Source organism: Echeneis naucrates, chromosome 1 (assembly GCF_900963305.1).
Source record: "Echeneis naucrates chromosome 1, fEcheNa1.1, whole genome shotgun sequence".
Lineage (NCBI taxonomy): Eukaryota > Metazoa > Chordata > Actinopteri > Carangiformes > Echeneidae > Echeneis > Echeneis naucrates.
The window spans coordinates 12,367,549-12,438,882 of NC_042511.1; the positions used below are offsets into that span (position 1 = coordinate 12,367,549).

General features: G+C 40.3%; 4 protein-coding genes across 7 annotated transcripts; all 4 read left to right on the forward strand.

Moving 5' to 3' along the window:
* The first annotated feature begins 8,518 nt into the window (after positions 1-8,518).
* On the forward strand, positions 8,519-24,872 carry rbm20 (RNA binding motif protein 20). The gene is made up of 13 exons (XM_029497285.1): positions 8,519-9,577; positions 9,901-9,965; positions 10,388-10,500; positions 11,852-11,957; positions 17,416-17,548; positions 18,415-18,546; positions 18,621-18,700; positions 18,915-19,626; positions 19,710-19,796; positions 19,901-20,477; positions 21,266-21,331; positions 22,314-22,435; positions 23,880-24,872. Exons 1-13 carry the CDS (start codon positions 8,519-8,521, stop codon positions 23,946-23,948), a joined length of 3,321 nt encoding a protein of 1,106 aa, XP_029353145.1. The 3' UTR covers positions 23,949-24,872.
* A 623-nt stretch (positions 24,873-25,495) lies between these two features.
* On the forward strand, positions 25,496-34,953 carry pdcd4b (programmed cell death 4b). 3 transcript variants are annotated; one of them, XM_029500073.1, is made up of 12 exons: positions 25,496-25,577; positions 26,027-26,130; positions 26,367-26,684; positions 28,527-28,621; positions 29,310-29,423; positions 29,512-29,733; positions 31,430-31,527; positions 32,510-32,624; positions 33,319-33,426; positions 33,681-33,791; positions 33,922-34,091; positions 34,195-34,952. In XM_029500073.1, exons 2-12 carry the CDS (start codon positions 26,088-26,090, stop codon positions 34,253-34,255), a joined length of 1,455 nt encoding a protein of 484 aa, XP_029355933.1. In that variant the 5' UTR covers positions 25,496-25,577; positions 26,027-26,087; the 3' UTR covers positions 34,256-34,952. The 3 variants fall into 3 exon arrangements, with proteins under 3 accessions (XP_029355933.1, XP_029355951.1, XP_029355943.1); XM_029500091.1 differs by having other exon boundaries at positions 33,922-34,061; positions 34,195-34,951; XM_029500083.1 differs by lacking the exon at positions 25,496-25,577 and adding an exon at positions 25,589-25,626 and having other exon boundaries at positions 34,195-34,953.
* Positions 34,954-37,864: 2,911 nt separating this feature from the next.
* shoc2 (SHOC2 leucine rich repeat scaffold protein) lies at positions 37,865-50,466 on the forward strand. Of its 2 annotated transcripts, none has more exons than XM_029500054.1 (9): positions 37,865-37,943; positions 41,489-42,567; positions 42,991-43,128; positions 43,263-43,393; positions 43,765-43,953; positions 45,735-45,857; positions 46,405-46,542; positions 47,277-47,394; positions 48,551-50,466. In XM_029500054.1, the coding sequence occupies exons 2-9, from the start codon at positions 41,865-41,867 to the stop codon at positions 48,757-48,759; spliced, it is 1,749 nt and encodes a 582-aa protein (XP_029355914.1). In that variant the 5' UTR covers positions 37,865-37,943; positions 41,489-41,864; the 3' UTR covers positions 48,760-50,466. The 2 variants fall into 2 exon arrangements, with proteins under 2 accessions (XP_029355914.1, XP_029355921.1); XM_029500061.1 differs by lacking the exon at positions 37,865-37,943 and adding an exon at positions 39,691-39,740.
* Positions 50,467-57,723: 7,257 nt separating this feature from the next.
* adra2a (adrenoceptor alpha 2A) lies at positions 57,724-60,079 on the forward strand. Its single transcript, XM_029504840.1, has 2 exons — positions 57,724-57,925; positions 58,104-60,079. The coding sequence occupies exon 2, from the start codon at positions 58,267-58,269 to the stop codon at positions 59,518-59,520; it is 1,254 nt and encodes a 417-aa protein (XP_029360700.1). The 5' UTR covers positions 57,724-57,925; positions 58,104-58,266; the 3' UTR covers positions 59,521-60,079.
* Positions 60,080-71,334: the final 11,255 nt, after the last annotated feature.

Sequence of the window (71,334 nt, forward strand, 5' to 3'; positions counted from 1 at the left end):
TTGATAAAAACTGACTGTGACTGATCCACAATATGAATCTGAATGTTTTACAAGCATCATCAGAGAAACATGGTCTGAATTAAAGGGAGGCATTGCTGAGAACGGGCCACTCCAGTAATAAAAGTTGTGAGGGGGGCCAGACCCCATGTCTCTGTGGCCAGGATACCTCACCCAATGCTAGGGTCCCATAAATCAGGACCCCCCCCGGCCCCTCCCTGCAACTGTGCCAAATGTGGAGTAAGGCAAGCTGACCCTGCATCCTCACCCCTACCTCGCCCCATGAATGCGTCTCTCATGGCATCATGGTGGCTACGTGTTGACTTTGCAGGTCAGAGCTACATGTCTGATTTGTTGAAAAGTTAAATGGAGGATCCGGCACGTCAGTAACAGTTTCTGCCATATTGGGAAGAGTAATCTTTGCATGATCTCCTTTTCATCAGTTTCTTGAGTCCATATTTTAAAGTTCAGGCAAATCTGCTCATTCTTTTCGCTGCATTCATGTCCACATTTATTGCCTGCTATGAGTTTTCTGCCTGTATGGATGTTTTAAACGGTACAAGGGATTGAAAAAGCATTTCCATAACACCGTCATCTTTTTCATAAGGTGACAATCCAAAATGATATTGGATATGAGTCGCCTAATGTAAACAACGTGCAAATGTAAACACTGTGGCTGCCTATCAGACAGGTGGGAGCAGGGCCTGCTGATTGCAGTGAATACAGTGCCCTCATATGGCCGGCCAACACATCCCTCAAAGACCCCCTGGGGCCAGTTATGGGAACATATGATGCCACCTAGTGGGAAAAAAAGGAAGAACAGTTTCATAAGACACCATTTGTATGCAATCTGGTCTCACCTTTTGTGATCCCACATGCAATTCCCCCCCGCGCTCTTCTTCTGATCATAAAGTCTGTCCCACCACAGAGCCTATCCTATCCTTTATTTCACTGCATTCATGCTATTATACTGTAAACCTGGTCATTATCATCATGATTATAACCATTCCTTTTTAAAATAATATAAATATATTAATATTTAATAATATCCACTTTTTTCAGCTCTTCTCCGTCTATGTCCCGGTTCCAAGTTTTGTTTTTTTGTTGTTGTTTTTTTAAATGTGCTTTTATATGTATGCACTGAGAGCAGAGTGATTATATAGTCAAATTCCTTGTACATCTGAACATATTCGGCCAATAAACCTGATTCTGATTCTGAACAAACGGAAAACAAACTAACAACATACAGACACTAAGTGCAGTTTGTACAGCTTCAGAGAAATACATGAGCACCGAGTTGCGAGGTTTTACATTTCGTGAGTCACTTTTCTGTGTCTGTTATTTCAGGCTTTCAAAGCTCTGTTTCCAGCAGATCATTTGGAATAAAAATTCCCATTAGTGCCACTAACCCCCCACAGTGTGTGCAGTTACAGCTGCTCACCAAACACGACCCTGCTACTGAGCATCCAGCATCCAGCATCACAGGACGTGGCAGCCACAAAGGCTGAAACACTCAACTGATACTAAAAGAATACACACAAATGCGTAACAAAAAAACGAAACAAACAAAAAACCCTTCAGTACTATAACACGGAACATAATTCGTTGTATTTCGATTTACATCCATTAGTCTCATTCGTTGTCAGATATGCGTCTATAAAACTATATGATTATTATATTCTTAAATAATAATCATACAAGTTTATACATTTGCCATTCATCACTAATAATATTGGACCATAAGTCTGGGCCTGATGGCTGCTGTTATTCATGTCACGCTCTTCTCCTTTTTTCACTTGTTCACCTGATTAGTGGGTAAAAATAAATAAGATAAAACAAAAAGGAGGATATAACTCTGATGAGCACATTATATAGCATGTATGGCACTGGCAGAGGATAAAAAGTAGGTGTGGGCGTGGAGCTAACAGATGGAGTGACTGTAAATCTGTCAGTGTGATGCCCCCCTGGAAATTAAATGCTTGTGCGCTTAGATAATTCATTCAGAGCAGCTAAAAGTCCAGAGCTCTATAGAAGATGTCAGAAAAGAGAAATAGACGCAGATTAAGTCGTAGGATTGCCTGTGTTTTGTTGTCAGATTATTTCATTTCTGGGGGCTGATTTGTTTGTCTGCAGAAGAGATGGAAAGAATGAGATAATGAAAAAAAAACAAACAATTATTTTAAAACATGTAAGAGTAATTTATGTATGCAAACTGAAAACTGAAAATTGTCAATACTGCGTGAAATATAATGAGAATAGCATTTTATTTCCTCAATTTGCTCACACATTGCAGGCTTGGTGGGGCAATAAAAACCACAATATGAAGGGTTAAAATAGTAGGAACTGTTACTGCAGTGTGTTTTAAGCTTACAGCACCCTGTGGAAAAAACCATATGTTCACATTGTTGCACAGTCAGGAGAAATGTGGATGAGCTAAAACGCCTGAGGCAGTTTAAAGTTTCAGCCTCCCTAATGTGTAGCCTGCGGTAGCTTAGACTGTCTCTGCATTTTTCTGCAGCGTAGGTAAAGTTCGTTGGCTTGTTATTTACCTTTACTGTGGATGATTAATTTTCTCAAACTGTGTTTTATCATAAAATTGGATTAAAGACGCTTTTTGTTTAAGGCTGCATTTATATAAACTTCTGTTGTATCAACCAAAGATTTTTTGTTTGGTTAGATAAGAACCCCCCCCCCCCCCCCCCCCCCAAAAAAAAAAAGGAAAAAAAAGAAATAAACTTTTACACACGCTAAAAGTTTATTTGAAAATTTCTCAGCATAACACTGGCATGACCCTGTCCCGCTGGCAGCTGTGCCATCTGCCAATCCCCATCTGTGCTCTGTCAAAAAATCGATTTCTCCCAAACATCCAAGACATTCAACTTGCTTCACTGATTTGATTCACTGATTGAAACTCTAAAATAAATAAAAGTCAACCGATAATATAAAATCAACAAATGCATACAGAAAGCTTTTTAAATATAGAACGTATTAAGAGATTTGTCAACTAACATTTCAATTTAATCAACAACAAAAAAGAAAATAAAATCCACATAGTAAAAAGTTTTGTCTTTAACGGTGCATCCATGTTTTCATGTAGTTGTCTAAATCTAAGGCATGAATATTTCTGATATTATGAATTTTTTGATACATTTGTGCCACTCACCTACAGAGACTCTTCTTTTGGAAAGGAGGTGGCATTTCATTGTTTTGTTTTGTTTCTTCTACTTTCCTCCTCCTCACACACACACTTAACGCATGTGGCTCTTCTTCCTGTGTGGTTAACACTAGGACTCGGAGTCACCCACATCCCACACAGGGAAAAGTAAAGACCACTTGCAGTGATGTTATTCTGGAGTACATGTGCTGGCACTGGCTGTCATGTTAGAGGGGGAAGACACATGTCAGTTTCAGTTGGCGGACAGAGGTCAGACTATGGAGCAGTAGTGTCAGGACTTTGACTTGGACCTCCGCTCGCTGCCTTTTCAAGGTTTGTGTGTTTCTTCCGATACCAGCAGGTGTGATTTTCAACATAGGCCTGCAGTGTAGTTAATGTGCCAGTAAGTCTTGTCAGCTGCTGTCCTGCACAGAGGCAGGATTTAGGGTTGTCTGTGGAGCCGCCGTGCATGTGGACGCTGTGTGGATACTCTGTTGTTTCTCTGGACTTCAAGTGAAGGGCTTGAATCTGTCTTCTAATTGTTCTTTTAACTCGGATTAAGCTCTGTGGACTAATTGGACCCATGAAGTGTTTTGTTTTGACTTACTGGTCTGTTTTTGATCTTGAGAGGACAATGGCGCCCAGGCCTGATCTGTCAAATCAGATTGCGTTGGTTATCTGGAGCTATCCCGAAAACATATGTGAGGCTGTTTTAAGAAACTGATATTGTGTTGCTGGATCGGTATAAAGTTGCTTTTAATGTTTTTCTGTGTTCTGGCATATTTTTGCGTTGTATCCTCAAAACTACTAAATTATCCATCAATTTCCAATAATTTAGATAAATGTAAATGTTAATGACTGGTAAATCGTGGGGTAAGGGTTAATTGTGGAGTTTTTGAGATGCAAAGTTTCATGAGAGATTAATACCAACAGGTTGGGTTTTTTTTTTTTTTAAACCAACAACTTCAAAACACACTTAATTTTATTTATGAATGGCAATGCAAAATTTTATCAGGAAAGTTATTATTAATATTATATAGAATTCTAATTCTACATCTCATAATAAGTCTGGATTGTGTACCCTATAAAGATCCTGCTCTGGAAAGCTATAGTTTCCATTTACATTTACTTCTTATTTTTGGAATACAGTGTTAAATAATTTTCCCACATCACAATGTGCTGAGCAGGAGCAGCAGGAAAAGGAGGCATGTGGTGAGGCGCTCCTGTTGATCACTTGGACTATCACACTTTGTAGTAAGGCTTTGCACCTGACACTATATGACAAATCCTCATCTCAGGACCAGGTGGGAATAGAAAGTCATTTTGAATATTGCTGCTGTTTCTCAGTGTTATGAGATGATTTGATCGACAGCTTCAGAGAATATTTGGTGTGTTGGTGCTAAATTGATCGGTGGACCTAAAACTGTCAGTGCAGCATCTCGTACAAACAATTTTAATTGCAGCCGTCTTTCTTCTTTTAGTAGGTGAGTCTTTAAAGTGCTGTGAAACATCTGTGAACATGCAGAGACACCAACAACAGTCAGGCGGCTTTTCACTCGTGTCTTGGAATACATCCAGACCATCCTTCATCTTGTCCTGAAATAAATAATCATTTTTACTTTGAAGTTTCAAACAAACAAAAACTTATATATATATATATATATATATATATATATATATATATATATATATATATATATATATATATATATCGACAATTGGAGTTGGCTTGTACACCTTATTCCCTTTTAACTGTGAAACCAAAGCAAAATATGTTGACGTGAAAATTCGTTTACATGAATTTGTTTTTCCAGTTCAAGCTTTTTTGGCAAAACCCAAAGGTTTTTTGAGCATCGTGTTTGGTATTTCACAGAAGTCTTACAAACATTTATGTATTTTCTTCACGTCTTCAAAAAAGAGAAGCTTTTGCTCATGTCGTTAAAGTGATGATGACTCTAAACATGTTAAAACAACTTACTTTCCTTTCAAAAAAGAAAAAAGAGCATATGACATATTCTATTTTTATTATTACTATCACATTAATATTAAGACATATTTGCGAAGCTTCTTTCCCCAAAGGGGCCAGTTTCACACAGAATCATTTACACCTCTGTCTCATTTACACCTTACACCATACATGTAACACGTACTCAGACACTCTCAGCGAGACTTTCACTGCACATTTTTACATATATTGTAACACATTTGAATTATATCATGAATTAACTGAAAATGATTAACTGAGTGATAAATGTGTCTCATGTGAGGGTCCTGATAATGTGAACCGTTTCAAATCGTCGTTAAAACGCAGTGAATCCTTTCATTTACTCCGCTCTCCTCCCTTGTCATCCCAGTGTGACACTTCTAAACTCTTCCTTGCCACACCTGGCTGAAGTTAGTTTGACACCTATATTCCCTGTCATCATCACAAGACTGGTCTGAAGTGTCTGGCAAACTGTGCCAGCTGCCTCAGAGTCCATATTAGTCTGTTAAGGACACTGTGTCTCAGAATGGCAGAAGCCAACTGTAGTATTTATAGCTTTGAGTCATAGGTTGGAATGGTGTAAGCGTATCTCTCCATCAACATGCTTGTCCGCTTAAGAGTGTGTACAATCGCCAGCAAAACTGGGGATTGTCAATTGTCCAAAACGCATCAGTTATCATAAGTGCATGCCCACGTCTTAGTGTGTGATGTGACTCAACTTTTTGCAAATCTACACCACGCAAAAATACACGCGGTCCTCTAAGAGATAAGCATTAGTTGTAGCATAGATTTTTTTTTATTTATTTTTTTTTATCTTTTTTGAACAAAGTTCGGAAATGTGATGTGTTTGGTCTGCAACATTATTTAGTCTGGTTCGACCTAAACTTAAGCTCACCAAAATATGTGTAACTGGAAATGAAATTAAATAGTATTTTAAGCATTCAGCTTTTGTTTTTTTAATACACTGGCAGGAATATACCCGATAATGTTATCTACCATAAAGTTAAATGGACAACAATGTGAAACTGGAAAACAACAAACAAGGTGAAAATTAGTTTCAAAGAAATTTGAATTAAAAAGTACAATTTCTTTGAAAACTGTTTCATCTGGAGATTTAGCATCCGCTATCGTAGGACCTTTTTTTTATTTATTTTTTAATTTTTTTTCCATTTTCTGGCATTTAGAACAGCAAAACTAAAAATGTTCCTGACCCACAAAGACAAGATGATAAAACTTTTTTGACCGAAGGTCTTGACTGGTGAGCAGGCTGCCTGCATCAGGGTTGGTTGGCTGAATAACACGGTAACAAGCCAAAACACTGACTATTATGTGACACATATATTACGGCTTTGAAATGTTACATATGATATTACATGAAAAAAAAAAAAAATGTAAATGAATCAGTCATATAAGAAATAATGTTAACTTGTTGTAACCAAGTCTTTGTGATGCATACAAGTTGACACAGAATCAGTCACAGTAAATCAGCTTTAACCTCATTTTATAATAATACTATACTAATACTATAATAGTATCTCTCTCTTTATTGTTAGTACAATAATAATAATACAAATTCTTTCTAATAATTCAATTCTGCTATGGTTTTAGAATAACACCTGTATTATGAAGATTACATTACTTTAATTTTAACAGAGAGTCTTAAGTCTGTAAATATATTAATTAAGGTTTTTGATCTCAGAATAAAAAATTAAGTTATTTTCTTACGCCATACACCCGCAGCAGGATGTGTTATAGGAATATGAATGATGTTTGTAATGATGTTGATGTTGAGTTTGTAACATGGCAGCGCAATCACAAGACCAAGCACAACTAAAAAAGCCAGCAGGCGACACACTGGGCGATGACGATATCCCCCAAGATTTATTATTATGCATGAATTCATTTTTATGTCTCTTTAATGTCTTTTAAAGACTGCTACAACCTCTCTATTTGCAGCATGATTTCAAATCTTGAAAACGTGGCAGTGTCTCCAAGTGCAAAAATGGATTGTCTAACAATGTAAAACTTCTCCCTGCGTAATCGAATTGGTCTGTCGTCTTTCATCAGGGTTGGTCGGGGCAGTGGCTCGATTGGGGGGTGTCAGGTGCTTAACATAGATGATGTGAAGAAGGGTTGAGTAGACTAAGTTTAGACAGCATGTGAGAGCATTCATCCAGAATTATAAAGGACAAGCTAGTCAAGCGGGGTCACGGCATCAGTGGCTGATGTGGTTTTAAATGGTTCTGTTACAGCCATTTGGGTTGTAGGAAGCTGAAGTCCACTACAGTATACCAGGAGGAAAACAGACACTTGGGTCACTAACCTTTTGATATTTGAACTGTGCCTTACACAGCTGTCCCTCTGTTACTTTAACCACTCTCCCCTTATTCAAGAAATTGAAATAATGTCACACTATGGACAATGTGTGGTGGGGATGCTGTGAAAAATGAAATCCATGAATTGGATTTGGACTTTGAAACACCAGCGAAGAGTCTCGGAAGACATCAGAATTACTCTACACAACACTGAGCTGTCTCAATGTAGCTCTGATTTAACCAGACTGTCGTGACGCCGCGGGGCTAAGGGCTGAGCTAAACTTCCGAACATCTGCTGGTTGAGCTCTTCGACTGAGAAAACCTTCCAACTGCCAATCAACAATAAGAAAACAACGGTACACCGTGTTACCGATTACCAGTCGTACCAGTTCATTAATAAAAGTAGCTAACTTAGAAGTGAGGATAGTGACTTAGCAGGGACACATATGCTCATAAACATTTTTCCAATGTGTTTCTTTTTTTTTTTTTTTGTCATAGAATTTAAATAATCAATGTTTGCAGAAAGCATTAAAAACATCTGCCTAACAATCTGACTCTCATAAAATTGTGCGAACAACCACAGCAGCCATTCGCGGTGAGTAATTCTAGTGCAGAATTGGTCTCAAATGATGTGAAATGAAGATGCTTCCTTTGATGAATGTTTAGAAAAAGTGAAGCTGCATTTAGTACAAGTCACACTTTAACCTGACATTCACAATATGAGCAATAAAGCGAGTGTCGAATCAGCCAAGAGCTCATGAAGACAATTTTTTCTTGGACTGATGGAGTCATTTCTTGTGTTTTAATGTTGAACCGCCCAGCTTCACACTGTCACACTGGTTCCTGTTGATGATGTCACTACGTTCATGTTTCCGCCAACTCCACTAAACGCTTTCATAGACCTGGTTGCTGACTTAGACTTAGAGCCAGCAACTCCACATTAAATCGGTGATGTACACGTCTGATACAAGTCTACCTCACACTGAGCATCACAGACACTAAGAAAACCTTCTCAGCTGCACCTCTGCATTGAACAAGTGATTCAAGTGGATTTATCCTTTGAGATTCATGAAGTACATCGTGTTTTTTTTCTCCTACAGCGTCACTGCTTTACCTGTGGATAGCACCAGCAAGAAGGGCCAAGTGAGCGGGCAGTTGCCAGGCAGTGTGCAGACGGGGCCTCAGCAGCAGAGCCAGCAGCTCCTCCTGACTCCAGCCAGCCTCCAACTCGCTCAGCTTCAAGCCCAGCTCACCCTCCAACGCCTTAAACTGGCACAGGGGGGCAACACGGCCGCGGCAGCCACCATTCTCAACCAGGTTCTTTCCAATGTTGCCATGTCTCAACCCCTGTTCAATCAGCTACGGACTTCGCCTGTAGTCGGGAACCCGCAGGGCACCTTCCCCACGGGAGTGCTGGCTTTTCCCTCTTCAAATTCGGCCATGGGCTCCTTAGTGGGTGGGGCATACCACCAAAACCCAGGAAATGTGAGACTGAACCACCCTGTTGGAGGGGGAACAGTGGGCCAACAGGGTGACGAGTACACAACAAAGTCAGGTGCAGCGTACCCGTCTGATACAGACAGGCGTCTCCAGTACAACCTAGCCGGGGTGACCTCCGCACCATCAGCCACTGCTGGTGACGGGCACTACGCCGTGATAAACACTCAAGCAAAAAATATGAACAATGTCAGTTATCAGAGAGATATCTATGTGCAGGATATGCAGCAACAAGCTGGATTTAGTGTCAATGAGCAGAACAGACAGGTTTATAATTCCCCTGGGAATAAGGAGCAGTGGAAAGGCCCTGCAAGCGTGAGTCACACTGGGAAACTGGATATGGTTTCTAATGCAACCGCTGTGTGGACAGCAGCTGGGCAGCCGCTTCGCTCACACACTGAGCTGTATAACCCAGAGGAGCCAACCCCTGACCCCAAATTTAATCACAGCAGTGGGGGATCCTCTTTGGGCTCGAGCGGCACACAGGGATTTGGGGGCTACCAGCCCCTGCAAGGAAGTGAGGAAAGCAGGACACTTCAGCCTTATCAAGTGAATGACTACCATGCTGTCACACCTGCTCAGCTTCCGCACCAGTGCAGCATCTGTGACAAGAAGGTTTACAACCTCAAGGTGAGTGAGCTGGCCAGTCTCAAGCTAAATGCTCGTTGTGCAAATGTAATTGTGCACCAGAAAGTCAACATGATAATTCGCCACGAGCTCATGTCAGCTCATGCATATAAAAATAAGCAATAGTGTTAACACGGTTCTGCTAGCCACCTAATCCAAGATGGCGTCTCTTTAAGCACTACTGTACTCATGAGCTTATACAACAGGTATGCAAGCGCTCCCACGGGAGGGGTGACTCTGCTGGAGCTTCCGATGCCTCTGTCTTGTTTGTGTCTTTGTTTGGCTGGCGTTTGTGTTTTAATGTTTGTGTATGTGTGTGTTTCCAGGACTGGGACCAGCACGTGAAGGGAAAGTTACACCTGCAGAACCGAACGTTGTACAAAAGCGAAAGGTGAGGCGTTTGTCACTAACATTTGTAGCTCAGTGTAGGCTGTGATTGTTACGTGTACTTCCCTCATGCAGCCTTCTCATTTTTGTTTCGGTTGATTGTAAAAAAAAAAAAAAAAACAAAACAAAACAAAAAGCTGTAAGCTTAAATTTGATTAAAATGCTTGTCACCGTGATTTGGTAGTTTCTCCAGCTACCAGCTGTGTTTGAAAATAATAATAATAATAATAATAGCAAAAATTCTTTAACAAAATATAGATTATTGAAGTGCAAATCTCTCCTGGCGGTTGGGGACAATTTATTTTCCTTTTCCTTCCTCTATACCCAGCTGTCTTAATGTTTCTGTGAATACGAGCTCTGTCACAAGATATGAGTGCGCAAGGCAGGGGAGAGGCAGCTAAAATCAGCCTTCTATGATTGTTGCAGCACCGCCGTGGTATCTGTTGGAGCTGGACACTACACTGTCGGCAGGCCTTCTGATGGAGGTCTGAACCCTACAGCAACGAACTCTGCGGTCTACGCTGCTGCTGCGAGTCAAGGTAAGATAACCATCCCAGAGTCCATTTTTGCTGGTGATGGTAGAGCGATGTTTTTCAGCTAGCTGAAATATGTAAACAGCAGTGATAGATGGAGGACAGGGGGGAGTATTTTTAGTTGAGTGAGAGAGCTGGGGAACATACTTTTATAATGTACCACCACGTACTTTATTATAATGGAGTATAACAAAGTGTTTTGAAAGTATTACAAACTTGAATGCACACTTTGATGGGGGATTATGAGTTTTGGTGCAGATTATACGATAAAACTCCAAACACACATCGCTTGTCCTTTTCTCCAAATGAACAAACTGAGCACCTGTTCTCTCTTCTCTGTATTACATATCCCTCATGTATTCACTTATGAATAGTTACTTAAAGCAACCCTTGGGTGGTTCGGAAAGCCAAAAATCCTTGTTGTTCTCAGATTTTATGGAGTCTGTCTTTGTCTGCCGCAGGTTGGAGAGGTGGCCGCTCCGTCTGAGAGCCATGGGGGCATATATAAGCTTTCATTAGCTGCAGTTACATGCAAAGTCTTCTTCCCTTCTTTTTTTTTTTGTGTCATTCTGATTGAAATTGTATCAATGGAAGGTTTGTAGCTTACTGTTAACACGAGATGTGATTCATAACGGTCTGGCATTTACATGCGCTGAAGATTTAACAGCTGTGTAATATCAACATAAGTGACTAGACGAATGCATCATCCATTTGACTTCCTCCACAAGCGTATTAAAACGAGTTCCCTGTAGAGCGCCAGGAGTGCCTCGGAGTCGCCATTTTTGTAAAGCAGAAGAACGCATGCGCCAACACATTTAAATTAGAACAGATGACATACAAAGAAAGAAAACAGCCATAAACCGTGTACATGGTTTGTTTTGTTTTGTTTTGTTTTTTTACTGAGCTTTTTTTCAATGAAAGGTTTCATCTATTTATTTAGAGGTTAGGGTTAGTCAAGGTCATTTGGGCTTTTAAACCAAGTATTTTCTAAATGCATGGCCCGATGCAGATGCCTCTGTTGGTTCTTTGCCCTCTATTTCACTAGTCACACTTTCAAAAAGTTGGAGAATGACATCTGCAAATAAGAAATGTGTTCAACCCACAACTGGTAATCATGTGCATTTTCCAGAAATCTTGAATCCACGCTATCATTATTATTTTATTGTAACATTTATTTTGATTTAAACTGTAAAACACATGATATCACTGGGGAGCTGCATTCACATCCCAGGGCAGTATTGCCACACCTCTTGTTGCCAGTGTGGGCATTTATATTTTTATTCCAACCCAATATTTTCAAAAAAACAAGGGGAAAAAAAAAACAAACAAGAATGACAATTCCAAATTGTTTCCACAGATGTATCCTCAGGAGCCAACACATCGTTCTTGCCAGCTGCAGCCATGAAGACTTATCCAGACGCAGGATTTGCCTTACACCAGGCAGAGTCAAAGGTGAGACAAATGTTTGGATATCGTTTCCACCAGACCTTGGCACAAAATTGAAATTTCGCAACAAGCAAACATTTTTTACAAATGCGATCATCCCATTTAATTAAAATTGGATTGATGTGGCTTGACCATTGTCATTGACTTGTAATAATACACTTGGGGAGAACTGACAAGGTTTCCTTGCTATTCCTTCAGCGTCCCGGGTTCAGGTATGTTATTGTGTTTTATATAGAGTTTGTTTTTCATATTTCTCCTGTGTATTTTGTTTCTTCTACGAAACATTAAAGATGTTTATGGTCCTTGGAAGGGACATGGATATAAGTAGGGCCATGTTTAACCCTATATGACCTACCATAGAAGAAGTCTGCCACAGCATACCTTTTACAATTTTACATGCTGTGGTGCCATTTTTGGGAGTATTTTAATTTGCTATACATCAATACAATCCTTAGATTCCAAATTTTAATAATATGTATTGATGTATGTCAATATTAACTGAATAAGTTGCTAGAAAATGCAATGAACCACAAAAAAAACCCCCCAAAAAACCAATGTTTTTTTAAAAACGCATATTTTCCCAAATACAGAAATGGTATAGCTGCTGGGGCCCAACAGCAGGCATTGTCTGGACCTGACAACTTTTTTCCAGCACACTAGATGACCAGGCAAACTGTGTAATTAAATACTGCCTAGAAAATCTGTGTTGAGATATTTCATTCATCTCCGTTTAGCATTTAATTATTTCGCAGACTCTGGATACAGTCTGAGCTATAAAATACCAATGTGTAACAGGAGAGCGTTTCTGAATAGGAAAATGTTGCTGAGCAGTGAACATTTGTCAAAATATTTATACGTTGTTTTTGACTTTTCTCCTTTTATTCTTAACAATATTAATTTATGACATATAGATTAGGACATATAGATTCTTTATTTTTACAGTAAAAAATTCTTAGGACCAGATAAAACTATATTTTTTAAATTGCCTGCCTTCAGAACAGAATTTTGGGTTGAATAAAGCAGCTGTTTATGTGGGGTCTCAACAGGCCTATGGTCCAATCACGTGGAGTAGGCTGTGGAGCGTCTCACACCACATTTAAAAATCTTTCTTTAACTCTATTAAGAGACATAATCAAACCAATGTCAGATCAGCATTGTTGATATATATAAATTTTGTGCAAGATGTCAGTAGGCTGGATTGTCAGAATATTTAATTGCAATGCAAAAACATGTTAAGCAGACCCCAACAAACTGCGAAGGGTGCACAAAAGTGAAGCAAAAGTAAATGTTAATCTCCTTTCTTTGTGTCTGGCTACAATTAGTTAAGAATATTCCTAAGAACTGCAGTTAGTTTGTTCTTGTCGGATCGTGACTAGGGTTGAAAAACAGCAGCTGCCGTGGGCTCCTATCGAAATAGTCACGTCTCTTGAAATGCACAGAGCAGCTAATGAGCGAGATGAAAGGTGTCTGATATTAATGCCAGCAAGCGCAGTCTCGCTTACAACACACAGTTTCCAAGAGTCAGTTTGCAGTCACAGGCGTATGGCACAAACTATGAAAACGTATTCAGTGTGTGCATTATTTCTTTTAGCTGTTTTCTTTTATTCTTGTAGCATAACCTGCCACCCTTTCATTTTAATGTCCAGAAAATCCATAAAACAATGTGTTTCTGCACATGGAGCACATTCATCTCGTTCTGATGCGAGATGCAGTTTTTGTTTTTTTAAATAAAGGTTACTATTGTGTCTCTCGACCACTTGAGATTTTCACAGGACTTAAAATCATTTCATGAAGAATGAAGCCAATAATTTTACGGGAATAATTGTACTTATCGCTGTCTAAAATTACGGCACAGTAGACTTGTTAGATAGCTGGAGTCTAATCTTCAGAGCTGCTTGTGTTCAGTTTATCATGTGTATCATTAGGTTTTCCATGAATCATTTAGACTCAAGGCACAAATTGTATTTTGTAAACACAAACATGCAATTCTGTGCGATTTTTAGCATGTGAAATGATTGCACTTCAAGAGAATGAGTGAATAGGTTAACCGTTTTTATGAGTGAAATCAGTAAAGGAAAAAGAAAAAATAAGTACAATAGTCAAATGTAAAAAAAGAAAAAAAAAATTACACAGTGACAAATTAGAAAAAGCGAAAACAGGAAAAAGAAAATGTGTTTATGATGTGAAATACAGGCCTCTAGCAGACTGAAGCCAGCCTGTTTAAATTCCATCCCTTCTTCCAAATATTTATGTTGTGTAACTTTGCCTTTTTATATCAACCATTTGTCCTTCTCCGTCTTGCCAAGAAGAGAAAAACTATTTAAGAAGAGTCTGACCTCGGTGATGTGAAAGTCATGGGCTTCGTTGGTCATTTATTGACAAAGAGGTTTATTGGATCAGGGGAAAAATATTTACAGGCTGTGCTACATGAGCTAATGTCATTTGCTATGAACACACACCCGTCTAAGCAGAACAGGTGTTTTTTATTGTTTGAATGTTAAACAGAGCACTCACACAAAAGAGCACAGACAAACACACGCAATTTTTATTTGTGAACCAAAGTGTTTTATGTGCATATGTAAACAACATTTGTAGAAGTCTGCTGTTAAAAACAAACTAAGAAAAGTAAATTTGAACGGGAATTTTAATTAAACTTTTTGTGATCAGAAAGAAAATAATAAAATCAACGATCACTATAAACCTGCACATTATAGCCCATACTCATGCCGCTGAGCACATACAAGCTTAAAAATACATATGTGTGAGTATACACAAATGTTTTTTAGATCAGACTGCATTGTCTGGCGGCCCAGGTTTAAGTAACACAGTAGCTACTGTTCATGTGAAAGCATGAGTCAAAAAGAGATAAACACAGGATTACAGCTGACTGCTATAAGTTGGACAGACCTAAAGACCCCTGGGTCGCACCCCAGTGCAGCGGTGTAAGGTTTCAGCCTGGTGTGAGACTGGTAAAATGATCTGAACACTCTGTGTAAAAACTGTGAAACCAAACTGACGAGCTTCCTCCAACTAGGATCCCGCTTTGTACAAATAAGCAGGCATGTCCTTCGGACAGATCCCAGTCTATGTCAATCAGCGTGCTGTCAGTGAAAGCACCATGCAAAATGGTTGTTATCCTTCACACCAGCTGGCTCTGGTTTGCCAGGTCATGGTGTTATCATAACACATATGGCTGAGCACACTGTGGCAGGTGAAGCCATTATCACTGACTCTGGGCTGTAGTATAGCTGGTACAAAATGTAGATTTATTTAAAAAAATTCAATAAAAACAACAACAAAAAAACCCAGCTGTATCATAAGAGGCGAGGAACTACAATAATCTGCCACCTTTTGAAATGCAAAAGGCCTATTTCAATCACAATTATTTCCCAGTTAAATCTAAATATCGAGCAGATTGTCATCCCAGATTGGATGGAAAGTGTATAGTGACACAACATATCTCCGCATCGTTGGTTTGTGGTCAGCAGAAACAGCTACTGTTCTCAGCCTGCGCCAACTTTGACGATGATATCAATGCTGCGGTCAAGCTGTCTGGGCTTTCTGACATAGACAAGGTTTTACGGGTCAGGCATTAGAGAAGACACTGAGCAGTGAGGAAGACTTTTGTTCTTTGTAGTGTTCCAAGGGCATAAACAGCCTATTCCTGGATCTGTTTATTGAGTACAACTTGCATTGGCCTCTATATGTATATTCTGATGGTAGCAGTGTCATTGGCACAGAGCTGATAATAGATTTATCACTCCTGTGTCTGAAGTTGTTAAATATCATCTTGCAGGCCAGAAAGCATTAAAGTGCGGCATGGCAATTCACCAATCTAGCTCGAATGATCCACGTCTCTTGTTAAGGGATTGTGCGAACAGTAACGCAATATTCCTTCAAATCGGAATCCAAAAAGTCAAAAGCAACCTTAAAACAAAAAGTGCGAGCACTGTCTCAAGTTATGAATCAGAATTTTGTGATACAGAATCACATGTTATTTATAGATTATTCGTGATGAGTGCTTCATGTGTTCTTTGATACAGTTGCTACTGATTACGTTTCAACAAGCATAGTAGAATGACTTTGAGACCATAACCCCCCCCCTTTATACATTCTACTCTTCATGGCTATTGGACCCAGTGTGAAGTGTATGTTAGCTTTAGGTGTTCCCTGAACAAATTCCCTGTAAAAACAGACACCCTGGCTGCTGGGCCAAGGTGGAATTACGGCTCCCGGTCTGCCGCACACATGGGACTGTCTGTCAGGTCTGTCAGCCCAAGAAGCAGGAAGAGGAGGAGGGGCACCAAGAAAATTGCAATTGCAGCATAATGGTTGCAGAAATAAGACACCATGATTTAACAAGCTGAATTTACTGCTTTCTGGGCTAACTGGAGTTCAGTGATGTAAAAGGAACATCAGTAGGTGCAGTGGCTTTTTCTTAAAAAAACAAAACAAAACAAAACAATAACAAATAAAATCAGCTCGTGGTTGTAAGCGACTTATACATTTTCAGGGGGCACATAGAAATGTTGAACAACCGCTAAAACTAAGACAAGTAAATGTGCATTAGGGTGAATAATTCAGCCTGCTTTTAAATTGCAACATCCAAGGATTATTATTATCATCTAATTTCCATGTTTGCTCCCTAAATTCCTATTGTGATACAGACATGAAATAAAAAAAATAAAGAATTGATGGTTGTGATTCAAATAAGGAAAAGATGCACACGTGCAATTTGAAAATAAATGAATCAATATCAAGTTGGACACAATAAGTCTGTTGATATTTGAGCTGGGAATGAAAACGACATGAACTGTTAATGTTATTTGTTGTAATAAAAAGCTATAAAGATAAACTATAATTGGTCATAGACAACATATTGTCAGAAATAAATGAAATGTGGGCGATTAATATAAAAGCACAGTGATTTTAAAGAAAATCCAAAACCATCTCAGAGTTTCACATTCTGCGTATCTCATCTCTGCAGCCTTCTATTGCTCCATTAGGAGGGTTTTCCTCGCATTGCTCAGCCTTCTGCTCATGTTGAGCAGTGCTGGTGTCAAATGTGTGAAATGCCTGAAGGCAGTCAGCTGACAAGACTCTAAATCCAAACAAGAAAACTTTTATTATCACTGCTGCTCTACTGCCAGTGAACTATGAATAGATGCAATGAGGTGGGCTGTATCAAGGAGGGAAATGACATGGCATCCCGTGTGTTAGTGTTGCCGTGATCCAGCAGGTTTAATGAGCACGCACAGCAGCTCAAGAGTCCCGTCCTGTTCATTGTGGGGTTGGCATGTTTGTCAAGTTCACAACTGAACAAAACGGACTCAGCATTTTGCTGGTGGGGGTGATTATTAAATTCTAAATACGGTAAGGTTATGTTCAAAGGATTTTTTTTGCCATGATCTGTGTTGTGTTTCAAACGTATGTTTTGTTTTGTTTTTATTATTATTTGCAGCCGTTTCCGCCCAGAAAAACAACAGTAGGCCGAGTTGTTCACATCTGCAACCTCCCTGAAGGCAGCTGCACAGAGAACGATGTCATCAACCTGGGACTACCCTTTGGCAAAGTCACCAACTACATCCTCATGCGCTCTACCCATCAGGTACAGTGGGCTTCATCGGTTATTTGTGAACGTTTGTCAATTTGTATTTCAGAAACATTAAATTTGTCTCTATTTGGTGGCACATTATTGAAAGGCATACACGTTTAATCAATGAGATGAAGCTCAAAATAAGCACCATGCAGGTGAATGGTTACTGCCATCTCCTCATTTGCCAGATATTTACCTCAAGAGTTGATAGACGCCATAGCAGAGTCCAACAAAAAGAATATGTTTATATAGCATTGCTCTGTGACTACTGGATGTGTTCATGTGTTGGCCACATCAACTTAAAGGTCTGTAATATGTCAGTATTTTGTTTCAGCTGCCTTTGGGTGTACAAAAATCTATTTTAAATGGTACTAATATGTAAAAATTTAACGGACAGTTTAGTTTCCAAAGCAAAATTGCATCCTAAATGCATCCAAGTATTAAATGTCTCAACATCCAAATGACCGACTAACCATTGGGCCTGTTTATGATTATCAATAGCTTTTTTCAGCTATAACTGTAATGTGGTATCACTCAGTTTGCCGTGACCTGCTGGCAGTTTATCTACCAGTACATGACAGCTCATTCAGGTTCATAGGTTTCATTTATCATAATGTGACTGCAACATTAATCTCACCCCGATCAAATTTAAGGCATTCATACTAAAATAATAGTCCTGGTTACACAGAATAATGTGACACTCTTGGGGATTTATTATGGCTATGAAATGTAATACTTTGCAATAATAATTTTGAAAGATTCACTTACATCGACCCAGACAGATGTGAAATACTGTATGTTATATATCATACAAGAAAGACCATATCACTCTCAGGATGGCAATATTGTCTACAGCAAAATTTTTCTTTCCCTATCAGGCATTTCTGGAAATGGCCTATGTCGAAGCAGCTCAGGCTATGGTTCAATACTATCAACTGACTCCAGCAACGATTCACAATCAGAAACTTCTCATACGAATGTCTAAGAGGTACAAGGAGCTGCAACTCAAGGTAAGACTGACAAACAAAGTAAACAGCTAGTTATTGGGATTTTTGGCAGAGCTAAAAAGTTCTTTTCTGTTTAGAAACCAGGAAAAGATGTCCAAACAATCATTCAGGATATTAACTCTCAACGGGAAAGGGATGAAATGCAAGAACTTGAACAGTAAGTCAGTCAGTTGTTTGCATTACTGAACTATTTAAGACACTATTATTGTTGGGAGGCAAAATGGAAACTGTTTGACGGGAAAATGTCAGTTTTGTTTTTTGTTTTTTTTTTATCTGACAAATAAGTACTTAAGTTGAATCACTGCAATATTTCCCAACAAGAGTTATCCAATACAGTGTACAGTTTTAGATCTCCTGTCTTATGTCTGCAGCTACATGCCAGAACGAGCACGTTCCCGTAGTCCTATCAGCCGCTCTATGAGTCCTCACTCCCACAGCCCCAGTTTTACCTCGTGCAGCTCAGCCCACAGCCCGCAGGGGCCACCTGTGGGCAGAGTTCCAGAGAGGAGCAACAGCCTTGGCCCCTGCCGGGTGTCTTGGGATTGGCCGTCACATTCAAGAAGGGGTGAGGATGAAAGGGAGCGGGATGACCCATGGAGGAATGGCGGAAACATGGACGACGATTGGCCAAATGGACGGGGGACTGATCGTCGGAAGGCCTACCAGAAACCCTTGGATCATATCAGCTCAAGATCTATAGATGAGCGAGGAGGGGGTGGCGGGGGCGGTGAAGATCGGATGAGGGGCAACAGAAACTGGCACTCACAGGGTAGCCCTCAAGGCTTGTCTTTCAACATTTACAGGAACATGGAGGACGACTTCCACACAAAAGAGCAAATGTACAAGTCAGACAAGCCTCCCAGACCTCCATACCAAAGGCATGATGCAAAGCTAAAGAGGAGGGATGGTGGTGACTACCACGGTAGGCCGAGGCACTCTGAGTTTGAGATGAGTGAGGAGACAGTTTGCAGAACATCAGAGGAAAGGAGGCAGAGTTCGCCAGGCAGGGGCAGGAGCAAAAGGACAAGCCGGAGGCACGCCAGTGAAGAAAAGCACGAGAGAGAGAACACTACTGAAAATATTGTGAGTAACTTTTGCAAATGCACATTACTGCCCATGCATATGCTTTATGTGATTTCTACCACCTAAGTCGCTGTTTTCCTCAGGATCACCAGTCAAAAGAAAAATCTGTTTCACCTCGGCAAGCCACTAAACCTAAAGAATCTGCTGAATGTAGTAAAGCTACAGATGCTGTAAGTGAACACTTTGATCTGTATGGACCCTCATTTCATTCTTTACCATTTAAACCTGTTCATGATCTCCTAATGGCTCTTTCTTTCATCCATTTGACTAGGAGAAAGGGTGGGAAAGTGGAGCGGACACCGATGAAGAGTCTTGGTATCCTAAAAACATGGAGGAACTGGTCACTGTTGATGAAGTAGGGGGAGAGGATGATTCCATTATTGAGCCCGACCTTCCTGAGCTGGAGGAGTACGTGTCCTGCCCCAAAGAGTCTACAGAGGAAGAAGCAGCAGAGAAGAATGCATTACCTGCACCAGCCTTGGAGGAGCAGAACACATTGAGCAAGAGATCTGACCAGGATGAGGCCTGTGGGAATACTGGAGACCAGGCTGAGACGTCTTCGACTGAGAAAACGGGACATGTTTTAACCGAATCCAGTTCTGAGCAACAGGAAGTCAGTCAGGAGACTCCTGAGATGCCAGTCGCTAATCTGTGTGACTTCCCCAGTGAGGAGTTCAAGGCTGCGCTGGAGGAGACATGTTTAGAGGATAAAGTAACCAACACTGGGCCATCAGAAGAGCCAACTGAAGATCATGTCAGAGAATCAGAGGACAGCAAGGCCAAGGACGCAGCACAAGTCATGGAAACAATCACAAATGGGGCACAAATCAAGGCTGGCGTTCTTAAAAAAGGTACTTTCCAAATGAGAAATTAATTAAAATATCAATTCAAGGATAATACGAATATAGATTTAATTTCAGGATGACCCATTAATTGTTACACAAACATTTTCACACAGAATCTATTTTTAAGTTTTCTTTTCTTTTCTTTTCTTTTTTTTTTGCTGCCAGTCGTTTCTGCATTTATTCCTCTTTTGTGCCAATTCAGACCAATTATTTTATCAAGCCATAGTCCTGGTTTTACTATAGACATTATAAAATAGAATTAATCAATACAAACACGTGTTGTTACTATATAGTCCTTATGGGGCTGACTTATACTGCTAAACATTTAGCAAAATTGTCACAAAACGGGGTTGACAGAAAAAAACTTGCACACTTAATTAGTGAATATCATATTAATAGAAAACTGGGAAACATCCTACACATTGTCCATCACTTTTGATAATTTACAAGGCTTTACAATTTAAAAGCTTCCAACATTTAAATTCCTTTCAACTCATACCTTAAATGTATTAGAAAATTAGAATCTGACATGGATAGTTAAAAAAGTCAAACAATGTGGACCAGACTTCAGAGAGAGAAAAAAAAATCTAGTTTGTAATGATTTTTTTCATTTTGCACCTGCAATGGTTTCCTCCCCCGGCCCAGGTCTCAAGTTCTGTGCAAATTGGTTCAGACTGTGTAACTAAGGAATAAATTATCAGCTTGGTTTGGATAAAATATATAATTTCAGGAAAAGTTTGTATCTTTCCTTAGTGGATTTTCTGTTTTTCTAATAAATTAAACGCCTTTCACAGGAATCGAGGCCCCTTCACCATCTCCTGAGCAAGACAAAGCTGTAAGTGAACACAGCATCCCTTTGGGTAAGCGTAACGCCGTTTACTACTATTCTGAGTGCATTAAAACACGGTCGGTTTCCTATTTCATCTGTAAATCTCATGATGCTTTAAATGGACTGAGGTGCCATAATAATGATAAGATTGAACCAGGTTTCAATGGCTGCAAATTAATAATTAACTTATCCCGATACACCTCAGACTATTTTTAAGCTTTGCCACAACGCGGGCGTTCATGGAGTCTTGAGCCGTTCGTCTTAGTCCTAGAAGATACAGTGTTATCAAATGCATCATTAAGCGCACCGACAACCCGGTGCATTAGCACTCTAATTGGTTGTAATTGCTTGGCCACTTGCTGACCTATTTCCAAGAGCAGATAGCCAAACACACCACGCAAGAGATGAGTATTTATATGATCATTGGAGCTACAGTGACAAAGACAGGGCCTGTGTTGGACCTACAGCATGGAGACATATACCAGTCCTGATGAGGTGTGGCGCTCAAGAGCTGTGTGTGCTGTGAGTTGTGGGGTTATTTCTGTTGTATAATCCCCCAAGATTGAGTCTGACTGTCCAATGCAAACTGTGTTCACTAAGTATAAAACACTGAGGAGCCGTCTGGTTGTTGTTGCGCCCACCTTTTTCATTTTTTACTGTCACAATGATCTTAAACGGGAATGCTGAGACTCAGATATATGTTGAAACGTAGTTAGAACTGGTTGTTAAAAGACACGTCTGAATGACATGCTGTCGCAATATCAGTGATCTTGTAATTTAAGTTCATCAAATCAAGATAAAGTGGTTGTATGGGAAGATAAACAGAATCTTGTTGTGATTGAAGATGAGAGCAGTGTTTTGAAAGGTGCACCCGTAGCAGAGATGCCACCTTGTTCAGCTTGCTCAAGGGTATTTTTAGAAACACCATTGAACCGCAGAACCTGGCATTTATCTGCCTATGTCATTATGATTTCTGCAAGTAAATTCTGATATTTGTGTTTGTTGTCTAACAGGAGTGGAGTTCATTGTGCCAAGGACGGGCTTCTTCTGTAAACTCTGCGGATTATTCTACACCAGTGAGGAAAACGCAAAGATCATACACTGCCGCAGCACTGTGCACTACAGAAATCTGCAGGTACACACTGCACAGCGAAACACCAGTCCTTCGGCTGACAATGATGACGAAAGGTCGTTTGTGTGAAAACGTTTGACATTTTCAGAAAGCTCTCCCCCCTGAATTATACGAGCACGTTGAGCCTCGGGAAATCAAATGCGTGTCTTTGTGCAGTGTGCATATATGCAACCTGTGGACATCGCTCCACTGTACTGAAGGATTACTGACTGATTACATCAGCTGTTTTTGGGTTAGTCAGTAATCTGTGTGTCATGTTCATTGTATTCAGAAGTTAATTTATTTTAACTGAGTGCCTACGCAATCAGCACAAATTGTAATGTTTGTATTTATAATATTGATTACTGATTAATAGTATTTAATCAGTGAGAAATACTGCTTTTAACTTCTACATTTATTTGACCTTATATGGCTAAGTGAAAACTCAGCTATATTCAGACATTTTATCCTGCAAATGGTTAATTGATGAAACAATTGAGAGATTGCTATAATAATGAAAACACGTGAACACAAATTTAGAAAAAGCACACTGAATATATACCGACATACCCCAGCACACTCAGATGCCTATAAACTTGCAAATGTATTAGGTTTCTGATTATTGGCGATTCAGCACAGCACCTTCTTATATGTCTCTTGTCCTGGGAGTTCAGCCAAAGCCAGATGAGCAGCGATTCCCTCACATTTGATGGATTACATTCCAAGAGGGAAACAAAAAAATGTTTTAAACAGTTGTCCTGTCCATCAAAACCTTGTGTGTGGGTGTGTGTCTGAGTGTGTGTGTGTGTGTGTGTGTCTGTCTGTCTGTCTGTCTGTCTGTATCTCCTAATTCTTAATAGTTTTACATAAGTGTTTGTAATTTTTTGACTATAGATTTGTTTTATTTTACTCACACAGTTGAACAACAGTAGTTCTGAATTTTAAAGAACATATAACCATTAATTTACAATTCTTGAATAGGGGAATGACTATGTGACTATAGTGATACAGTCCATGTACTTTATCATAAAAAATTCAACAGTTTCTGATCAGTTTCAGTTTAAATCCAAAACAAAATCACAGTTTTTCAACACAGACCTTCATTAACAAAAATCAAGTGACTGCAGTTCTGGACACTTTTAACAATGTAATGAAAACAGTTTTTATGATATCAAGCAGCCAGAAATGGGGTTAAAATTACTCAATTATCGCCCCCATGCACCGTACATCGTTAACATTTAAAACTGAATTCCTCCTTTTTTAAAGTTTTTTGACATTAAAAAAAAGACGTATTTAATCAACAATATTCAATATTCATTCAACCTGCCTCACGAAAACACTTAGAACACAGACCTTTGTGTTGTTTAATTCACAACTGCTTTTTTAAAAATACAGTTGTATGCGGTGTATATTCGGATATATTTTGTATTATTGCTTTTTACTCTTTCTTTCTCCCGCTCCCCCACAGAAATACCTATCTCAGCTGGCAGAGGACAGCCTTTCAGGCAAGCTTTCTGAACCTCCTGCTGTGAAGTGACACCAGTGTGACCTCTCACCTCTTGGAAAGATTTATGTATGATGTGAGTGCCAGGCTGTGGTCAACTACAGCACAGGTAATGTGACACATGTGAAAGACAGAGAATGTGGACTTTGATTATCAACCACTGGTTGAGATATTTTGTGGAGAGGGATAGCCAGATATCTTAAATGTCACTGACCATCCCCCCTAAAGCTCTCAGTTTTGTATATACCTACAGTGTTGTGTATAGTGAGGCCACAATATTAAATTGCAATGTTCTGCTTCCTTTTGGCTTATTTGTTTTTTCTTACAGTTTTGATTTATTCTGTTGTGAGGGATTCTTATTTCTTCATATTTTGCAAATGAAAATGTATTTATAATGAGGCTGAACTCAGGAAAAGACAGACTTATACAGGGTGATCTTCTGTTAGTCCATTTTTCAAGTTTCAATCAACTATTCTCATGAGATCACCTCATTTTTAATTTGGTCCGTATATCATCTTAGCAACACTTACTCATTTGTCACAGTAAAATTACTTGAAATATCCATCAAGGAACCTTTTTACTCAGTTAAAAAGCTGGGTCAGATTCTCAGGTTTGTTGTATTTGTTAAGCAGATCTCAATGTATAGCATGCTATTTTTTTGTATCTTCAGGGCTTGCAGTTTTTATTTAATTTTGTGTCATTTTGTGCAATAAAATATCTGTCAGGTAAAGAAAAATGCACATCATTTGGACTAATAATGATGCTGCCAAAGATCTTTATGTTAGAGAAAATTTCAGTTGAATTTATGAAGTTAATTTATAAAGGACATCTCAGTCATATTTACCAAAATATAATGCCTCAAATAGAGTACCTTAAACTGGACCATGTATTTAATTAAACATGTGATTTGTTTCAAAACGATTTGCTAAGCCAAGCTCTGTATTTGTATACTGTGAATATTGATCCTGTAATATTAATGATGGTGTTGTTTTCATATGATTTTTTCATGTGACTTTTCTTTTCTTTTTGATGGAAAAATATCTTCAATAAAAGTTTCAAATATCTGAGTTGCCTCAACAGCCCATTACTCTTCTAACCTATCACTGTGTTTATAATCTTATGCTGTCATGAACACCCCAGAGACAGGGTACCGTTCATCTTCCATTTTCTTTACCACATTGTGACGGGATTTTGTAAAAGGTTTGTTATGACAGAGCGCCCCCACGTGTCGAGGCAAACTACTAAAAACACAATTAATCTGCTCAAATACTTGTTGTTTTGCATTTTGCACACATTTTCACCGTCGCGCGTTTATTTTTGCTTATTTCCACTGAGTGTAATCATTATTAACAATCACAACATTGGCAATGTGAAAAGCAAACGTTGTAAACATTGGTCGGACGCAGGACAATGGGCCGGACTGGGTGCAGTTCACAGCGCTAACAGCAGATGGAGCCCGCTCATAACCCACTTCACAGGGCTTCACAGAACATGCCAGAAGAAAAACTCCTGTGTTGCTTTTTCATTGGCTCGTCGTTTCAAAAACAATGGTCCCTCCAGCCAATCAGAGAAGAGAGTGACGGAACTGCGAACCCGTGTTGCTGGGCAGGCCAAGCTAAAACGGTGTTTCTATCGGAGTTAGACAGCTGAACACAACAGACGGTCAGTGATTTGTACTACGAGTTATTTAACCGAAGGCAGATCAGACGGGGTATAAATTAATGTTTTTCAAGTGCTTAATGATTTGATCGATGACGCATGACCAGCTGGCTAACATAGTCTGCAGCCTGATTTGATCTTAACTGGCGTTAGGGTCTCCACAACAGAAAAACGGCGAGTCAGCGATGTTTTTAATATCAGTCAAACTAACTGCAAAGTGCGAGTTTTTACATTTCGGTGCATCAGCAGACACCGTGTTTCATGTGTGTGCTTCAGACAGTGTGGAGGTTTTGCGTTGACGCAGCTCCTTCATGGACTGTAACCACTGAAGATAACGCAGCGTCAGCCATTGTTTGTCAACACTGGCCGTGTCTGAGGGGGGGGGGGGGGGGCTGTTGTGTTGCGCTGTGTGTGGATTTCATGCCATTTCTGTTTTCTCCACGATATTTCAGGTACCGTTTGAAATAGTTTCACACGTTGCCCTGCTGCGAAATCTCTGTTCTACTGTGAAACATGGCAACTGACTGCGAGGCCTGGCTGAACTCGAACCCCGTCGGTAAGTGTGATCAGCTGGATGTGATGCAGGGCGCTGGGACTTTGCCACGCGGAAGTGATGCATTAACACAGTTAATGTCTTCGTGCCATTATAGCATGCGGTTCACAAGAGTATAGATATGTGCGTCAGCTTCTGTTTTCCTGAACTCCTCTGCACTGAAGGGGCTGCTTACTCCTTTGTCTTTCAGCTCAAACATAAATCCCCTGCCATTTTTTTTTTTTTTTATGATCCAACAGAGGCCGAGGATCTGAGTGATTCCTTTGCTTCTGGAGATGAAGACAATGGGAGGTTGGCTGTTGCCAGCAAAAACATAAACAATGAGATCAATGGCAACTGGCTGTCCTCCTCAAGCAATAGTATCCACGAGGCACGTCTCAAGGCAAAGGCCAAGAGGAGGCTGAGAAAGAACTCCTCCAGGGATTCTGGCAGGGGGGACTCTCTCAGCGACAATGGGGATGTGGTCAGGGGAACCTCTGCTACACCCACCAGCCCCAAGAGCAAGCTGCTGGACAGAAAGTCCAGACTGGGAAAGGGCAGAGGCCTGCCAAAGAAAGGTATGAAGACATTTTGAGTCCTTACGGTAAATATCAGGTTAATTTTGTGCTGCCGTATAACATTGGAACACCAAAAAGACCTAAAGTGCAAGCTTGTTTTAATTTTTAGAAGGATAAACTTTTGTTCAGAATTATCAGACGGAAGAAGTTAATTTTAGAGCCACTGGTGTTGGTGCCCAATACTTGAAAGGGAAGAAGGGCCTTCATCTTTGTGTGACCTGCTGTTATCACCTGTTGGCCTTCCAACTTGGAGACATAAACCAATTAGCATGTAAACAAATGGCTGGGTGATTTTGAGCAGCTCCCACTGAACTGCAGCACCCGTTTCTTGCCATCTGTTCATTCGAGCCTTCCTGAAAATTTCCACAGGACGTTGATAAACTGTGTTTCTCTCATACATAATGTTATTGATGCAGAGTATGTGACATAAATGTTCCAGCCTTTGCACCACTGAAAGTCCCTGCAGGGATTTATAAATTGTGAATTTAAAAGGAAGACAGATCATTTGTCCTGTGTTTCTTAATGTACTGCTGTGATTTGAAAGTAGGGTGAAACAGCAACAGACGTTCAGCTGAGAATGTTGCATGATGCTCTCATGTAATATATATATATATATATATATATATATATACTTCTCTGTATCCTTCTTTCTTTTGTACGCAAAGCGAAATCATCAAAAATGCTGAAACTCATCAGAATTTAGCGAGTATCAACATTCTCTCATAGTCAAGTTCATTCAGTGATGTAACCATAGAGCGCCTATGTCTCCCTGCAGACTGCAGGACAGTTTAGTCACTTTGCTCTTCCCATGGGCAGTAAAACTGGTGGAAATGTTTCTCTTGGCACTGTGTCTGTCCATTTTTCTGGTTACATAACAGAATGCCATGCTGCTGGTGCCTGTAATTTGAGCTGTGAGCTCTCCTGCATCAAAACCTAATACATTGCATTTTTGAAAGACAAACACTATGAATGTGCAGAATCCATCCAGTGGGCACAAACTACGATACCATAAACCACATTTTCTTGCTGAAGGCTTGCTAAATATCGCATTATGTTATATGTGAGATCATTGGGGAGGGCTTAGGCATGTCAAACAAGACGCTTTGGTATTGGGTTTCTTAAACTGTCTGCAGTCGGTTCACGCTGGCCTGAGGCCTAGCAGATGTTTGTTTGTGTGAGGTACAACCAAAGGGATTATATCATAGCACGTTGAGCCCTTGAGTGAAAAGAATTAACTCAAGCTTGGGTATTAATAGCAATATCAGTACCATTTGCAGTCTTTGAAGGACTTCAATGAAAATATTGCGCATATTTGAAAGCTATCTATTTATTATAAATTTATATGGTATATTTAAACAATTCATCAAGGGTTAGTCTCGTAACTTGATTTTTTTTTTAGTGGGTATGTTACCCTAAACCATTCATATTAAGGAACTCAATTAAAAGCTTTTTAATCCGCCAGATGTTACAAAACAAATGACATGTAATATATTTCCCTGGTATTGAGCAGCACAACCTTGTTGTTTCTGTTCTTCAGACCCCCACCTTCGTTATTTTTTTTTAAGGCTCTCGGTTTATGTTTCAGGCACATCATGTGAAGAGGCTCTAATACTCACAAAAGCCACTCCTTGACATCCTTCATTTAGTTACCATGAATTGGGAACCATGAATTTCACAGATGTTATAGCTATTTTATTTTATTTTATTTATTTTTTATTTTTTTAGGAAGAAACGTTTCAGGTAACCAAGATATGTGGGTCAGTCAACATTGTTGTTTTGCTTTAATGTGATTGATTGTGATGTTGTTATGTAAGCGGTCTTGCAACTGACCTTTGTCCACAGGTGGGGCTGGAGGCAAAGGTGTCTGGGGTCGGTCTGGTGAAGTTTATGAGCCAGAGGAGGTAGATGAGAAAGACCCCAACTATGATGAAGCTCAGGTAACAACTGTCGGGTTGTTATTTTTCTTGTTGTTGTTGTTGTTGTTGTTTTTTTCTTTTCATCAAAACAAAATTTCTTCAGTAGAAACATTTTATGTCAAATCAGGGCTTTCATTGTTGGACTGCTCTAAGTGTAATGTAACATTTGCAGTTGCTGGTGCATCTATGCACTTCTAATGTCTTTACCTCAGATGTTAGGTTTTTCCTGTGCCCCCTTTAATAATAATAATTGTAATAATAATAATGCATGTAATGAAGGTTTACTCGCAGTAGTGGAGGTGAGGTTCAATATAGTGGGAAAGGTACTCTGTTCCTGTGCAGAAAGGAAAATAGACTCTTTTTTGGCTGACGGCTTGTAACACAAGCCCTAAGTCCCTGGTTGGCATCCATACTTGGTCCAGCCGTGGACCAGGTTTATAGATAGTCACTAATAAAAATCTCTAAATCTAGCGACAATGCGCTAAGTTGGCAACACTGGAGGCTGTAAACACCCCCTTTATAGAATGCGCTTGCTCAACGAACTTCAAGTTGGTGATTTGGCTTTAGTCCAACCAGTGGTGATCTTTCAGTCAGTCGGTGATATCCCAGATTATAGGGTTGGCCCCACTGTTGTGGTCCAGCCAAACATTTATGTTATTATTGTAATATTGGTAACCATTACATGTGCTGTATCATTGTGTTTCAACAGGAAAACTGTGTGTATGAGACTGTGGTCCCCCCGCTGGATGAGAGAGACTTTGAGAAGACAGTCACGCCCATAGTGCAAGAGTACTTTGAACATGGTGACACTAATGAAGTAGCGGTAAGTTCCACGCCATTATGCAGGAAATTATCTGTATTAATTTGAGGACCACATACTGCTACAAGTTAACGCCACTATCCACATCTAGGAGCTGCTCGCTGAACTGAACCTAGGGCCCATGCGAGGCGATGTGCCTTCACTTGCTGTATCGCTGGCCCTGGAGGCTAAAGCCAGTCATCGGGAGTTAACCTCCAGGTTGCTGGCTGACCTGTGTGGGCCTGTTCTGTCCCGCAACGACATGGAAAACTCATTCGATAAACTGCTGCGAGAGCTGCCCGACCTCGTCCTGGATACACCGGGAGCCCCACAGGTGAGCAAAGATGAATATTGGTGTCTGTTTACATCTGTAGCTCAGTCAACAACTTAGTGAGTATGAATATGTACCAGTGCTGAATATAAACCTTACCCTAAATTGAAGTCAAGCTGACGATTTACCTCAAAAATCACAATTCTCATGCAGCTTTCTTTGCTGATATGGGTCAGTGGTAAATAAATTTCCATATTCAATGGAGCAAATTTCTTGAGTTATAGTAAAGACAATTCATGTACACATACACACAAAATGTTTTTCTAAAACATCTGAACTTATTGCTGCTATCTATAAAACTGATCTGCGACCTAGGTTCACAGTCAACACAAAAGGCTCTTCAGACTCCGAGCTGAAAGAGATGTTTCTGTTCGAGGGTGTTTGAGTTTTTAATCTCTGGTGAAGCACAGTGGAACAACTCTGTGGTTTCATGTGTTGATGTGTTAGAGAGAGGTAGCATGTGGTTTGTGTATTTGAGCTCTTTCCTTTTCAGCCTGTGCAGACATGAGATCTCTGGCCATTGTGTGTCTGTGCTCACAAAACGCAAGCTCAGCGAGGAACGCTCAAAGGGTTATTGGTCATCCTCCCCCTGACACCCCTCCTTTCACTGTCTCACCAGTCATTTCTGTCCCACTCTCCCAGTTCTCTGTGGGTTTAAAAAGGCTGTTCTGCCTCTGCCCTGCCCCCGCTTATCCTCCATTTACCCTTTCACTCTCTCTTTCTCAGTTTCCCATACGCACACTCCTCTTTCTTTTCGTATGCCCACCAGTCTAGCCACAGCCGCAGATCAGATGAGACTGAGCTGCCTGTTGTCTGCACAGAAACAATGACCATTGATGAGCGCAGTCTTTTTGGGGGCCAGAACAGCAAAGTGTGCTCTTTTATTTCTCTAAATCGTGTGCTCACATGACTAGAAACACACACACACATGCCTCTGTCAGTCAACTGTCATGTCTGTGGTCTTAGCCTCTGGTTGTTCAAACGAAATCAATAAAAAAAAAAAAAATAGAATATGCACCTTTTTATGCATTAAAATGTAAAACACAACAACTAGACCTATCTTTTGCACTTCATTGAGTTTGAACGCTTGATTAAGTCATTTGAACAAGGGATGCTAGCAAGGGCATCATATCACTGGGCATGTGTAAGCACTTTGGTTGCTGGCTCTCGTCTACATTTAAGTCCATGCACTTTTTAGTTCTTTTTTTCATTTTTATAATTTAACCGCTTGAAGAATTTTATTTCTGTAGTAGTTGAAAAAACAATTGAGTAAACAAACTGTAAACAAATTTTCTAATGTGGAACCATGTACTTATGTATTTTTTTTTTTATTGAGGTCCCTTATGGCAAAAGATTACATATTGAGCATTTTTATTAAAAAATATAAATAAATTCTTAAATTTGAGAAAAAAAAAAAAAGGGGGGGGGAAGCAAAAATAACAAGCTCTTAGTAGGACAGTGTTGCTCTATACTCTCAGAAATATTCTTCCTCCTTACATACACAGTTTTGGTTGTCAATCATACATGGACATGGGGTTTTTAACATTTTGACACACAACCAAGCCACTGCTCTGGTCTAGTGGCTTGGTTGGAATACTGAGGAGAATATTCGGGTGAATCAAGTCCCAATACAATATGGCGCTATGGAGTTGGTTTTGAGTTCTTTTCAATTTTTTAATTTTTTGTGCTTCTCTTACAGTTGGTGGGCCAATTTATTGCACGAGCTGTTAGCGACCAAATATTGTCCAAAAGCTATGTTGAAGGTTACAAAGGCAAAGTTGACTGTGAATACACAAGGTAAGTGATTGTTAGCAACAACATGATGTGATCATAATATCCTATTTCATGTTCTTGCTATGAAAATCATAAGGGATTACTCCAAGGTTTTATGCACATGCAAGAGACTTTAGTGACTGCTAAAAGGAGGGGATTCAGTCAATTTTGCATGTTTAAGTTTTACATCATGCATAAAATGAAACAAGATTGTCTTCCTCCTGTTCATACTGCAACACAGCGATCCCATCATAATGTGCATTCGGTGTAAGTAGTGGGGAACTATTTCCAATATGTTTCCTTTTTAGTTTGTTATGTAAGCTAACCACTCATAATTCCAACCGCACAGGCTTCTCCAATCACACAGGACAGAAGTATAATAATAACTACATATCCATGGTGACCATAACAGTCAATGTTTGTGCCGACAGAGCATAACTGAGAGCCAGTAACAGTTTTGCTCCAGATAAATTTTTAACACAAAATTTTGTGTGGAAATAAGGTGGATTTTGTACACGTTTTACATTGAAAGTGCATTAGAGGGAGATCTTTAAATTGCCCTTGATTAATGGGGGAAAAAAAGAAAAAAGAACAGTCACAATACACAAATAGCCATCCATCTGAGTTTGGTTTTAGGATGGATATGAAAAACTGTAAGGATATCTTTTAAAGACAGTTGTCACTTCAGGATAAAAGAAGCTGGACTATGAGAGGAGGAAGAGTCTGAGCTTAACTTGTGTATGTATAAAGGAAAGTGGGGATATTTTGAAGATAAAGGAAACAGAATTAAAATCTGTTGCGGGATCATGTGTAAGAAACAAGACCCTTAAAGTGGGAAGAAATGGAAGCTTTCCTAAAGTAATAAAAGCAAACATTTGCACACTGTAACCCGTGCAACCGTTAACAGCATTCAAAAAAACCTACCAGTGTGGGCGAGAGGAGATTGTATTGAATGTAGGAATGAAAGTGTGATAAGTTTAGCCCACAAATGTTTATCATCTTTCAGGGCAGCACTAGACCGGGCAGCAGTGCTGCTGAAAATGAATATGGGTGGGCTGCGCATAGACAACCAATGGGGGACAGGTGGAGGACAGAGACCTGTAATACAGCTCATCAAAGAGGTAAGTTTACATATTGCAGATCAGACAGGGGACGGTTCTGGTGATAGACCAAACCCTTGTGAGTTGTGGTCTCATGGCCTCTGTTGGAATCGGTTTATTTCCATTTTGTGTAGTCTGTCGTACAATTCCTCAAAATTCAGCTGAACTTTCATATAAAGCTCGGCTGGCTGGGAACACTAAACATGTAGAAGATTGTGTGACCTCTTCACCTATTTCAACATCTCTTTTGCTTCTATCTCTTAAGTCAGGCTACATGCTGACTCACTTTTAAATGAAAATCTCTATCCATATGAGTGATTTGGCTCAGTATCAATGTGTCCAGTGTGTGAAAATGTATATCACTTGACCAATAAGACCAAATAGTGGCATGAACATTGGTGTGGAGGTTATTTCAAAAGGTCCAGCTTCCAGCCACAGCAGTTTCAAACTAAAAAGGGAGAGGCATTTTTAGGTGCTCAAAAACTCCCTTGCGTGGGTGTGTTAAACTAAAATTTATTGGTGCGGATGGACCAATTTTTTTCTAACAGACACTTATCTAAATTTGATCATTGGGAGATCCCTTGAGGAAAGAAATTTTCACTTCTGTTTTTCTGAAATACTCAAAGAAATGCTTACAGTTGGCCATTGCTTTACAATTCTTTGTAAAGAAGACAGGTTAATATTTATTATTGCCTGTCTTGTTTTACCCTGCCAGATGAACTTGCTGCTGAAGGAGTACATCTTATCTGGAGATAGTAAGGAGGCTGAGAGATGCCTAAGAGATTTGGAAGTTCCCCATTTCCACCATGAGTTTGTTTATGAGGTAAATACTGAGCTATAGTTGGTATCAGGTAAAAACACAGGAGTCAAAAAAGTGAACCCATCATTTCCAAACGTTTTCTCAGTTTCATAGTTTATCTCTTTTTTTCTTTTAGTTCTCATTGGAGACTGTAAACACCTTCTGTGCTGTGTGGTCTGAACTAAATCAGCCACATGTACTGTGAATGCTCCTAGTACCTATTAGTAAAGGTTTCAAGCACTAATATAAGGTTGCGTATATTGTACTATTTCCTTCAGGCAATTGTGATGGTGCTAGAGTCCAAAGGAGAGAAAACATTCAAAATGGTCATGCAGCTTCTCAAGTCGCTCTCAGTGTCCTCTGTCATCACTGTGGACCAAATGAGAAGGGTAAGGTGCCACCTGCTGTCCAGATTATGTCCTGCGCAAAACGATTCCACCCACGAATCGGCTGACTTGCGCTTAAACCTCATGAAATATTGTTTTATAGACACTGTTTTTTTTTCCTCCCCTTTAACAGGGCTATGAAAGGGTGTATATGGATATCGCTGAAATCAACATCGATGTCCCTCGTGCATACTTCATCCTGGAGCAATTTGTTGACAAGAGCCTCAGTATGGGAATAATTGATGTAAAGTTAAGAGATGTTTGTCCCTGTCGGTATGTTCGCACGTTTCCTCAGATACACATGTTAGTTTGATCTTTATTTCAATTTATTATTTTGGGGATTTTGTTTTGTTTTGTTTTTTTTTTTTTGTTTTTTTTTTTGTTAATGTGATTTGTCTTTTGTCAGGGGCCGGAAGAGATTTGTCAGCGAGGGAGATGGCGGCATAGTCAAACTTGAAAGCTACTGAAGAGCACTTTTTATGTGCCAGGATGAGGATAAAGCTACTTTTTTACTTGCATATTTTTCCAGATTGTGGGGTACAATTTTTTTTTTTTCTTCTAACAATCAAGAGAATGTAAATTTCTGAAATTGAGGTGGGCTAAAAAAACAACACAAAAACAAAACCCTGCACTTTCGATTGAGACTGATGATCACTTTCTCTGAGGTGTTTCAATATAAACATTTACATAAGCTAACCCTTAAAGTGCCACACTTCTCAGTGTCAGTCATTCCGTGTTGTTTTGTACAGTATTTTCTTGATTTCACTGCCACTCCTCCTGTGTTTTCTAGAGAGCAATGTTTGTACAGAGTTGACTGGTTTGTGTCAAGAGCTTTATAAAGGAGTATAAAAAAATAAATAAATAAAAGGGAGCATGTTGGTTCAATGCAATACTGGCTCCCTAACTAGCTGCTGTTTCTATGCTGTGCTTGTCTTATTATTATTTTTTTTCTTTCTACCCTTAAGTTCACAAAAAGATGTCATCACTCAAGATATTGATATGAGAACAGTGCAAAAACAAATACCAGTCGTAAACCACAAAATCGTGTTTAGAGTGTTTATTTTTATATCTGGGCAATACAGGTGTGTGAAATGTACCAAGTATTGTTCATTGTTTGGTCATTAAACCATGAAAAAATTAATTCCAAGGCTGTCTTTGTGACTGTGACAATATAAATATATGCAATTAACCACTTTGCACCTGAGCTTCTTTCCTCAACAAGGAGGTGCTTATCTAATACTTTGATGTATAAGTTGTAGTTAGAATATAGATTCCGAATCTGAAGAAAAATACAGGACTTGATGACCAACTATGCTGGAAAGCGAAAGGCATGATCCTTTTGTATAACTTCAAATCCCTCAACAATAATTTGACTGTACCAAAAGCCGAATAGTGGCTAAGCTTGAAGGTCTACTCTTACCACTTCTTTAACACTGCTGCTTAATGACAGCAGAGGTGAACTACATGACATGCTGCGTGTGACCACTTAAATACTTCATTTATTATTATTTGAAAAGGCTTGTATGTGCAAGCTGTCTATATTGATTTTAATCACATTCTGGCTGCTCCTGCCATTGGGGCTCTACTGTGACTGCTCTTTCATTGCCAGTTCCTGCTGTTTGACGGCCTCTTGAGCTTCCATCTGCATCTTCTCCAGTTTCTCGAGGGTGACTGACTTGAGTGGGAGCAGCTTTGGTTTACACAGAACCATGGTAGGGACGTCTTCCATGGACACCTGCCCTGTAGATGGAAGAAAAAAAAAAAACCCTCTTCAGCATTAATTCTCAAATATCTGCAACAAATCTCCGGCCATTTGCTGGGTTGTTGATGAAAAAAAAACAAACAAACAGAAAAACTCAAAATTCAAAACAGTGAGAAATTTTCTACCTATGTGTGAATTTAAAAAGAGCTACAGCTGTGCCTAAGCTGTAACCCACAGGAAGTGGTCTCAGGGTTACAGCCATAGGCTTGTTAAATCTAAAGCCCTTGTTTTTGTGGCCCATCACTTACACTGGTTGCCAGATTTTCCTGCTTCATTGCAGGAAACATCTGGACATTTCACGCATCATGCATATTTACCATGACTGTTGTTATCCAGCTCTGGTACAAGCCCGATTTATGTTCGTCTTCATATGGGAACAATGATTCTGCGTTTCAACAGACTAAAGACGGAGCACAGCACCCACTAACTGATGTTGCAGATTTCTGAACAGTTCAGATGTTGTATAGGGCTCCACAAATGGCTTTTTGTTTGCCACGACTGCTGTCTGAAGAACTAACTTCTGCAGTACAAACCTTGTTTAGGCAGAACTTCTCTAATGATTGACTTCACTTCTGGCATCGCGTCTTCCGAAGGCCAACTGAAAGGTAAACATATTAGTTTATTACATTTTAAAGATTCGTGAAGAGAAAGCATTTAAGAAAGCCATGGGATCGCGAAGAATGTGCTCGCTAAGGTCAATGTCTCTCGGGATTTTTTCATCGGATCTGAATGGTGTTCTGGTATGAATGAGTCAAAGGAGAAGGTAGATGCATGCAAACAGGATCGGTAGGAAGAACTTAAATATTCATGTACAGCGAATAGATTGAAATCAAATTATATCGTTTGCAGTCACGTGGCACGAATCACTATAATTTGTGTGGGGTTAGTAATACACAAATTACATTATCCCAAAACAATAATTTCGCATCAGGTGATTTTATTAACCATTACGTTATGCCGAATGGTGGTGTTTCTGTTCGATTCGACTTTTACATAAGATGGTTGTGATGTAGCGTTAACGTTGTAGCTTTAAATATTACAGTTCTTGTTGGGCTAACCTAAAGCCCGACAGTAGAAAAACATTTTACAATTGCTAGATCCAGCTAACGCTAGCTTTGCTTAGCACGTAAAAGACAACATCTGCTAGCTTGTCTACCTTTAGGCGACCTGGCGGTCAACTGCAGCTACCAGCTGAGTTGAGGATCTGGGATGCCATATCAATTTCGAGAATAATTGCATTATGATCTGATTAAATCAAATCTTTAACAACCCACCTTTAGCATCAGACAAGGATTACCGTGGTTGTCAAGCCAACGCGCCCACGAGAATCACGTGACCTTCCCCTTCTTCCTCTATGACAGAGGATGACGTGCGGCCAGCTGCGCCAATGGAATGAGACCATACGGTCTGTGCTTCCTGCCTCTTCAGTGGGCGTGGTCTGGGCTGCTCCTTGACAGAACAACAACACAAAACAATACACTAGATACAGGATGAATTTGAACCTGCTTTTTGTTGCTGGTTTTGATTTGATATCTTAGTATTCGTTTATTACAATACAAATAATAAATACACATTACAAATACAATAATAACAGTCTGATAATACTACAACAATGCTCCCTAATAATTGTAATACTGAGCAGAGAAATGCAAGTTCAATTTTAGATTTAACTTATAATTCGTGAAAAGCAGAAAAGCAGTCCCAGTTCCTCTTTCTTTCTTACCAGTACAATGAATGGATTATGATACCAGTTCCACCTTCGTGTGGGATCACGTCAGAAATCTGAGTCAAATTTTGTTAATGCTCCTTCAAGCACCAGACGAGGATTAGAAGAGCATCGTGGATGCGTTGTCAAGCCAACGCATCCACGAGATCACGTGATCGTCTGTTCTCAAGGCTTCATCTCACAGGAAGGGCGATTTTCTGACAAAGGAAACTTATGCCGTACTATTATTATTATTATTATTATTATTATATTGTTTTTTGTTTTCACTGTTAATTAATTAAACTCAAGAATTTCCGTATTTTTATTTAACAGTAATACTTTTGATGTGAATTGAGTTAAGATATATACAGTAAATAGTCTTCAGCAGCCTCTCAGTCAAGCAATCAAACCATTTAGATCTTAACTTTCCAAATATCTGTTTGGTGCTGAGCATTACACTTTGGAATGGTTTTACTTTACGTGCGAACACATTGGGCGTTTTATGCATTTGAAGCTAATGTTTATCCAGGATTTTATTTATTTATTTATTTATTGTTTCAAAGTCTCGTGATAACAGTGGCTCGGCGAGCGAATGACGCAGTTTGGTGTCAGGGGAGGGAGGTGAACAGAGCAGCAGTGTAGGGAAAGAGCAGGAAGCAGCAAGGATGGCGGAGTCACACCTCTGAAGGTAAAAATGTAATATTATCACCATAACAGTGGACGTTTTATCCCCACATGGCACAGTAACGCATCACCCTAAACTTAACACAGCCGCCGGGCTCTTATCAGGGCGTGAGAAACGCCTAAGTGTCATTTTGCGATGGCGAATACGGAGGCACTCTTTTGTTCAGCTTCGGAATGGCCGCTGTTTTTCGGAGTGTTTTCTTTTTTTCCTCGCGAACTATATTCAGTTCGGGACACGGCGCTCGGATACTGTGGTTCATTTTATCGGCACCTTCGTAAGGCTTCAGTGGCCGCCTTGGGAGCCCCTCAGCCAGCCGCGCTCCTCCGGTGTCTGCTGTCCGATTGTGCTCAGCTGGCTGCTGTGGACGTTTCCCTCTCTCGGTCGGACTCACGGCGGACGGGTCGGTCTGCATCCTACAGCCGCTCTGCTCGGGCCTACACACCGACTTAGCTGTGCTTCACGTAAAGCCAACGGATGGGTGCGAGTAAATATTTCGGGGGAAACCTCCTCACCCTTCGAATCGGCCGACAGACAAGAACGGGAGTCCGTTTTATGATTTCATTATCACGGTGACTGCACTCCTGTCGCCTAACCGCTAGCTAAAATGCAGTTAGCTCGTTGGCTAATTTGTCCGCTAGCTGACGTTAGCAAGTTAGCAATCTGGCATAACTGACGTTTGCTTCGCTGTTGACGTTTAGCTTAGCTCCTTTTCCTGCCTTTTGTCAGGTCGTTTTTATGGGCTTAGCAGAGTTAGATTTTCTCGTTTTGGCCCATTTTTCCCCGCTGGAGATATGCAGTGTGGCTATTTTTTCCCTGTCACTCCCAAAACAGGTTCGGCTAACATGAGATATTTTCATCCTACGGGAGTTGGCTAACGACCATTAGTTAGCTAGCGGATGATGGCATAACGGTCAAATCGTAACGTGTAACATTTGGACTGTCCTCCACAAGGTAGGCTGTGTGACAACACTAGCCGTACACCATCACCAGCCCCGGTGCCATTAACCCAGGCGTCCATACTATGTTAATCACTTAAGCTCTGAAGGCGCCTTGACTTTTCGACCTGGCACCGTTTTGTCGGTAATCTGTTTCCAGGAATTTGTCATTGGCTCACGTACCCATGAAGCTAGCTGCATCCCGCGGAGTGCTGTTTAGCAGAGGCAGCTGATAGCTGCCACCTCACCTCTGCTTCGCTCTTTGCTTCATCAACGGGACACGGACACCCCTTTAAACCGACAGGCCCAGGGGATTCCTCGTTTGGTTATTTCTTACTTGGGCAATAGCGTAATGGCAAATGGCAGCTGAGGAGGAGAGTTTTTTTAGATAGTTCTCGACTGTGAATCTACAGGGCATTTGGTCGTATCACAGCACCTCACTTAGTTATATTTGCGTTAGTGTATTCTCCGATTAGCTAACGTTGATGCATTTCTAATTTGACCCAAAATGCATTGTAATGGATCAACCAAAGCTGGAGAACATTAGACAGTTCTGCTTAGGCCTAAATGCACTGGCATCATCAAATGGATTCAAGATGCCCTTAATGGAAATTTCATTAGTCTCTATTTGGGTTGCATGTGCCATGAAGTCCAAGTTGCACTCTATGGTGTTTTCAGTAATGGTGGACAGGTACTGGATTTTTATTAAAGCTGTATACAAGTTTAGCATCAATCTTACATCTTTTACAAATAATTAGTGTGCAAGTTTTGTAACAACTGTATTTCTTTCCGTCCAATTTAAAATTATCCCATAGCATTTGCTAACATGCTGGCATCATCTAAAAGATTCACCCACATCTGCATGGTAGGTTGTTGAGAATCCAATGTACATTTTACATACACACTGAATGCTCATCAATATTGCAGTTTTCTGGTCAACATGCATATCTCAGTTTCCTCTTTCTTTTGACTGTTGCTGTTAGACTGTTGATGCAAACCAGTCATTGCACTCATGGACAACAAGTGGACGCTATCATAAGCTTGTCAGGAGCGGAAAATTTGCTGAATATCACAGACCCCTAGTTCTGTGGTTTTCTAAAATAGCTACAGCCCGCAGATTTTTCTTCTTCCGTTTGTTCTTGTGAAGTCTGGACTTTATTGGTTACCTGGATTTTAAGCCACTGTGCTAAGCACTCAGCTTTGGTCAATATTTTGTTTGCCTGACCTAGATTAAAAAACAAAAACAAAACATAAGTTCATTTATTTATGGTGTTAGTCAATGAGCATTTTATGGCAGATTTTTAAAAAAGATTTCACTATGATCATTATAAATGGCATTAGAATTAAGAACAAAAAATTGGAATAACAATAAGTTCCTAAACAAGGAAGTTGCTTAGGTGGATTAAACTTCTCCCCTGGTCTCATTTGTTAATTTGTTAAATTTGAAAAAGAAAATTGAGGAAGGCGACATCATCTGAAAATAAAGGAATAAATCTGTACAAATAACATTTACATCCAGTTTGTTATAAACAGAGTGATATACCAGGGGAGAGACTTAGACAGTACAACCTTAAAAGGAAGTTGCTTGCACAGTTTGGTTTAGTTGGCCCCAGCAATTGGGCTGGTCTGGCTATTCTCTTTTTATGTTGATAATTATTTTGTGGACAGGTATGCCTATTCCCACCAGTTTTAGATGTCCATTTCCTTATTTATGACAGCAAAGAGCAGTTGATACCCTTTTTATTTACAGAACACAGTGTCAGGCATTCTATCATGCAAGGGTGCTACTATTGACCCAGCATTTCTTTTACCTCAAAGGTCATTTGACCCGTTGTGGTGACTTCATGCTTTGAAGGCTACTTCTAAAGATTCATCTCAGCAGTCATAACCTTTTCACTTAGCTCTGATCCTGAGCCAAACCTGCCTCTCTTTTTGCAGCAGCTTAGCTTGTACTAGTTGTTGGAGAGCTTTGCACAGCCACTAAGGTACAACAGCAACAGAGACTAAACAGAGACAGGCCACCAGAGACATTCTGGCTCAGCCTGTCATAAAAAGATCCAACTGGTTGCGTGTTTCATCTAGCTGCCGTTTAAGATGTAAAAATTCATTGATATTGTTGCATCATGGACTTCACTGGGGAAGACTCTATAGCTGAATGCATGTTTAGGTGGGGCTGTAGGCTTAAAGTAATGTCAACACCCGCTGGGCCATGTTTGTTTAGAAGGAGTAAGTTGGTGTGAGGTTATGCTTAGTACATTCAACAGATTTGCGTGGACTGGTACATTCAGTACCACTTATCTCATGGTACTGACAGCCCACCAAACCTGTTGGAAGTGTTTTTGTCTCTGTGTATAAGGTAGTAGTATTATGAGGACTCCCCTATAATTCTTTTATTTTTTTACTGTATCAAGCTTGCAGCCTACACTGCACATTTAGTCAACAGTATCCCCTACTTGAAAAGTGCTTCAGTAATAGCAGTCTCAAGTATTTGAAATCCATTACTTGTTGTTCACCTTCAAAGGATTGCTTTAAGAGCACCAATTTTAGTGTTTGTAAAGTGCAAAAATAAAATTGTAAATGTGACTGAAATGTTTTTTTTTTTCTCCCCTAAAGCAAATCTTCGAGGGATTAAAAAGAACCTTGATGACTTTTGCCGCCTGAAAGAGCTCCTGTCCAAAGGTCCTGGGATTTTATGCAGTTCAGTCACTTAAGCATGTGGCCGATCAATGCCAGAATCCAGCTACTTCAAACGATTTTTCCTCCTATGGCATTTTAACCAAGCAAAAAAGTATCAGAAGTTTCTAAAAAGGAAAAAAAAAAGCTCAATCATAAGGCCTTTATTTCAAGGATAATAATAAATGTGCGGACCTGCACAGGGATGTTTTCTTTAAAAGCCTCGTTGGCTGTCTCTGTCCCTTTTTTCCCAAATAAGTAACCTTACAAGAGAGACTCCCATGAGCAACTCTGCAGGGGGCCCGATCACGTCGAAATGAGTAGTACTTTAGGCAAAGAAAAAGATTCAAAAGAAAAGGACCCCAAAGGGGGTCCAGCGGGGAAAGAAAGGGAAAAGGAGGCCAAGGCTCTGACTGGCTTGGTCAAGGATGGTGGCAAAGAAACCAAGACCAAAGGGAAAGAGGCCAAAGAAGGAAAGAAGGACACCAGCAGCTCAACACCGGGTGTTGCCTTCTCTGTTGACAATACGATAAAGCGGCCAAACCCGGCAACAGGTGCTCGCAAGAAGTCCAGTAATGCTGAGGTTATCAAAGAACTTAACAAGTGCAGAGAGGAGAACTCAATGAGACTGGACCTATCTAAGCGGTCTATTCATATGCTGCACTCCTCCATTAAGGAGTTGACACAGCTGGCTGAACTCTACTTATACAGCAACAAGCTGCAGAGCCTGCCTGCTGAGGTGGGTTGCCTATCAGGTCTGGTCACTTTGGCCCTGAGTGAGAATTCCCTGACCAGTTTGCCTGACTCCCTGGACTCCCTTAAGAAGCTTCGAATGCTCGACCTCCGGCACAACAAGCTGAGAGAAATACCACCTGTGGTCTACCGATTGTCATCTCTGACCACGTTGTACCTGCGCTTCAACCGCATCACAACAGTTGAGAAGGACATCCGAAACCTATCCAAGCTCACTATGCTCAGCATCCGTGAGAACAAGATTAAACAGCTGCCTGCAGAGATTGGTGAGTAACTGTGATGTGCGAGACATTACAAATTCTTCAAATTTTATTCGAGCAAAAAACACACTGTAGTGCTTTGGGTAGTGGACCTGAGGGGGTTGACACGATTCGCTGCTGTAATTTTTATCCAGAGATTACGTTTTCCTATGCTGATGATGTCACTGTAATGTCAATCATTCTCATACTACTACGGCATGCTACCACAGTTCTGTTTGCAAAAATTGGTACGATGTGCCGACTTCTTCACAGATACAATAGACAAATTTGGAGTTGTTCGCAATTCAATAAGTAACACTCATAAGTCATTGTTTTAATCTGTGATTGAAGAGAAATTAGTTTCAGACAGTACTAATGAAGGTTCATTAATAAAAGTACTTTCACCTTTAAATAACTAAATATTTGAATTTTGCATGCATTTTTCTCCAGGGGAACTGTGCAACCTTATTACTCTGGATGTGGCTCATAACCAGTTGGAACACCTACCGAAGGAGATTGGGAATTGCACACAGATAACCAACCTTGACTTGCAGCACAATGAGCTCTTGGACCTCCCAGAGACTATAGGTACAGTAACTGAATATAGTACACGTTAGAGCAATGCCTATTTTTTGTTTTATTTTACCAGTCTGACTGCAACTGGATTTTTTAATAAATGTTATAAAAGTAAAAAACTGAACAACAAAATTTTGGTGTTTCAGGGAATCTGGGCAGCATAAATCGCTTAGGTCTGAGATATAATAGATTATCAGCGATCCCGAGATCATTAGCCAGATGTCGAGAACTGGAGGAGCTGAACCTTGAAAACAATAACATTTCAGTGTTGCCAGAGGTAAGTATAATTTGGCATGTAATTGCAAATGTAAATGCAGATTAATGGAATAGTAGGGGAAAACTGTTTTACACTGACTTTCCATTAAGTTAACAGCAGTTTTTCCTGAAATGAAAACACCAAATTAATTTTGGAATCACAATCACCATATGTTGACATTCTGTAAACTTTATTTAACCGACTGTGTGTTTTTGTTTTTGGGTTGTTTTTTTTTTTTGTTTTGTTCCCCCCCCCCTTCTTTTCACATTTCTTTAAATATTTTTAGCTTCAATGACTGTATTGAGGCTCACTATTATAGACATAACAGTGAGTGCTTGCCTGATCGTGTTAACTCTCATATGTCTCTTTCTTCACCTAACTTACCTGACCAGGGCCTTCTTTCAAATTTGGTCAACTTGACAAGTCTAACACTGGCAAGGAACTGCTTCCAGTCGTACCCTGTGGGGGGACCATCCCAGTTCTCCACAATCTACTCCCTCAATATGGAGCACAACCGGATCAACAAGATCCCGTTTGGCATCTTCTCCAGGGCCAAAGTGTTAAGCAAGCTTAGCATGAAGGTATGAAAATGTTTATTTTTATTTCTGTGAGATGAATTCTTCAGTCAGCTGTTTCTAAAAATTTAAAAACTGAAGAAATATTATTTATATAATATTTATATAAAAATTATATAATTTATAACTAATTATAAATTATATAATTATATAAAAAATTATTAATAAGAAATTTTTGTTTGTTTGTTTTTGTTGCCAAAATCAGTTTATCTCCATATTACAAGATAGGATAAGCTGTGATTAATAGGTCTTTGTCATAGCTGACATGCTTGCTTGTCATAATAAGAAATGCCAGGGTGTTAATAACAACATTATCAATGGGTCAGTTTTAATTAATTGTCCGAGTAAGTCATGGCTGTGACTGTGAGCAAGCATTTATAATACCAGAGGGTAAATTCATGACTAAAACTGCACAGCATCAGAAATATGCACATGCATTGATTTTAGTCACAGGAATAAGGCGTGTATAAGCCTGTGCTAATTTCATAATTCAGTAATTGAGCAATTGGGTAGACAGGGGACTAGCCTTATTTCAACTCCCACAATAGACCATAAATGGATGACATGCTCTCTTAATCAGTTTGCAGGGAAAAATGCTTGCTGTGCATCAAGTTGTCAGTCAAACCATTGAAAAGAACGAGAGGTTTTTTTTTTTTTTGGGTCACACAAAAACAGGAGTAACAGAAATGTCATAGTAAAATAATCCCAACTGTAAAGTCCAGTTTTCCTCTTAACTTAATCAAGACTAAACCTTATAATCAAAACCTTATAAGAGAATTATATAAATAATGACAGCATGTTCTGTGAAATTGGTTACTTTGTTAAAATCTGTTTCCTCTTTGTTATGAATGTGTGTGGATGGTCAAAAGAATGCAGAAGTTGCACAGTCTCATAACTCTTTCTGTGTTCATAAATACGAGTTCATGTGCAGGGGATGGTGTGCGTGGCTTTTTTTATGTGTACCAATCATTTATGCATCTGGCCCCCGGAGCCTGAAACTGAAGAGGCTAAATGGAATTTGTTTTATTCACATCTGTGCTTTACCTGTTGTGACAGGTCACAATATCCTCAGTGCAAAAGCCCTGTGGGATCATTTGAGCTGAATGAGCTAACCATTGTGCCCTTCTTAAAATATACTGAAAAACTAAACTAAACTAAAACAACGAAACTGAAATCATGAGAAATAAAAAAGGTTTTTGGTATTAAATAAATTTGTTCTGAGAAAAATGTAGTGGTGAGAAGGAAACAGTTTAAACGTCAATGATGCATTATTCATAATATTAAAAACTGTAAATGGAAAAAAAAGCAGCTGTTCTTAACACTTTGACAAAAATCTCTTTGTCATGGTGAGAAGCAGTGTTGGTAATTCTGAAAAAAAGAACACATGTAAATGTCACATAAGTACCTGCATCCATGGGTGTATGCTAAATGCCAATTGTACTTATTCAGTTCAATACTACAGAGTGGAGCTATAGAGAGGATCAGGGACTCATTTGTTCCAGCCATTGCTCAGAGCTAAGACTGTTAAACAGCACATCCATCAAAGTTTGTATTGGCTTCTAACCACGCTTTAAAATGTCCTGTTATAAACTTGTTATTTTGATGTCTGTCTATACTGAATGTAGTTTGGATTTAAATCACTATTGGAAACATTTTACCCTGGTGCCAGGTAACATAGTTGGAATAGTTCACTGGTCTGCTCAGCATCTTGAACACTGATCTGCTTGTGTTGATCCTGTGAATTGTCAGTCATTTTGAGAATAATGGCATACCATTGTCTTCCACAGGACAACCAGTTAACGTCTCTACCGTTGGACTTTGGCACATGGACTAGCATGGTGGAGCTTAGCCTGGCCACTAATCAGCTGACAAAGATCCCAGAGGATGTCTGTGGTCTAGTTTCTCTGGAGGTTAGTCTTCTCTACACATAGAGTAAAGCAGTGGTTAAGGCTCCAAATGTATTGTATCTTTTCTGCAATAAAGAAGAAGAAAATATATGAATAAAATATATTGAAAAAAGTTGCAGGGACATTCTATCTATACATCACGGTCACCATCTTCTAAAAGAATACTTGAAGCTAATGGTTGATGATGATGCATTAAAGATAAATCACCAAATGATTTTGCTCCACAAGCTTGATTCATGTTGTAAGATGTGAGCTTGATTGAAAACATTACTGAAACATTACACATGCCTAATTCCTTAAAACTATATAGACCCAAGTGTCAGTTGAAGTTGCAGTGTGATATAACATTGCTCGTGTAATTGAAGTTAAAGTTTCACATTTTCATCATTCCTCTTGGATTTTTTGACATCCTTTGAAAAATATTTCATAATACATAGTCAGGAGTGATTGTTGTATGTCTTTGGAGGATAAGCTCAGAAAGGTATTCTTCATATTGTCAATGTTTCCCTTAATATCCGTACCTTATTGTGGAAAAACATTTTCTTCACAGGTGTTAATATTGTCCAATAACCTTCTCAAGAAGTTACCACATGGTATTGGGAACTTGAGAAAGTTACGAGAACTCGACTTGGAGGAAAACAAGTTAGAATCTCTACCTAATGAAATTGCTTATCTCAAAGATTTACAGGTAGGTTTTCTAGACATGGAGTTCTCTTCATGATATTTGTAACATTTTGTCAAAAGGTTTTGTTTGAGATAATTTGTTTGTGTTGCCAGTGGAAACGCCAGCTATTAAAGAGACTGGGACACATTCCATAATATTTTTATCCACATTTACTTCTCACCAACCTGTTCTGTTACTTATTGTTGCATCCCAAAAACATTTGATAAAGCTAATTTTTATTTCATAGCTTAAGGCTGAGATGCCTACAAATGGATTAGAAAAATACCATTGGTATGATTATGTTAACAATTTAAGTTGTTGACAATGTAAATCTATTTAGATTATTGACCTGAATCAGTTAACAACATCAACATTCATACCAGTAAAATGTAAATGCACAGTCATTACGGGGTTCATTGTGAAAATATAAGACAAGTTGTCACATAATTCCAACTAAAGAAATTGTCTCTCTTTGATATCAGTTTATTACCACCCTTTAGATCATCCACAGTTACCAATCAGCAAAATGCTGTCGCACATAACTCAAGGATGACTGGTGTAATTAACAGGAAACTGAATACTTGGTTACTGTGTTTTTGTTTTTTGTTTTTTATTTTGTTTGTTTGGTTTTTTTTTTGTTGTTTTTTTTTTTTTTTTGGGGGGGGGGGTTACTTGTATGCAATTCAGATGTTCGCGGCCATGTAAATGATCTTTTTTTGTTTTCCTTCCTAAAACATGTGCTCCCAATTTCTCAAAAGAAATTGGTGTTGACAAATAACCAGCTCAATACGTTACCCAGAGGCATTGGTCATCTCACAAATCTGACTCATCTGGGTTTGGGGGAGAACCTGCTGCAACACCTTCCTGAGGAGATTGGTAAATACACATTTAATCAGCTACTGTACTTATTTTATCATTTGCAAACTCAAGACTTTACACATTAACATAACAGTATATTTGAGTACTTGAGAGGACCCAGAACTGATTCACTGTTCGCTGTTTCATTGTGAGTGAACTGAGTGATTCTGTCTGGAAATGGGTATTCAGACTACTGTCTTTATTTATCTCAATATTTAAAATTACTGTAAAACACCAGGTTTTTTAATAACTAAAGAAAAAAACATGCATTTAACATAGCCCTTTAAATATGCCCTTTACATTGAGGACATGCTGTGCAATGTTAAGAAAGCACTCCTCAATAAAATGACTATTCTATCAATATTTCTACTTTTGACTTTTGTTTAAAAATACAAAGCAGTGACAGCAACAAATTGCCAGCACCTGAACCTCATGTTTATATACATGTTTATAGATTTATTTATTTGTTATCATTATTTTTTTCTTTTTTAGGTCAGTATTTCAAGTGTAAACTTGACTTGTAGGATTTCAGAGTACACTATGCTCAACAGGTTGTCCTTCCTCTCACCCCTCTGACCTTTCCCTCAAGTGATTGATCTAAACCAGTTAGATCTGCTGGGGTTAAGCCAGGGATTAAATTGGAGGAAGGAGATAAAGAATATTCAGACTAGGCCCAGAATTTCACAGAACTTGTTGCATAGTTCCTGGAGATCTGTTAAGTTTGTATCCTTACTAAAAATATTGAGGCACCCCAGACGTTAGATAATGATTACAGTTGTTTGCACAACATCCCTTGTAGTAACATTAAAGACTACCTTCAGCTGGTGCTATGCTTAAGCTTCTTAAATAAGTTGTTCACACAACCTTATTTTTCTTTCCAAGGGTGGAACAAATCATTCAAACAGCAGAAATTAATCAACTAATGGATTAAAGATTTGCTCTATGTAATTCTGTTGTGATGCATTAAGATGTGGGGGCAGTAGAAGGGCTGGAAACCGCCCACTTTACAGTGAATGGGAATTATAATTTCATTAGCATGAAAACATTTTAACGTGCACACAATAGAATCAAGAGTGGGCCAGGGCACCATATTATTGTGCCGTTGATAGTTTCCCTGGATGATGGCGTCATCAGTTTTACGTCTGAATTAAAATTACCTGATATCTTATTCTAGGTACACTGGAGAATTTGGAGGAACTGTACCTCAATGACAACCCCAACTTGCACAGCCTCCCATTTGAGCTGGCCCTCTGCAGCAAGCTGTCCATCATGAGCATCGAGAACTGTCCCCTCAGCCACCTGCCACCCCAGATTGTTGCAGGAGGCCCTTCGTTCATCATTCAGTTCCTCAAGATGCAGGGTCCATACCGTGCCATGGTCTGAGCCAAGAGCAGCTCATTTTCACTCCTACTTGACTCCAAACCCTCCATTTGCTCTGCACACTCTCGCCTGCCGCTCCCCATAATGTGTACCATACACTGTAAAGAAAACAGACTCGCCACAATCAGTGTCGGGGAAAACGAAAGGAGGAGGAAGAAAAGGAAAACTTTTCTTTCACTGTCTCTGGGCAGAAAAAAGGTGAATCTATGGAGACTTGACTCCTGACTTACTCCAGAGTTTCAGTCATTTCAGGACCCCAGCCACCCCCTGCTCATTTTTCATTCCAAATCATACAAGAGGAAAATATTTCCATCTCTTTGCCAAAACTGAAGATATATAAAGTTATATATATTGAGTAACTGTGAGCTAAGTGGCAAGTCTTTTAACCATATAAACCATGCTCCCATTGCCAATGTATTTATAGTAATTACAAGCATCTATTATGTGAGCAAGGATACAATTGTATGCAAAAACAAACAAAAAAAGTCTTTTGAACTTCACATTTACTGCTGCTGCCGTAATTTTAACTGTCATTGTTTCTTTTGATATCCCTTTTTTATCATCTTCCTCAAGATAACGTATAATTGCTTCTTGACCATAGAGAACAAAGGTCTAATGATGGTGTGTTTATAATTTGTTATATTAATTTTTTTTTCTTTTTGTTTTAGTTTTTTTGTTTTGTTTTTTTACTGTGCCTATGTTTAGAGTGATCCATGTTTAGTGGCTCATTTCTAAACACAATTGTCCATGAGAATACAAAGATATAAATTATTTCAATAATTCTTTTTTATTATTGCTGTTCTTACCTTTTGTGTTGCATTAATTTGTTAAAGCAGGTGGTATCAGTTGTAAAAATAGGGAGATTGGAGATCTTTTCACAAATAGCAGCAGTAGTTGTACAACACGAAGCTAGTAATGTAAACATGAGAAAAAGCCAATCATACATGGTTGGCAGAAGAAAAAACAAGTCGGACTTGAATGGCGGGTACCCCCTGTCTACATTGCTTTCGTGTAACAGAAAGGTATTGAAAAAAAGTCAAATGTGGTGATGGGATAAATGATAGATGTTTTTATACATGTAAACAAATCCTGGTTGTTGCCTTGAGTGCGGTTTTAGTTATGTTTACTTGTTTGATATTATCCTCAATGTTGGGCTGCTTAGCTGTCATTCAGTTGATCATTGACCAACATATCAAGCGTTTTTAAAAAGACGTTATCTGGGTCTATGGAGCAAGTGGTGAGTGTATCAGAGCTTCAAACAAGGTTTCATAATAAAACATTGACAGGTAAATTCTTCTTGACATTTCTTTTTTTTTTTTTTTTTTTTTATTAAAAACTTTAATTTACTTCCAAGAATCCTCTTAATCGAATGATGGAAAATACTCCTGTGTTTTATTCTTTTAATATCTCCTTTCGTCCCACATTGTCCTAGCAATGCTGCTGCTCTTATGCACTTTTTTAAAAGACATTGGCACCCTCTATATTAAAGCAAAAAACACAGTAGCCTCTCATTGGTTGTTTGAAAGGGGGGCATTTTTATTTCACGAGTATTTCATCTGTTTGAACAGTTTACCAACTAAATATAAATGCTGTGTTTCACAGGCTCAGAAAAAAAATATTTTATTGAGGAAGTTTTATCTTGTCAAACTGTAAAAGGGTCAGTGTGGCTATGATGGCTTAAAAGTCCCATATCCTGCTTTTTTTTTTTTTTTTTTTCTCGATCGCAAGTTAAAAAAAAAAAAAAAAAAAAAAAAGCTTATTGCAGTTCAGGTCAGCATTGTTTATTTTAAATCTATTCACATGGGGATTTTTTTTTTTTTTGGGCCCTAAATTATGAAATGTGTATTGAGTTGGTATTATTTCAAGTGACTGTACATTAAAAATCACCAACAAAAGGTAATCGAACCAAATTTTTTTTTATTTTTTTTTTCTTTTCTCAAAATGTGTTGCATCCCTACTCTATATTCAATCATGATTCTGTTTTGTATTGAAATGTGTGGTTCTACTATTTCTTTGCAGCAGCTTGGTGTGTTTTGTGTGGGCTGTGATCCAGTCTCCTCCACAGGAGGCCTGAGTGATGAGAACACCACAGCTCACCTCTTCCTGGGGTCGTGTATGGGGGAAACGATGTACTGCTGCTTCTAACTTACCAGCAGAACCTGTTGCTGCTTTTCGTGGATTTAAACACACGCTGTACTAGATGGGAGGGGAGGAGCTGGGTAGGGCAAGCGGTGGGAAACGGTCCACTCCCAACACAGACTTCACTCGAAAAAACCTGACAAGGGACAAATCCACTGACCTTTTTTGATTTGGCCCGGTGGTTTTCTCACAGATCAAATCGTTTGGACACAACGATGAGACAACACAACAAGGTGCATATTTGAGCTTAACGCAGTTACAGTACAAGACTGTCAGAAAAAGACAAAAGAAAAAAAAAAATGTAAAAAGGGCTTTCTGTGTTCATGCTCAACGACACACCAGAGGCATTGCATTCCTGGGTTTTATATACAAGCTTTGTAAGTTTCTTTTTGTGTATTTTATTTACTTTTAGCTGTAAACAATTGTGTGACAAATGCCTTCAATGAGTACTCAAGGGTGAGATGTGCATTAGGTATGCAGCAAGAATGCTGTGACCCACTTTTACATTCAGTCTCTGTTTTTACTTTTTTCTTGTGCCATTCTGCAAGGTTGAGAGTGCCAGTGTATGAAGATGCAGAGGATGATGGGACAGGGTGGGTTGGGGGTCGGGGGCCGCTGACGGCACAGCATTTATCACATCCTGGAATGTAGTTTTATGTGCTGTGGAGGAGATGGAGATCACCCACAGGCCCATTCAGTTAAAGGTGTGGCCTGTTGTTGGAACAAGCGATTTATTGCATAGTGGTGCATTCAAAATAATCGGAGTACAATTGGTGTTTATTTTTCTATTGTCTGTGATTTTACGCCATGGAGAGCATTGTAGAATCAAAGTCAAGTTTGCATCTTTCGCTTCTTTTTTTCCCTCCTCTGGATCATTCAGCTTGTCCTTTTCTTGCCTGGTTATTTTGTACAGGAAACAAGCATGTTGAACACATATTTGACATGATTCGGCTGGGTCGGAATTGGGCGTTTTTGCATAGAAGACTTCGATTTAGTGGCTGTTCGGTGTATCTGCAAATGCTCCCTTTTCGTATATTGCAAAGGGTATCAAAGCATTGTGTGGCAATGCTTATCCTACTTAATCTACATTGACAAGCAGCCTTAATGGTCTTTTTTTTATGTGTTTGTTTGGCTATTCCTAGTGTCTATGGCCACTGACTGTACTTGATGACAAGCAACTGGTCGTTACAATGTAAATTTGGGTCTAGATTATTTCTGTCTTATTTTTCCTTTTACTCTGTAAAGTAATCTGACATTATGGTAGACTCAGTATTACAAAATCTGTAATGTGATGAGAGTTTTACAAAAACACAGTGCAATGGAAGATAATGCCATTATGCTACCAAGTGAATGTGCATTAGCTTGCGTCTCACTTGTCTTTGGCATTAAAGGGGAATTCCACCAGAACTGACTTGCATTGTTTTTCTGTTATGTTATCCATTTCAACTTTGTTTTCATATTTTCCGTTAAAAATCAACAGATATGGGTCATGAAGTTGTAAGAAAAAAAACAGGGCAAGTAGAATTAAGTGACATCAATTTTACTAGTATGAGATTAGTAGGAAGAAAGATGTATTTTCCATCTTGAGAAATAACTACTGTCGGATATTTTTTGTTTTTGTTTTAGCCTGTCACCTGTTCCTCATCTTGAGAGAACATAACACCATAAATATTGACACTTTCTTATTAAACCAATACAGCTTTGGTGGAATAATCCTTTAATGTGAAGCTGCCTGCTCTTTCCCACTGCGTACCTACCCGAAACCCTGAATTCCACCAACTCATGCGCCCCTCTATCTCTATACTATCTCCGAACATTTACTTGACTGCCTTATGTGCACCAAGCAGAACCTTGATGAGCGTTTGATTTAATCAACAGAGACAGATAATCACTTTTTTTTTTTTTTTCTCCCTTCTTCTTCTTTATTAATGTCAGTAAAGGGATCAGGGTCCACAGATTGTTGAAGCAAAGCTTTTGGGTCAGTTGTCTCTTGACTGGACAAGCAGATGCAGACATGACTACCTCCATGTGAGTCTCCATTGCTAACCACAGTGACCAAGATCCAGTCTGAAGCGTTTGTACCTGTGTGCATACTGTACAAAGCCACAGGTTGGCAGCAGGACCTTAGATTTGGACCAGCAAATCAACAATTTGTTTGATTAAGCATCTGTTTGTTTGTTTTTTTTTTTTGTCTGTTTAATTTTGGTTCTATGCCTGTACTAAGTATTATTTGGCAAAAAGAAAAAGGAACCACTGATCAGTGTGCTTGGTTGTAGATGACACACTTTATCGATGCCGCCCCATTGTAAGACAGTTATCCTAAAACCAACTTGTTGCAGAGTGCTACTTTGCAAATGAGTGAAAATGACCATGTTTGGTGATGCTCTGTATGTACATACATCTTTTTAACTGTAATAAATGATAAATATTTACAAATTTATGATTTGTGTATTTTAGTGTGAAACAGGCCCAAAGCTACTTGTGGTGTTTTGTATCTTTTAATGTTTTGTCGCAGAAAAGCGTTTAAATAGAAATGATGAAAATGTAGTAAAGTTCCAATTCAATCAAAACATTTTCAATGGATTAATGATTCATATATTTTCTATCTGTTGAATGGATGAAAAAGAAGAAAAGCTTTTTGTCATAAGTCACGCAACAGTTTCAAAATGGCAGTCTGCCATGAAATGACATGTCTTCATATCAGAAACATTCAAATGTATATGAAAAAGAAACAACAGCTTGAATCATTAAACACCGGAAGATGTACTGTAAATACATTTAAAAAATAAGTTTAGGTGCACAACAGTCAATTAACTGTAACTGTCACACACATACATATATTTACAAGACATAACCACTGACCTGTGTCAGAGTTGAACCTGTTCCTGGAGTTATATTTGGGAAACATTTAGAGAACAAACAAGCAAACAGTGTTGACAGCCGTATTTTTCATCCCTCATTTCCTGTGTATAATTTACAGATTTTGTCAGTTATATCAACTCTTTTTTTTTTTTTTTTTTTTTTTTTTTTTAGATCCAGCGGTTTTGAAGTGAAGTTGTAGAGTAAAATGTGTGTCGGTCTGTTTTCCAGCCTATAATCACAGCCTGAAGAAAACAAAATCCTTTATACAGTCAACATCTCTGTTTGAAGGGCAGCAGGACACTTGTGTGTTTTAAATGATGTTTTTTATATTTTTATTCCTCAGCAGTATCCCGATCTGTCCAGTGCAACAGCGCCCTCTGCCGGCGACTTTGCAGTCCTGATGTTTGTGGAGGGAAGGATGAGGTTTCTGCAGGCCTGACACCTTGACCACCACAGAGCAGGATGGCCACCTCACGACTGTCATCAAAGTCAGTCATGCAACAGGTAACTAAACGCAAACCACCATCTTATCTTGCACACTAGTCTCCTCAGCTGTGCCCTTTTTTTTTTTCTTTTTGAAGAAACCACCTGTAAAGACAAAATTATATTACTTATTGGAGGAAGACCAGAACCAAACACCCTCCTCACCCGCGAGTTGTCCTATTCCGCAAAGTTTATTTTTGCCCCTCCCTCCCCAAAACTGGGAGGCTACAGCAGAAGACGACAGGTGTCACTGTATCCTTGTGCTTTGTCTGCACCCTCATGCATCAACAAGCACTAAGAAACAAGGAAATGTTTACCCAACAACAGATGGATGGCTGCTGTTATTTTACCTTCCTGGACAGACAGGATTATCATAATATCAGCTGAGTGTGTGTGTGTGTGTGTGAGAGAGAGAGTGAGCGCAGACATCTCTCACAGGTGGGCACCATGAATATTCATTCCAGTTAAAAGCCTTCTCAGCTGAACTATGATCGAGACAAAACAGACCACAGGAAAGATGGATGTCGAGTAAACCATCAGGTTTTATAATATTCAAAGTACAATTTTATGGATTGTTACATTCAGACATAAATTTCAGGAACAGGTGTGTGTGTGTGTGACATCGAGCCTATATTAAACTTGAATTATTTTGTTGTGAGGGGCAGAACAATTGAAATGTCAGAGCTAATTGTGTTTTTCAGATAGGTGAAGACAACTTACAGCAAAATAATAGTTTCCTTCATTAAACTCCATTAAATCTGAGTAAATTTTCATCACCTTAACGGATTTATGGTCCACATGTTTAATGTATGCTTACCAGGTGAGATAGGTGACATGTATACATGTTTAACCAACCACTTGTACACCAACTGAAAACAGATCTGTCTTGGTAAGAAGCATCTTGGCCCTCATGTGAAAAATGTATATGGAAAAACTGACATTGCCGACAGACAGAAAGAGACGCAGAGTATGTACAACTTAAACTGTGACTCTTCAAAAAAGCTGTAAAGTTGTACCATAGATCACCTGAGGGCTCCTTACCTGATGTTTTATACATGTACTTCACAGCCAGCACCTTACGCATCCACTGTAAACACCATCGAGTCCCATTTATATCATGGAAGTATGAGAAGAATCAGTGGAAAATGTGTGTGAGAATAACGCAGGAACGTTTTGATCCAGTGAGATCAATGCTGTCTGGTGAGTCAGAGTGACGGTTTCCAGCAAACATTGATGACAAAGGTTGTACTCTGTGTCCTCCCCCACTTTCTCAAGAATTCGTCCTTAAAGTCAAAGTTCCCAGACTGATATTTAAATTTAACCACAGAGGAGAAAGACAAACCACACTGAGCTGGGTAAATGAGCGTCAAAGCCTTTGTGGTGAGAAAGATCTCCAGTCCCAGGAAAATGGCAAATCCCCTGATAGCTCAAATCTGAAGAAATGTTATTTCACTTTTGTTGATTCACCAAAGAAACGGTCTGTATTTGTATAAAAGAAAACACACACAAAAATATTATTGGACTGTGAATTTCAAATATCTACAAGTTATATCAAACCCTTAACGAAAGATGATTATAATTTTGAGTTTCGCCTTCTGTCGGTCTCAGTACTACATTTACAAGTTAAAGGGTTAATGTCCTGCATGCTGGTTCACTTCATCCTGCTTCATTACGATTTAGTCAAATGAAGCTTAATCCAGTTATCAACCCATGAATAAGTCGGTTAAACTGTTTAACCCGGGCTATCACCTCCCGCATCTTAATTCTGTGGGGAAGTAAGAAAGGCACAGCTTGTTTTTTGTGGAAATGATGCACTCATCTAGTTTAACAGCATTATGCAGATAAATCTTGACTCCACTGATTAGTACACACCATAGTGTGACTCTACATCAGTATACACACAGAAAAAAGCAGCTGCAGCTTAATGCAGTGTGCGTATAGTTATAGGGTTTATTTTATAATCAGTAAACAAATGGTTCATCTTATCCCAGCTTCCAAACGCAAGTTGGGCCTATAGACTAGTCCACTTTACGCCATGATTCTGATTCAATTTTTCTCTTCGACACGTGTCTAAAGGCCACAGATCATCAAACTACTCATGGGGCGGCAGCTTTAAGAAACCTGACATGAGTTCACGTTTTTCCCTGTAGGCCTCAACAGGAGATGTATCCCAGCCCTGCTCGTTTCGCTGCTCTCAAGTCTTACCTGTGAATACCAGAGCACCTCCAATGTGAGCAAACCGCCATCACATTCAGGTCTGAGGGTCAGACTCCGGTCTGCTCATGTCAAAGTCTCAGGACTCTCATCTGTGTTACACATAAAGTGTAAAAGGTGGATAAATGAATTAGGTTTGGACAAAGTAATAAAACGCCTCTGCTGATATCCATGTGGTGTGGGTCTGGCTGCTGCTTAGCAACCAGTCCAGCTGCTGCGCTGCAAAAAATGTCCATCCCAACGCTGGTTAAAATCTTGAAATCCTCTATCCTTTCAAATCAAAGGAAAAGGCCAAATTGGCTAACTGATGCTTTACATTTGTTCAGGTGAATTTGACTTCTTCAGAAATGTTCTCGTCGATAAGCTCATCTCAAGCTATGAGAAAAATGTTGCAGCCTTCCAGCTCTGCCCTGTTTTCTGCATGACTTTTTGTGAAAAATAAGAGCAAAGGCATTGCAGCTCCTAAATGAGGCTTAAGCAGGTGAAATTGAGCGGCGTGCAGGAATTGGTATAACTGGACAGAGATAAATATAGTTTTAATGGGCCTCCAAACGCACCACCTCACTGTGACTGCATTGTTATTATTTTGACCTATTCTCCTTGTCGGCTCCGGGGGTTAGGGTTGATAAATCCAGTTTCTCCTCTTTAATTCCCCTCGTTTTGGAAATTTACTGTTCAAATAAACTCACCTTTTAGCCTTTCAGCTCTCGCTTGTGATGTTATTTACTAAGAAATATTAGCAGAAGCATCTGCAGGGCCGAAAGGAAACTGAAGCAAAAGCATGCTGACTAAGACTAACACTCCTGAAATGTTTCTGTGGTGATAGTTGATCTCGCAGGTGGCTCATTGATAACCCCTCTGCGCAACAATTACGATAACACTGTAGTTATTACAACATTTTTTTTTATCATCTATATCAACATAATAAACGGTTTACCGGAGAGAATTGACACCATTTCAAACCTGTTTGAACAACACTGTGAACTTTAATGTGTGTGTGTGTGTGTGTGTGTGTGTGTGTGTGTGTGTGTGTGTGGAAACATTTCCATACATTTCCATGTGTATTTGTTCCTCTAAAAGTCTTTTCCTTCCCCCCCGAATCTCTGCGATCACCGTCAACGTCCCTTGTCATCAGACCCGCATGTTTTTGGGTGTTGACTCTGACTCTGAAGGGGGGGGGGGGGGGGGCGCACAGTGTCCCGGCTCGCCGGACACTTCTTGCAGCGTGCGGGCTATAAAGGGGGGGAGTGGCGCTCTGGTTGACGCCGAGGAGAGGAGCTCCGCACGCAGGCAGGAAGGCGGACAGACTGCAGCTCGCCGTCGGCCGCGGTAACGCGATTATCAGCGCTCTCTCTGGTCCGCCTCTGGATGCGGCGGGCGGCAGAGGGACCCGACAGCCTCACCTGCCCCATGGATCTCCTCCCGTCAACAACTTACCTGCTGCCGACAGCTGCTGTAAAGGCTGCCCCAGGTAAGCTCATTTCACACTTTTCTTTTATTGGTGTTATCCAAACACTGGATGTACTGTCGCGGAGCTGCTGCTTAAGTTGGATACGGGCTTAGGAAGTGCGCTTGATATTGGGTGGATCATGTGTAAGAGGGCTGTGTTGGAAGGTCTAATTCCTCCTCTTGCTTTCCTCTGTTTTCAGATGCACTGACAGCCGTGTAAATAATTAGGGCTTTTCCTCGTGGGAGGCAGTGCACAATGAAAGAGAGAAATCCATCTGAGTGATACATTCCCTGCCTTCTCATCCCCGCTGAGTGATATTTGTCAACCACAGCTGAACTGAGGAAATTGACCTTTTTGCTCCAATGGAGTTAAACAGCACCAACCTGTCTCTTCCAGGGGTGGCTCCTTACAGCCTCCAGATGTCTCTCACCGTGCTGGTGGCGCTCATGATCCTGCTGACGGTGTTTGGTAATGTGCTGGTGGTCATATCTGTGTTTACGAGTCGGGCCCTGAGGGCTCCGCAGAACTTATTCTTGGTGTCTCTGGCATCGGCGGACATCTTGGTGGCAACCCTGGTGATGCCCTTTTCCTTGGCCAATGAGCTCATGGGATACTGGTACTTCGGCGAGGTGTGGTGTGAAATATATCTGGCACTTGATGTTCTTTTCTGCACTGCTTCCATTGCCCACCTCTGTGCCATCAGCTTAGATCGCTACTGGTCCATCACACAGGCCATTGAGTACAACTTAAAGAGGACACCACGGCGAATAAAGTGCATCATCTTCATTGTGTGGGTCATTGCAGCGGTTATCTCCTTCCCACCACTTATCACCATGGAGAAACAAAACAACGACAAAGACCTTGTGTGTAGGATCAATAATGATAAGTGGTATGTCATCTCCTCCTGCATCGGCTCCTTCTTCCTGCCCTGTGTCATCATGGTGCTGGTCTATGTGCGGATCTACCAGATTGCTAAAAAGAGAACACGGGCACCCCCGGGAGACAGGAAGCAGAAGGAGAGGCCGAAGACGGCCGCCATCGCTGCTGCCAACCCAAAAGAAAATGGAGTGGGTGCTGAGGATCGGCTTTGCCACGAGAAACTGAACGGCGAACAGGTCATTGAGCTGAAGAAGGAAGCAGTGGAAGGAGAAGGAGGAGCAGATGAGGAGAAAGAAGACGTCAACGGGATGGACATTGAGGAGTCGTCGTCGTCTGACCACAAAGTGAACAATCCCTGCTCAATCAAAAAGAAAGCGGCCCATGGGAAAACCAAACTGAGCCAGATCAAACCGGGAGATGATGACATCCAAAAACGGGTGCCGAGCACCAAAGGAAGCCGCTGGAAGGGCCGCCAGAACCGGGAGAAACGGTTCACCTTCGTCCTGGCTGTGGTCATAGGAGTGTTTGTCATCTGTTGGTTTCCCTTTTTCTTCACGTACATGCTCATGACGTTGTGTGAGTCGTGCCCTGTACCTGACACCTTGTTCAAATTCTTCTTCTGGTTTGGCTATTGCAACAGCGCCCTGAACCCCATCATTTACACCATCTTCAACAATGACTTTAGGAGGTCATTCAAAAAGATACTGTGCCGAAGGGACATGAGACGCTACGTATGACGGACTCCATATACATATCTTTTTTTTTTTTTTTTTTTTTTCTACCGATGTATATAAATTGTTACGTACGTAGCCCATTGTGCATGGAACTCTGGCTTGTGAATGCTCTAGGTGTAAACTGCTTGAAAAGGCTTTTGCTGGATGAGCTTAACATGCAGCCTCTTCTTTTCAAAACATACACCACCCACAGCCCCATCACGACTATGATCACATGCACGGAGCGATCTGAACAGAACAGCGTGGTGAAACCATGCTTTTGTTGTAAATGTTATTTTTCATTTTTGTTTTTATTGAGACAAACCTAGTCAAGTCTATGATATGTGTAGTAATTATGATAGTACGCTGTGTAAAATGGCTTGTCCGAATATTTGTCTATTTTTATTTTGCTGGAGATAATGATGATGACAAAGCGTGGGAAAAATGTCAGATCTTTAAAGAATAAAACCCACTACTGAAACTGGTCTCAAGGCTCCAAAGCAAACTCAACCATCAGCCTGGTGATTCTATCTAATTTTGTTTGTTATAATGTAGACACACACACACACCAGCACAAAAGCTATTGAAGGACACAAGTAAGAAGGGTGGACATGAATAAAGTGTTTCTCTCAGAAACAAATTTCCAAAATGAAAAGCTGTTTTGATCCACGCAAGGTTGGATGAGGTGGCCACATCCACAAGTCCACTTGTGCCATGAATCGGTAGCCAAAAGTTTTAGCCCGTCAGCTTCAGCAGGAAAGTGCAAATTCACTGGTCTGTTGAATCTGACCTTTTAGAGAGCATCGCTCTTAATGAGCCTAGTAGAATATGTGCAAATGTTTATGAGTTTGTGATTAGATGGATGTCTTTTATATGTCAGAAAATCAAATCACATTTTTTAATTATCTTGGGTTTTTTTTTTTTTTTTTTTTTCCTTTCAACTGTGCGTGTTTTCGTAGGCTTCAGATTTAAGAGTCAGACCGTGGATCTGCTGTGAATGATGAATACAATTGTAATCCAAGGCACGGGAAGCGGAGGGGTGTCGGTTCATTTGCAGTTTTGTGTTACATCGGTATGCGTCATTAAGTAAAGACATGGAGCCCGTCAACCCAGAACCTGATTGACTGGTCTCACTCGCTGTTTTTACTCTGCCCTCACCATCAGCTCAAGGAGAATCAGAGAATAAAACAAAGAAGGACTATCATCTGCGCAGTGAAGACGCAGATTATAGATTTTTCCACAGGAGGGAGTGTTTGCAGATACATTTCTTCAGTCAGGGAGGCAGCTGAGCAGCACCATCCTCAGAAAGCTAAACAGCTCCTCTGGGAGTTTCTTTAACAGAACATCCACCACCTCGTCTGGCAGAGCCTGGTGTTTTCTTGTAATCAGTCGGTGAAGTGATTCTCTGCACGTCTGCAAAGTGTTAAAAATTGGTGAGCCTGTGAGAAAAAGGCAGCGCATGTGTGTGAGAACATGCATGCGTGTTTGCAGCACACATAAACACATGGGGTTAGGTCCCACCGGACAGACAAGTTTGCCGAAGTGGCACCGGCACACGATGTTCAATTTGAATCAGAGGAGAAACTTTGTTGACAACGGTGGGATGCGTCCAACAACACACAATGGAAAAATCATTTTTCAGTTGAAACGTCAAACGCTGTGATTCAGCTTTAAAGGAGATCAAGGTGTGTAGATGAAGTTCATCTGTGAAACAAGCACAAAAGAGATGCCATCTCAGGAAAGCTAACAAAGCTCAAGTGACTTTGTAGTAAATCTATTTATCTACAATGCTTAGATTTGACAAGAGTTATTTGTTTTGAAAGGTTTATGTAGACTTGCTTTAAGTAATGCAGATTATTATAAATTATTGAGTGCCTGTTATTCAAATTAAGTGGGTAACACTTTTCAAGGTCAGTCTTTTAATCTGTACTTGCTGAGTCGTGGCAGAGGTATTACACGATACAACAAAAAGAAAATAGCATAAAGAAAAAGAATAAAAAGTGACCATAACTTAATTTGATTAACGTAGGTGATGGGGTCTTATACTACGCTCGGCAGGGATCATCTCAGAATGCGCATAATCCCATTTCTGTCACTATTGATGTACCGATCAAGCATGAAATCTTTGTGGAACGGCACTCTGAAAAAAAAACATGTGAACCAGCTTTGACTGTGACGGGATTTGTTAGCGGTTAAATATGCCAGTGTTTGACTCGCGTTGCCCTCCTCTCCCTCTCTGGCTCAGTTTCTGTACCTCGCACATCAACAAGCAGCTATGATATCATTAGGCGGACGTGCTTGCGGACAGCCCATTGGAAGAAGCCAGCTGTTGGAGTCAGCAGACCCCTGTCTCTCACATAAACACACACACGCACTTAGCCTCTGGGAATTGGGGCATGGATCATCAGGTTAGAGTGCACATCCGTCTCCAAAATGCTAAGCATGGTGGCTAAGTGCAGCTACCACTCAAAAAGACGGGGACAAAATGTAAGCAGGCGCAAAAATCATACAAGGCAAACAATCATTTGGAAGTGGATGATGCTGGCGTGGTGCTTGGAGATACATTTGACTCGATTGCTTTTTCTTTTGTGATGACAGTCTTTGTTTGTTGCTGTGAATGCATGCACTTAACTGTGTGTGTGTGTGTGTGTGGTGGGGGGGTATTTTTAAATGTGCATGTGGGAGGTTGGGCGTGTCTGCTTTGTGCATGTGCATTGTAGGTGTTTTGGGTGAAAGGGTCACAATGATGAAGAATGTTAACGGAAGCACCCACATAATACAACCAGTACATCTTTCGATTTATTTATTTGTTTTCAGAATGACATCTGCCTATTTGAGGTGGGTGCAGTATACATAATTATTCCCAGTATTGCTGATGACTCACTGTTGTGTTATTCTTTTATTTCATTCCCTGTCCTGTCTTCAGTGAAGCACTTTCACATGATATTTGGAATCTAAAATGTACCTCACAGCATCCAAAACCTACCTGCTAATGAAGCAGGATCTTATTTTTCCCAACAATCAGCTCATTGTTGGCAGCCACTCATTTGATGGAGGACTGTTCCAGAGGTATCTTTTGAAATGGAGTTCCAGTCACGTTAATGGCTGGCTGATTAGCTGTCAGGCCTCTGGGGCTGATTGGAAGCACAGAGCAACACCGGCCAGCAGATATTTCCCTGGAAAATAATTTGTCTAGACAAATGTATTTTCCCGGAGCTCATTATGATCAAGAGCAATCAGCTCCCATCGTACCAGAAACCACACAGCATTATGCAACATAATTATTAGACCTGCGAGGTAATTCATTCAGGCTGATAAGAGAAGAGGATGCAGACATTGAAATTTCAGTGCCCTGCATAACAATACCATCTTGGAATTGAAGCAGTAGGAGATGCTGATGTTCGATCTGCATTAGGAGTTTCAAATAACATAAAGAAAACAAGGAACAGTTCAATATTGCGGAACTTCCACGAGTGTGTGAGTGGGAGGGCTCTATTTTGATGCTCAGATGGTTTGATTAATTGATTCGCTTGCTGGTTTCTAAAATGTCATGAAGTGAAGATGATCAGTCTTTATAACTTATGTGATCTAAATTCAAAACCATCCCATTTGAAGGTCAAAGATTAATGTTGAACAAATATTACATTTTGGTTGGAAATGTAAATCAGGTTGACATGAAAATCCACTGTTGTCCTGCAGGGTGCAGATGGCACTGGAAGACCCAACACACGCATGACCTGGGCATGCCGCCTTTCACCTTTCAGGCTGGACCTACAGGCACAGAGTTGGGGGGCCCACCAAGCCGTCGGCACCTGGTGGTGAGATGGTTGGTGGGATGGTGGCGAAGGCTGGTGAACCGTCAGCGAGGTGTGAAGCTAATGAAGAAATTCAAGCACTGACAGACAGGTACAGTGTGCGGCTTTGGTATAAGCAAAAATGCAGAAAGATGCGTATGTGGGGGTTTTCGGTAGTCGTCTTTGGCAGTTTCGCACTCGTATTTCTGCCTTTGTAATGTAATTTTGAGGCGCACTTGTAATATAAATTTACGGGGCATACGGATTGCTAAATGCGCACTTACGAAATCTGTACGTTGAATTTTGAGACTGACGTGACGTTGCAGGTAAACCAACGTCGCCATTGGCTGATAAGGCTGTCAATCAAATGTATGTTTCTGATTGACAGGCTCATCAGCCAATCGGGTGTGTTTGCTTTCAGTCAATCATATGGCCCCTTGCATTTCTTCACCGTTGGCGACCGTCGCAGTAATGGCAACAATAAGTAACACGTTTCACAAAGGCGGCATGTAACATACATAGTTTATGCTCATTCAAACATTTGACTTTTTGAAGCAGGGCGCTTTTTTTTGACATTGCATGATTTGCAACGAGGGGACTGTCAGATAAATGCTACTGACGGTTGAGGTTGATTAAGTCTCTCCTTGCGATAGGCTGAAAGCAAACACACCTGATTGGCTGATGAATCTGTCCATCAGAAACACGCATTTGATTGACAGCTTTATGGTTGGTTGACCTGCGGCATCAGGTCAGTCGCTACAGATTTCGTAAATGCGCATTCAGCAATTCGTATGCTCCGTAAATTTATATTACAAGTGAGCCTCAAAATTACATTTGCGAAGTCACAAATACGAGTACCAAACTGCGAAATATGACTATGAAAACCCCCGCGACAGTTCATTCATTATGAGACTGTTCAGGCTCCTTAGATGTGGGAGGAGTTGGGAGAAGCTATGTTGGAGGGAGTTTTGTTTTGGCAAACTGTCCACTGCCTTTATGAAGGAAACGCAGGGTTTGACTTAAGCTGTTCAGTCAGGGAGGAGGAACTTTGATGAGATCTTCTACCTCATCGGCACATCGCCCGTGTCGGAGGCAAAGCCGGGAAGTCTCAATGAGAGGAGTGGTAGAGGTCAGTGAGGTAGTTTGATCAGTTAACTGCTAAACTGCTAAAATTCTGCGCTTTCAGGTTTTCTCAAATCTAGCTGTGATCTCAAGGTCGCTTGGCAGCTAGACAGCAGCTGTGCTTCGTCATACAATAAGTGTGTTTTTTTTTTTTCAAAGCTGGTAAGGCAAAGCTGAAAAACCTTCACAGGCTGGATCCACATGTTTACCGTTATCCCCAAAAGATGCAGCCCCTGAGCAGAGACACAATTATAACATATTCATCTGACGGTCACCTCATTGCAAAACCTTCATCCAGCTTATTATCAGTGTTTTAACACTGGTAATTAACTGTGTTCCTGCTGGTGTGGTTTTCACTTTGCGTGAAAGGTCTCAAAGCACACGAACAGAGCAAACAACCAAATGTAAACTGCCGCCTGTTGACCGACTGGTCATTTGAACTTTATAATCCTTCCAGCGCTACATCACATATATTGCCCTTCTATCAGATTCGACGTCTCTGTGGAGGTATGGGTCAAAAGTGGTTAAAAGAATACTGCGAGAGTTTAACAGAGTTGCAAGATTAAAAAAAAAAAAAAAAAAAAAAAAAAGGCAATGTATTTCCGACCCCTGGCATAATGCATGGCTCTGTAATTATCACAGATAAAAGCAGCAACGAGTCGAGCACTTTCTCTCTCTCCGCAATTTAACCTCTCAGTGCTGGAACTCCCTGTCTCTCTGCACGTGACGGCAGAGAAGAAGATCTGGTCGGTGACAGGAGAACAGCAAAGTGAGTGTGTGGCAGAGAGGGCAGCTGAAGTAGGCTGCTGTCATGTGTGTAATGACTGTCTAGTGTGTGTTGATAGATAGGCTAGTGGGCGTTTGAAGGCGATTATACCTGAGCACTCGGCTGTTTCATCGCTGCGGACCTTGATGACGATGACTTCATGGAAGCAGCTGGTTTGTTCATAGCCGCTCATTGCATTCTTCGTGAATTTGGCAGAGTGTGCGTGTCTGTTTTTAAAGAGACAGAGACAGACATGAGCTGTTTTTGATGTTTAGCTTTGAACTATCTCAAGCAAAGTGGACTGTTTCAGTGCTCATCATTTTTGAAAACGTCCAGAAATCCTTGCAGCGTCAGTTTCACTGGCATTGGTGTGTCCTGGTAAATAGATTTTTGGGAACGCCTCACTGTGATTTGATGTGATTTTAAGTTATAGAGAGTGCATATAATCAAGGATTATAGTTAAAGCCTTACATCTTTAGAGCTCTGTGATTATATGTTGCCTTTGTGGCACTGTTACCAAAAGAAGGTGCAGAGTATTACTTGCAGATTACTACAAAGGCGTAATCTAATTTGCTCTGGCAACACAATTTGTTGCTATCTCTGGTTATTAATCAACGAAAAGGCATCATTTCCTGTGTGGTGCTACAACTACATGTCATGAATTATAATAGACGACGATAAGCAATTTCAATCTTGCACTAAACAGTGCACAGAAGACAATCTGACCTGGCTGTTATGTTTTATTCCAAACACACGCATCCTGCTAAAAACCTCTTAGTGAGTCCAACTCACTCACAGCTTTTGCTTTCATTAGTCGTAATCGATTGGACTAGACAGACTGCTGTTTTCAATGAAAAGTTTGAGAGAATCCAGTATAGTAGCGGTTTACCTTGAGACGTTTACTTGATTTATCTGTGTTGGGGGCAAATTTTCCTCGGGACATTTGTTCACATCCACTACTGGCTCCCTCCATTTCCCATCCTGGCAGATGGAGATGTTTTGTTAGAGTATTGAATAGCTTCTGTTCATTTCAATTACTTTTCTTGTTCATTGTTCAAGCTGAAGAATTGTATGCCTCATATTTACCTGTCTTGTTTCCACAAGCCCAGGAGCGTGCTTTATTTTATAACTGTGCTTCTCCAGTGACAGTGACAGAATATAATGGTGTCAGATCATAGATTGTCTTTATTATTAAAGCTAAATACGACACTCTATCCTCTGTCTTTGGACCCTCTATTTGAAAAAGGCTAAACACACACACGCACACATGCTTCGAAAAGCCAGCCAGTCTGATCATGGAAGAAAAGGACCTTTTCCAAAATCCCCCCATGTTCAGCTTTCCAGTGCTCCCGTGTAACCAAGTTCCTGTGGTTTGTTCCACTCCCACACATTTTTTTCTGACTTTCATCTAACTACTCAGTTTTCCGATGTGCTCTCCTGCAGCTTTTCTGGGGTATAATCAAAATTTAAGTGATTATTTCCTGACCACATGGTAAGAACGCAATTATAGACACTCGGAAACAATTCAGCCTGTCGTATTATATCAGGTAGAGTCCCCTCATTATCCCATCCATAGCCACTTTCCATCACCTGTCATGCCCCTCTGCACTCACACCATATTTCTGCATAGGTGCTCATTATAAATTTAACAGCCACACAATAGTAGTTACGTCAGTACCTGTTTAATATGAATAATTCAGAAGAATGGTTTCATATGTGCAAGTTAAACCTTTCAGTGCAACTAAAAGCAGCAGGACTGGGAAACTGCAAATGATAAAAAGAAAAACATAGGCAATTATAACTAACATGGAAAATTGGAAGGGTGTGCCAGTGGGCATAAATCCAAAAGGTGTAGATTTTGATCTATTATGCGTTAGTGCTACCATGGCTCGGATCCCATTTGTTTTATGGGAGACAGACGCATGGATGGAAATATAATAATGATGAAAATGAGACAGTCGAGGGGAAGAAAGAAGAAACCAACAGCAACGAGGAGTGACACAAAAGTAGCACAGAGGCTCCTGGGATGATCTGAGATTATGAAAACAAACAGCAATTCAGACGAAAGCCAAAGATTCACGAGCAACAGGTGTGTGTGTGTGTGTTGTGTGTTCGAGAGAGTGGGTGAAGGAGAAGAAGAGAAATCCAGAGTGGATGAGACAGTGACGAGACTGCACGGGTCAATTTTGGTGGGGGACACATCCCCATGTCATGTATATGCTAAAGCCCTCAGATCTGTTTACAAGATACGATTTTGAAACCTCAGCCAGACAAACACTGCCTTGCCAATTCCTCTATATATTACACCCTATGCCCAAACTGCATTCTGACTGTCATCCTCTCATGTAGCAGTCCCCTTTTTGTCAAAGCTGATGTGATTCTGCCTCTTCCCACTGTTGAGAATAATCCTATTTCCTCGAGACAAAAGGCTCATCTTTCATATCAATGGCACTGGTAAATTAGTCTGAGGTCCAGACATGGAAAATGGACATGATAGCCCGTATTTAGAAGTGAATTGGGTTATGTGGCTGGCAAACACAAATGAAGAAAACCACTGGTATTCTCTCTGAAGCGTTCCCAGTGAATCAGTGGGGAGCAGCCAAGTAGTGTGTGCATTAAACAGTGAAGTGGCTGGGAGAGTATGTGTCCTGAACCCCTGGGACATTGTGCATACAACAAAAAAAGTCACTACAAAAACAAAATACAGGGAGTCCATAAAGTCTCTTTACAATTTAAAAAAATGATTACAAATGCAATTGATGAGACTTCTTAATCAGATTTTTTGTATGTCCTCAGTGGTTATCAAAGTTTTTAATCGCATTGCATTTGTGTATTTCAGGTACGCTTTTGAAGAGACAGGTAGTGGTAAATGCCCTAACCCTAACCCGATTCCCTGGCCACCTCATTCACCTGATATCACTACCCCTGGACTTCTTCCTGTAGGGTTATGTTAAAGATATCGTGTATCGAACAAAGATACGGGACATAACTGACCTAAAGTGAAAGATCACTGATGCCATTGTGACCACTGATGAGGCGATGCCACAGCGAACATGGCAAGAAATCGAGTACCGCCTTGATGTGCTTGGTGCAACTAATGGTGTAGAGGTGTATTAAATGAGGCAAAAAAACTTCAATATCTACTCCTCACTTTGGAATAATTTCCACATAGTTGTCCGTTCCTTTGCTTTTCTAACACACTTTTGAAGTTGCAAAGAGACTTTATGGACATACTGCATTTCAATGTGTCAAAATTAGCACATCTATCTGCATTCGTGTATTTTCTATAAAGTAAAACCTAGGCGCCTCACATCATGCTTTTTTTAATCCTTAAAAAAATATATATAAATAAATAAGAAAGTCTTAATCTTTCCTGTAGCATGGCCTCTCTCAAACAGCACTTGCTCACAAATTGAGTTTAATACTCTCCTGAGAGCCTGCATTTGTAAATGTTTGATCTGTGAAACATGAAGCATAATTGCTCAGCAGAAATCAGCTGGCGGACAAATATTGCTTTGTTGAAACAGGCAAAAAGTGGCAGCCGCAGCTGGACTTTGCAACCATGTTGGCATTGTTCTTTCAGAAGAAGCGATAACGAATGCTTGTTGCAGCACATTAGCCTGCATTATGCTGTGCAAATAATACCTCATCATTTGTGAAAGAGAACATAAGGCATTGTTGCACAATTCCTGTTGTACAAGTACAATTGTTTTAAATATTACACAACAATGTTCTCCCCTCACGTACGCAGCCTAGCAGGGCGATTTTTCTCGAAGAAACCTCTACTCGCTGAGCTTTCCTCAGGTTGTGCTCGGCAGAATGTCTTTTAAACTAAGCAATGAATTCATAGCATCTTTTCTCAACAAAGGTCATTCTTAAAATGGCTCTCTGAGAAAGTCTGCGGGGAGCCAGATTATGCACTTTCAGTGCAAGGCACTGTTAATCAACACAGCACAGCGTATTGGTGTGCGTTTGCCCATCCATCCGTGTCTGCTTGCGGTGCTGAGCGTAGGAGTTAAGTCCGGGACTACCGCACATTTTGCACTTGGTAGTAAGAGAGAAGAGATTCTGCTTCCCAGATCTCTGACGGCTCCACGCTGTCTTTCCCCTTTAACCTCTCCTCCATCTGCCTCTTCCCTTCAGGTCCCCTGTGGATATATTTTTGAGGCAACCACAAAATATCTGTCATATATGAGAACATATTTGATGTCAGACTTCAGCTTTCTGTTGCTTTATTCTTTGATTCTTGAATTTATGGCGCCCTTCAGCGGAGCGCTGGCTGTGTGTGGAAAAACAGATGCAGAATGACAAAAATGAGACAGAAAGGAAACGCTGCATGGGCAGCAGCGTGGTAGACAGCAGCAGGGAAAGGGCCTGGTTGTGAATACCGATAGGATAATCATTTGTGTTTCAATTGTGTACGGAAAAGCCATTCAGCATTGATCTGGAGAGTATGAAAAAAAAAAAAAAGAGGAAAAATTAGAGCCAAGCCTTGAGGAGGACTATATCCGGTGAGGTCTCATTTTCTCCTCTACACGTTTTTTGGGTTGTTTGTTTCTGGGGGAATTCATGGAGACCATGAGGGAGCTATCCGAAGGAAATACAGAGATCAATCTCCCATGACAAGCAGGCGAAATAGAAACACATCAAAGCATTGCTCTCGGTGCTGTGTTGGGCATTCGTCAAGAATGACATGACGTGATGCTCAAAATCCACCTCGGTCTGCTACGGACACATGGGAAACATTTCAGCATTTCAACTTTGTTCCCGTTTTATAAAACAAGTCGATCAAGCTTGATGAACAGACGTTTACATGACTCTGACTATCGGCCGACCTCATTCAACTTCAAGATCCTGACAGCTGGAGAAATCTGTTGACTTTGACTGGGCGGGTGGCGAGATGATGTGTAACGGTCCTAAATTATTCTGCTGAGTTCTGATCATAGCTGGCCTCTCCAAACTCTGTGTGTGTGTGTGTGTGTGTGTGTGCGTGTGCGTACTGCATCTCCACATGGCGTCAGTCCAGGGTTCAACAGTAGTCAGTTCTCACTGGGCTTCAGATGTCCTCAGGGAATTAAGTGATAAACAGCCAAGATTATTCTGGTACTACTCAGCCTCACTCCTCCTCCTCTCCTCTTCAGCCAGCTTCATCCCTTTTCCTCATTCCTTCCTTCATTTCCTATTCTATCCTATCCCCATGTCCTCTCTTTTCCTTTTCTCACCCTTTTGCTTGCTTCTCTCCTCTCTTTCCTTATTTTCCTCTCTTTTCATTCACCTTCTTCCAGTCTTCCACGTTTTCTGCTTTCCATGCCTCGTTTTCCTCCACTCCCCCCTTTTCTATATCTCCCTCTTACTTCACAATTTTTTGTAAATTTGCTTCCTCCCTTCGCTTAATCTCTCCTTTCATTAGTTATTCTCTTCATCCTCTCTCCTCCTCCTTTTCCTTTTCTTGCATCTGGTGACCTCTCCTCCTCCCCAGCGACTGTTTGACTGTGTTTGACAAGTGGGAATTTGTAGCAAAAATAAGAAAACAACAGGCCAGACATGAGGCAGGGGGCGGGTTACTGCCTGGAGATAGGCGACAAACTGCTTGCGATTTTTGGAGTCCCTGCACATGTAGACACACACACTCGCACACACAACTTCCCTCGACCCCTGTTTCCTGCACACATGGTATTAGCCAGGTAATCGCCGGTACATTTCGGTGGATGGGAATTATAGTATTACCAGAGGGGGATTCAATTGCGGGGACCTTGTGCGTAATTTCAGGGACCTCCAATAGGTGCTGCACTCCCATTACAGTGTTGTTTTGCAGGCGGATGATGAACTTTCACTTTTCATTCTGATGTGACGCCAGGGAGATGCAATCCAAACAGGAACATTCACAAACAGTAAAATGAACATTTCAGCGCTTCCCCCCTGATAAATCTGCTGCTGTGAAAACAGAAATGTAACTCTGCGGATCCAGGCTTGAGAGGAACACAAAACACTGCAACTAATTAGAAACAAGCAGGAAAATCTACTTTGTTCTTGTCAGACATGGAGTTATTGGTTTTAAAGGAGACGCATATAAACAAAAGTGGACATGGCAGCATTAGGGAGTGTGGAGCTATGTTGTCCTCCAGCAATATTTGATTGGAGTGAGATTACAGTGTT

What these genes read in the sequence shown, in the direction of transcription:
- rbm20 (XM_029497285.1), top strand. Translation starts at nt 8,519, where the DNA reads ATGAAGTACATCGTGTTTTTTTTCTCCTACAGCGTCACTGCTTTACCT. An exon ending in ACGTTGTACAAAAGCGAAAG is followed by an intron (nt 9,966 to 10,387) that starts GTGAGGCGTTTG and finishes TGATTGTTGCAG; the next exon opens with CACCGCCGTGGTATCTGTTG. An exon ending in AGAACACTACTGAAAATATT is followed by an intron (nt 19,627 to 19,709) that starts GTGAGTAACTTT and finishes TGTTTTCCTCAG; the next exon opens with GATCACCAGTCAAAAGAAAA.
- pdcd4b (XM_029500073.1), top strand. Translation starts at nt 26,088, where the DNA reads ATGGCAACTGACTGCGAGGCCTGGCTGAACTCGAACCCCGTCG. An exon ending in GCTGAACTCGAACCCCGTCG is followed by an intron (nt 26,131 to 26,366) that starts GTAAGTGTGATC and finishes ATGATCCAACAG; the next exon opens with AGGCCGAGGATCTGAGTGAT. An exon ending in CAGAGGCCTGCCAAAGAAAG is followed by an intron (nt 26,685 to 28,526) that starts GTATGAAGACAT and finishes CTTTGTCCACAG; the next exon opens with GTGGGGCTGGAGGCAAAGGT.
- shoc2 (XM_029500054.1), top strand. Translation starts at nt 41,865, where the DNA reads ATGAGTAGTACTTTAGGCAAAGAAAAAGATTCAAAAGAAAAGGACCCC. An exon ending in ACAGCTGCCTGCAGAGATTG is followed by an intron (nt 42,568 to 42,990) that starts GTGAGTAACTGT and finishes ATTTTTCTCCAG; the next exon opens with GGGAACTGTGCAACCTTATT. An exon ending in ACACCTTCCTGAGGAGATTG is followed by an intron (nt 47,395 to 48,550) that starts GTAAATACACAT and finishes ATCTTATTCTAG; the next exon opens with GTACACTGGAGAATTTGGAG.
- adra2a (XM_029504840.1), top strand. Translation starts at nt 58,267, where the DNA reads ATGGAGTTAAACAGCACCAACCTGTCTCTTCCAGGGGTGGCTCCTTAC.